Source organism: Crinia signifera, chromosome 2 (assembly GCF_055691185.1).
Source record: "Crinia signifera chromosome 2, ASM5569118v1, whole genome shotgun sequence".
Lineage (NCBI taxonomy): Eukaryota > Metazoa > Chordata > Amphibia > Anura > Myobatrachidae > Crinia > Crinia signifera.
In genome coordinates, this window is record NC_139218.1 from 332178612 (window position 1) to 332250700 (window position 72089).

The following is a 72089-nucleotide window of genomic DNA, read 5'->3' on the forward strand; positions in this document are numbered from 1 at the left end:
TTTGTTGATGTGAGACATCATTGTTACTGTAAACTAAACCAAAATCCACGTCTAATCTTCCCGAGACCACATATTTCAGCACTGTTCTCCAGTGACATCATCAGGGCAGATGTAATTACACAAATTCATGATACAGTAATAAGCCTGAGGGAGGCCACCAAACACAATGTTATCCAGTGAGAGGGGATTATAAAGAGCATACAATGCATTGCTTTCTTTAGTCTTACTTGTCATAGAACATCATAGGCTGATCAGTACTTTGGGCTCAGGGAGATGCAGTTCAGCATGGGACATGATTCACACACAGTAAATCAATCATCCTACTGTATATTATTATCTCATCAATATCCCACACACTAAGTGGAGAGGGATAATACAACAACAGTTGTGCATTATTAACAACCTCATAGAACAACCTGATAGAATGTCTAATAAATATGCCTACTCATGTAAGGTGTAACAGTGTGGCAGGGCCATCTTAACAGCATTGTAGGCCCTGGGCAAAGCATTTGGTGCTCACCACTCCTGTGTTCCTGCGCCATCTCTCCGTATGCTTTCATACTGTCAGCACTTTGATTGGTGGATAGCTCCAGCCGTCCACCAATCAGCATGATGACAGCCATGAACTCTCTGCAGGAAGAGAATCCTGCCTGGTCACTCTGTATGTGAGTCACAATCATGGTGACCAGGCAGCATTCTCTACTCCCTCCCTTGAAGCTCAGGAGGAAGATGCCCACAATCCAATCTGCCCCAGCTCAAAGGCCCCTAGAATATGGGGGCCATTGGGCAGCTGCCCATTGAGCCCATATGTTAAGATGGCTCTGAGTGTGGCCAGGTGAAGAATCCCAGTGCTGGGACAGAGTATTGGTGCCCGGAGCTGGAAGGGATGTAAAAACTGCCCAGCATTGGATTACAATACGGTAAAGAACACGTAGTTGGAGAAGATAAGCACTGGAACCCATCCTCTGCAAGCAGTTCAATTGAGTATCATAAGACTCTCTGTGTTGCACAGTGGAATCTATACATATTCTGGGGCATCCAATCAAAATTTAACATTTTGTAATTGACGTGCCATGAGCAGCTCACCATGATTCAGACAATAAGTAGTTGTAGCCATGTGCACATAATGGTTTACTGTGTCAGAGCCCTGTCTTCTCACTCTGGCATATTAACTTTCACTAGCATACTGTATATAAGCCAGGTCGATGGCAGAGATAGAACCAACATGGGCAACTGAAGCACAGAAGAAGGGTCATCTTAGGAAAGTGGTGCCACTACCAGAACAAGACACGGCTGCAACTGGAGAATCAAGAACCCCTAGTTGCAAGGGAGCTCTTATACATGCCCCCTTGCTTGCAAATATAGGGATGATGGGATAAATGTACAGTAAAGTTCAGTTTTGGTTGATTTTTTTTTTTTTTGTGATATCCAAATCAGAGATGACTAATTAAAGGTGAAACATGACTGAACACTGCAATTCGCCACAGTACATCAATCAATATATCCTATCCTTAACATGGACACAAATGGATATCAGGGAATTACTAAGAATCATGTTTGTACACTCCAACAGCATATCCGTGGGCACGAGACATGCTGTACTAACATCACCTCTGGATTTCTACCTGGAAAGGGGGACCGACCATCTCCAAGTAGTATTGAGTGTGTGAGTGCCACTGTGTGCAATAAAGTGGTAACACATTCCGTGTGCGAGTACTGTCTTTTATTAATATTTTATTTTCCGTGGGGTACAGGCCCTTTACTGTCAGCTTCTGCTTGCACTTGTAGTTCTCCAAGTGGCAGCAAACCAGGGCTGGCTTGCTGAAATCTGTATTCTCACTGTAAATAATTCACTTTGGTACTTGTTTCCTAGCACGGCGCCCAAGATTTCCATCTTATGCCATTGCATGCATCGCATACCATATAGCCGCATGCGATGCGATGCAATGCGATTTTTCATTGTATAAGCACCCTAACGGGTGCTTACAATGTTAAATGCACCCCCACTATGAACGCGAACCCGAAGCGTGGCGAGCGCAGCGAGCCCGTGAGGGGCGGCGGTACGCGTCCTCCGACCTTTTCATATCCCCACTATCCACATCAGCGTGGTGTTGATTTTAGATAGTGCCAAGCCCGAAGCGTGGCGAGCGCATTGAGCCCTGCGAGGGGACGCGTATTACTTTACATGTATTCCTCGTGCGCTCGCCACACTATCTACAATCAACTCCTCGCTGACGTGGATAGTGGGGGTATGAAAAGGTCGGAGGATGCGTACCGCCACCCCTCGCAGGCTCGCTGCGCTTGCCACGCTTCGGGTTGGCGTTGATAGTGTGGGGGGGGGGAATTTAACATTGTAAGGACTCATCAGGGTGTTTGTACAATAAAAAATCGTATACCATCGCATTGTTGGCCATTGTATGGCATACGATGCCATACAATTTTTTATTGTACAACATCGCGTCGCATCGCATACCATATTTAGTCTTATGGTATACGATGCGATGGGCGCCGTGCTAGGAAACAAGTACCTTTACTTTTACTTATTTATCAACCTGCATCTACTGTAAGGCATGGAACCAGGCTTTACACCATGCCAGGGGGTTCAGGGATACACACTCATTTTTGTGATTTGGGGCAGGATAAATGAAACTGGATTTTGCGGTCAAACTTTTGAAAATGCAGTTTTGGTGGTTTCGCTGCTCAGAGGAAAACAGCTGGTCGCAGAAGCATGCTCATTGACTATTAGGTGGCTGAACACGGGAGTGCGCTCCTGGCGATTTACAACCATAACACAAATAAGTCACTGGCAAAATGGTCGCTCGTCAATCATTTTGCCAACGATATTGCACCGTGTGCACACAGCTTAAGTTTATCTCTTTTCACTTTATCACTTTACAGGGCTTAGGGGTGAATTTATGAAGCTTGGAGAAGTGTTATCTATCCCCATAAAGAACGTTATGAGCAAGGTGATAATGGTTCAGCCAATCAGCTCTTACCTGTCAATTTACATATTGTAGCTGATTGGCTGAACCATTATCACCTTGCTCATAACGTTCTTTATGGGGATAGATAACACTTCTCCAAGCTTCATAAATTCACCCCTGAGTACCTATCCCCTATATTATTTGTAATAAAAATAATGCTAATAATGTTGCATCAAGACATACAAGTGTTACATGCTCTTCTATACATACAGTGATGTTACTTTAGACTTTGACCTGCAATATTTGCATACTGTACAACAGAAAAAACTGAACATTTTGAACTTTTACCCACAATATCTCTCACTGCACCGTCTTGAACTACATTAGTACACTACATGCCTCTATACAGTACACTGTATCACAATTCTACATGTCCCACTACACAGCGCCAGATTAAAGGGGGGGGGGGCAAAGGGGGTCAGTACCCCTGGGCCCCCCTCTAGCTATGGTCCCCCTATGGTTGGCATGTATTTTGAAAATATATATATATATATTTTTTTTTAGATAAAGGTTTTGTGCATGGGAGTGGGGTAGTGCTGCAGCTTCACATATCTGCCAATGTGACAATGATTAATGGTGCTGAGCATTGGGTGCCAAAGCACACTGACTGCACAAGTGTGCAGTGCATTCCTGGGAGTTGTAGTCCCATGACACTTTGCACAAGAGGGCAAAAGCTGAGAGGTATGTGCTGAGCTCTGATTGGTGGAGCTCATGACATGCTTCTTGGGCCCATGGAGGACAGCAGCAGCAGCCTAGTCATGGGTGGGTTTATAATCAGAAGCAGCACTGAGCCTGTGAGGTGTCCTACAGAGTAAGGTGCAGAGGGACAAACATAGGCTTTTCATGTGGTATATATGTATATATATATATATATATATATTTAGAGGGTTTGACTCTGAATTGCGCTTATAATTGCAATAAAAAGACCATTCATCCTGAAAAGGACTGTGCATTATTATTGCGAACACATTCAACATTGAACACAAGGATTTCCAGAATGTATTTCAGATTTTACTGATTTTATTGTAATACCAACTGGGAGGTACACTGTAAGGATTAGATTGCGCACCCCAATCGTTCTTTTTTGATATATATATACACTATATATATACACAGGGCTATTTTTCAGCAGGCTCCAGCAGGAACTGAGGCCCTTATTCTAGTTCACTCTTCTGACAAAATATTTCTTAGATGGACAAAACCATGTGCACTACAGGTGAGGCAGGTGTTACTTGTGCAGAGATAATTAGATTTGGGTGGGGTTTTACACCTGCCTTACCTGAAGACTTGCAGTGAAATGGCGATGGGCTGCAAGCTTATATGCATTGATCAATTCATGAACTAAAACCCCATTATTTATTTAATTGATTATTTGTATGTTAAGGTGAGTTCGTATTATTTGTATGTTAAGGTGAGTTCGTTTATTATTGTGACTGTATTTGTATTTACTGGGAAGTGTGGGTGCTGATTGCACCCCATTCTTAGGAATGGTAAGTGCGGTGGTACATCTGTATCTCTCTCTCTCTCTCTCTCTCTCTCTCTCTATATATATATATATATATATATATCCCCCCTGCAGTTACCCATTGACCAAGTTTATACTGCCTTTACTCTGTGTTTCACAGTGTAATATTCTCCCATGCAGATTGCGGCCAGTAATGACAAGTGCAAGGGGCCCCCCTGTCTAAATGTCTCGGGGGCCCCCCGAAGGTTTAATCTGGCACTGCCACTACATTACTACTTTACACACTATGGGGTGATTCTGTTTAATGACGTCCCTTCCACTTTTACTCCATGACACCCTCTCTCACTCATTGTCTCTCTCCCTGACACCCTCTTACTCCTTGTCTTTCTCTCTTTGACACTCTCATTCCCTGTGTCTTCCCCTTTCACTCCTTGACACCTGCTCTCATTCCGTCCTTCTCTCCAGACATTCCTGCTTACTCCCTGTCTCCTCCAGTTTCTCTTCCTGACACCCTCTCCCACTCCCTGTCTCTCCCCGACACTCTCACTCTCTTCCCCTTTCTTTCCCTGACACCCTCTCCCACTCCCTGTCTCTCCCTGTGTCTCCCCATTCCTCTCACTCTTTCTTCCCCTGTCCCTACCTGACACAGCGCTATGCAAAGCCGCTCATCTGCTGGTATTACCAGCAGATGAACGGCTTTCTCGTCGATGATGCGGGAGTGCACAGCAGGGCTCATCGTCGAGGCATACACTAGGGATTCAAAAGTAATTATGCCTCTGTACAAATCATTGGTTAGACTGCACCTCGTATACGGAGTACAATTCTGGGCCCCACACTATAAAAAGGACATCATAGAATTAGAAAAAATCCAAAGAAGAGCAACTAAGCTTATTAGGGGAATGGAGACTTTAAGCTACGAGGAGAGATTAAGCAAGCTGGGACTATTTACACTAGAGAAGAGACGTGCTCAACATGTACAAATATATCAGGGGCCAATATAAGGAACTGTCAAACACCCTTTTTTCTGCTAGACATGAATCTAGGATGAGAGGGCACGAGTTTAGATTAGAAGAAAAAAGATTTTGTTCATCTAGAAGAAAAAATTTCGGTACTTGTGTATTATCACGGCGCCCCCGATTTCCATCGCAGGGCATTGTACAACCACAAAATCGCATTGCATCACATGCGATACGATTGCATGCGATGCGACGCGATTGTACCCGATTTTTAATTGTACAGGCACCCAGATGCCTGATTCCTATGTTAAATGCCCCCCCCCCCCCCCCCCCCGACCCGATTTTAGATTGTACACCCACCCTGATGGGTAATGACTATGTTAAATGCCCCCCATTGTTAATGCCACCCCACTATCAACGCAAACCTGAATCATGGCGAGCCCGCGAGGGGCGGCGGTACGCGTCCTCTGACCTTTTCATACCCCCACTATCCACATCTGCGTGGAGTTGATTTTATATAGTGTGGTGAGTACAGCGAGCCACCAAGCCCGAAGCGTGGCGAGCCCCGCGAGGGGACACGTAATACTTGTGAAGTAATGCGTGTCCCCTCGCGGGGCTCGGTGGCTCGCTGCGCTTGCCACACTATATAAAATCAACTCCACGCCGACGTGGATAGTGGGGGTATGAAAAGGTCGGAGGACGCGTACCACTGCCCCTCGTGGGCTCGCTGCGCTCACCACGCTTCGGGTTGGCATTGATAGTGGAGTGGCGTTAACAATGGAGGTGCATTTCACATAATCATTACCCATCATGGTGGGGATACAATTAAAAATCGGGTCTGGGTGGGCATTTAACATGGAAATCGCGTCGCATTGCATGCCATTATAATGGCATGCGATGCGACGCGATATTAAAATTGTACACTCATCTCAGGGAAAGCATCAAATCGGGTCCCCATCGCATGCCATCGCATACCTTAATTAGTGGTATGTGATGCGACGCGATGGACGCCATGATAATACACAAGTACCAAAATTTCTTTACAGTCAGAACAGTCAAACTTTGGAACTCTCTTCCTGAAGAGGTGGTGTCGGCGGACACTATAAATATGTTTAAAATAAGGTTGGATAAACATTTAGTGGTTAAAAACATCCACGGGTATGAATAAGTAACAATCTGTCTTTAAAATATCAGAACATACTATACAACAAAGGATTAGCTACTATAAACATAGGTTGAACTAGATGGATGCAAGTCTTTATTCAGCCGCACCTACTATGTAACTATATACACACTGGGCGGCTTTGAGCTGAAAGCCGCTCAAACGTGCTGTTTTTAGCGGCTTTCCGCTTAAAGTCGCCCAGTGTGTATGGGCCTGTAGATTCATATGTGCCTATTAAATATTATTGATATATTTTATATATGTTTTGTTTATTATTCTGTATTGTTTCTAAATTCTTGCATTATTTGATAAAGTTACTTTATTTTAATTACTTCACGTGTCTTCGTGAAAGGCGTGAGAGGTATTCAAAACTTTTACTATTTTCAATTCACCAGCGCAATATATTCCATCGGTTTCTTTTTTCTACTTCTTATGAGTAACTGGCAGACTCTTATATACATTTCCAGCAGTTGATTTGAAGCTATTAATTTTGTTTTACAATTTGTGGATTTTAGTTGAACAATTTTTGAAAACAGAGTGAAGGTTTTTGTCTGATTTGGCCCTTGTGGTAAACTCAGCTTTCTGTGTTTGTTCTATTCAAATCAGCACCCTGCTAAGTCTGATTAATATGTTTCTGACAAAACTAGTGATGCTGTTTTGTGACCTAGCCTGGTGCAAACAGCATTGCGGCAGGGCAGTTTAGTCCGAGAATTACCTTACTTGGCGTCTAAACACCTGCATGTACCTATATTCTCCGACAGTGCCTCACAGCACTGAGGTCATGGGTTCTATTCCCACCATGAACCTAACTGTGCCGAGTTTGTATATGCCCCGTACTTGCGTGGGTTTCCTCCGGGTACTCCGGTTTCCTCCCACATTCCAAAAATATACTGGTAGGTTATTTGTCGCCTAACAAAATTAACCCTAGAATGTCTGTGTGGGGAATATAGATTGTAAGCTCCGCTGGGGCAGGGACTGATGTGAATGTTCAAGTATTCTCTGTAAAGTGCTGTGGAATATGTGTGCGATATATACGAAACTGTTAATAAATAAATAATATTAAAAGTGTGCTAATTTGAATAGACCTGGGTGCTTCTCACAGTGCGTTGAATTAAATCAAACCCTTTGTCTATGTGGGACCCTTTTAAGATTTTTCTATGGGGCTCACAAAGTACTAGTTACACCCCTGAAATAGACCCTTTGATCCAGAACCTTCTAGAGCCTTTCAGACCGCACTTTTTACCCGTTATTTTGTCGGTTTTTTTACCGTTTTAAAACGGTAATTTGTGCAGTCTGAAAGGTACAGAGTGAATTTACCGGTTCTATTGAACTGGTATTTCTAAACGGTAATAAAGCAGGGTCCTACCCGTTTCAGACCCATTTTTTTATCCACTGTTTTCTATGGGTTAAAACAGGTTCAGCATTGTGAAGGAACAAAAGCTGCATTGAAATACCGTTTAAAGACATGCGGTGTGAGGGGTTTTAGCTGACCGACCCGTTTTTAGAAACGTTTTAAAATACCTGGACAAAGCCAGTTTTGCAGTCTGAAAGCAGCATACATTTGAAACAACCCACTACTTTGCAGTAGGATAGGAGCAGTGCTCAGCTGAGCTGATAATGGGCATTGACACCTCGTCATAGATTATCTATGATGAGTAGAAAGGAGTAGAAAGTTACTACACAGGAAGTAGGCATCTGATAGGGGTATATGGGTGTAATAAGTGTGAGTACACCACAGTTTATGACAACATTAATAACAGCTCACAACAAAGCCTGCTAGAGGACAAGGACATTGCATGAATGTGCTACTGTGAGTGGCCATCTAGTGGTGAAAGCCAACATGACAATGAAATGAGTGCAATGGAAAGATTTAACTCTAGTACAAATTGATGTGACTCGGAAAAAGTGCTTTATTTTAAGATATTTTCCGGATCCATGTATGGTTCTTTGTTGCAGATTTTTTTAAATTAAGACTTTACAACAGCAAATATGTTCACTTAAACCCTCCACCCTCCTGACTCTTCGGCCTCTGTACCCCACAAGCCCCTGCCATAGGACCACCCATCTGGGGTTACTTTGGACAGTCCGGTAATTAAGTCCAGAGGGGTGGCGTTACCAGACTATACAATGTCTGAGAATAGGCAGCTACCTTTCAGGATGAGGTCACACCGATCCTGAGATCATTATTTTTTGCTTTGCATTACATAGTGAGACTGCCCCCACACATTGCAGTGGGAGTGTGTTTATAAAATGCTGCCCGGGTGTGACGCACTTTACCACTGAACAGCTATCCCGGCGCCCGCGCCCAGCAGGGGTTGCAAGAGCCACTTCAGACAGAGACTCTCTGTTTGACATGACTTCTGCCCGCCCATACTTTACAAAAAGGACAGCACACACCAAAAAAAAGACATGTGGTTTCACAAGGAAGGGGCATGGCCACACAAGAGTACTCCCATTCCAAATTACACCACACAGGAGCACATTCGTAGTCACATTACACAGCACCAGTGCCATAACTAGCCATTTTGGTGCCATGTGCCAGAAAGGAAATTGGTGACTGCCCTACCACCACAGTTAAAACAGGTAGAGTACGTGCCGAAGGCGCGTGCCAAATATGTAGGAGCGTGGCTTCATGGGGAAGGGGCGTGGCCATATAAAAGCACCAATAACACCGTAATGCCCATAATACACAATGCTACACACCATAATGCCCATTACACATTATACCACACACAGTAATGCCCATTATACATTATGCCACACATCATGATGCCCCTTTCACAATATGCAGCACACCGTAATGTCTATTACACATTATGCCACACCGTAATGCCCCTTACACAATATGCTGCACACTATAACGCCTACATGACATTATGACACACAATATGCTACACATAATGCCCCGAGTACTCCTGCATATGCCTACAGTAGTAGTAGTGTTTATACATTATGCCAGCAGTTACCGACAGTAGTAGCAATGCTTTTATATATATATATATATATATAGGCAACAAGGTGAGGGAACTCCAATAAAGATGCAGTAGTACCGGGGTGCTGCACTATAGAGACAGGTAGCAGTGGGTAGCAAGTGGCACACACACATATATATATATACACCGTATATACTCGAGTATAAGTCGACCCGAATATAAGCCGAGGCACCTAACTTTACAACAAAAAAACTGGGAAAATGTATTGACTCAAGTGGGACCCTCACTCGAGTATAAGCCGAGGGGGGCTTTTTCAGCATAAATTTTTTTCTGAAAAAGTAGGCTTATACTCGAGTATATGTGGTATATAAATTAGAGATGTGCAGGCTCTGATTTACTCTGATTTCAAAACAGGATCTGGTACTTGTGAGTTATCCGGGCTGCCGATTTCTAAATCGGGTCGGATCGGGCACATCGCATCGCATCGCATGCGACCATCGGATGCGATGCGATGCGATGACCCGATTTTTCCATAGGAATCAATGTTAAAATGGACTGAGTCCATTTTAACATGGAATTCAATGGGAAAAAGGGGTCCTTTTCATACCCCTACTATCCAAGTGGGCATGGAGTTGGATATAAACCTGTGGCGAGCGTAGCGAGCCACCGAGCCCGAAGCGTGGCGAGCGTAGCGAGCCCCGCGAGGGGACACAGAATACCGTCCCCTCGCGGGGCTCGCTTCGCTCGCCACGCTTCGGGCTCGGTGGCTCGCTACGCTCGCCACAGGTTTATATCCAACTCCATGCCCACTTGGATAGTAGGGGTATGAAAAGGACCCCTTTTTCCCATTGAATTCCATGTTAAAATGGACTCAGTCCATTTTAACATTGATTCCTATGGAAAAATCGGGTCATCGCATCCGATGATCGCATGCGATGCGATGCGATATCGCATCGCATCTGATTGTATGCCTTAACTTAAGGCATACAATCAAAAAATCGGCAGCCCAGATAACTCACAAGTACCCAGGATCTTATTGTCTATCAACTGTCGACAACTGTTATGTATTTTGGGATAGCCAATAAGATCCTGCTTTGAAATCAGAGTAAATCAGAAACAGCACATCTCTAATATACCCCGTTGTGACAGAGCCCGCTGCTGCACCGTCCTCCCCGTTTATGCCCGCGAGTTCTATGGGTTTAAGGTTAATTTATGTCTAAAACACCATTAACCACACACAAAACATCTTAAAAATAAGTACATTTTTTTGTTATCAGTGCGCAATTGATTATTTGCAACAGTGGTTTGATTTCAGCGATAACCCATTTCTTGATCTAAAAGTTTTCAATAGTAAAACACAGATAAGGTGGTGTGAGTTTGAAACAGCTGTATTTGCATTATATTTGTGTTATGTTGTAAACATGGATGCTCTGTATACAGAAATCTGTTCTGTAAAGAACATTTTACCAGAAGTTATTTCGGACAGTGCATAAAAAGAATGTGAAGGTAAATGGAACTTTTCCAAATGTGAACATTTATTTTGCGAAATATGTATAAAGTTGTCCAATATACCGTCCATCCCAGTAAGCAACACTTTTACTGAAAGGAGTTTCCATAATGGGGAATATTTGGACAGATAACCGCAACAGGTTGGATTTCAACATTCAGCAGAATTCAATGCAAAATTAACTTTTCCATGAAATGCTCTGAATTTTATGATTATTTGCTAAGCAATCATTCTCTTCTTAAAGATATATAAAAAAATACACTTTTAACCTCTTCAGTGTTGTTTTTTTTTAGGGAGTGCTCCCCACTGGGCGAGTTTTTTCTGGGGAGTGCTCCCTAATAAAAACCCCACCACTGTGACCCGGGGCAGCGCCGATGAAGAGTCTATCAGCTGCTGCCCAGCCTTTCCCTCGGCAACCCCGCTATGTGCGGCGTGAAGTTACAAGGTCATGCTGCACACAGCAGGGGGGAGGGAGGCAGGGCCAGGCAGCAGGAGCTGTGCAGCCACTGAAGCTGAGTGCGGTGTTGATCTCAGCGCTCAGCTCAGCTGCACTGCCCGGAGGAAGGGAGCGCAGGCAGTGGCACTCCCAAGAATTTTCCGGGTTTTCCAGTCTGCGCACTGGAACAAAACTCGTTCCACTGAAAGGGTTAAACTGAAATGATAAATCAATGTACAACGTTGTCTTTTCTTTTAAAAAGTTTAAATTGAAAACCACAACACTGTCTCTACCTTAAATGTAATTCTGAGAAATGGGACACTGTTTGTTATCAGTTCCTAACAAATAAATAAGGGGGAAAAAAAGAAAAGGAAAGACGAGTACATTCTGTCTGAGATCAGTTTGGCATGTTTAACTCAGTTTATGAAATCAATCTGTGGTCCAGTGTGATGCAGAGTTGATGACCATATAGCTTCTCTGGTCTCTTACAGATATCCGTTTGTGGTCCAGGACTGTCTGGTATCTTGGCTATGAGTCTTCAGCAATCCATGTGTAAATCACACAGCTGTCAATAAGGTCTCCTCGTTTTCAGTCAAGTCTGAACTCCAGGGGGTGTCCAGACTTTAGATCTACAGTGACTAGTAGACAATCAAAAGGTGGACAACTATTGGTCAACCATCAAAAGGACAACATGGTCAAAAGTTCCACAGTGACTGTTGACCTTTTGACTCTATTGACCTTTTGTCCTCCTCACCTGGCTAGTTATATTATTATAGGTGGTCCCGATGAAGCTGGTGGCGACACGCACGTTGACCAGACACACTTAGTGTGTGAAATATCCCCATGTCCCCTTCACCCATGAAATTTATTTTGATTGATGTATAGGGCGTTACAGTATCCACTCACAGAGGGCGCATCTGATAGGAGCTGTGGGGTCAGAACCTGACCACGGTCTCCTAAGACTCAGATGTGATTACAGCACGCCAGTGCAAATACAGCACCCGGCCGGTGCGACACTCTGTTAGGTGCAGTGTCAAGTGCACCTAACAGAGCAATGTATATCAGCAATGTATATCTATACCAGGTTGAACTAGATGGACGCAAGTCTTTTTTCAGCCTTACCTACTATGTAACTATGTAACTATGACACGGGTCTGCGAGTTGGAGAATCACAGCCTCACCACTGACTGTGATCTCCCCACAGACACCGACGCACTACCAGCACAGCCGGGAACAGTGGCATACGTACAAGCCACTTTCCCTGCGGAGAGGAACTAAACAAATGGCGGAGAACACTAACAGTCGATTTGTGTTCCCAATATCAGATCTAACGGGTACACTTTAGATGTGAAATACGGCACGTGTACTACCAGCCGGCCCCCGTAGTCTGTTATTATTTAAGACTGTGCTACACACTGCGCAATATCTGTGCAGATACTAGGCGGCAACCCTTTTTTGATGTTTAAAAGGACCAAACAGTCATATTTACTTTGCTGTCCTAATTTATCTGCACAGTCCTTTGGAGCAATCTGTGTTATAAACTAATATTAAACAAAAGTAACTTAATTAAGTAAAAATTGTAACAGATTTGTTCATTTCATGAGTGGGTACACACTGTAAGATATACAGCAACACGCACCTAATCTAGCAATTATACTGGGAACAGGACATTGGGGTTTAATTTGAGAGGATCTATATCCCCTCTTTTAAAAACACTTTGTTTCTTCCTCTTTGCCTCCTTGGCAATTGTTTTTATATGTCGCAAATCTTAAAATAAACAATTAAAGGTTACTATTTTATTAATTTTTCTTGTCCTAACAGTGCGTCACGTACATAACAGTCTTTCTTCTCTTCCCTTGTTATAGGTGATATTTGCTCACCTGGCTAGTTATATTATTATAGGTGATATTTGTTCACCTGGCTAGTTATATTATTATAGGTGATATTTGCTCACCTGGCTAGTTATATTATTATAGGTGATATTTGCTCACCTGGCTAGTTATATTATTATAGGTGATATTTGCTCACCTGGCTAGTTATATTATTACAGGTGATATTTGTTCACCTGGCTAGTTATATTATTACAGGTGATATTTGTTCACCTGGCTAGTTATATTATTACAGGTGATATTTGCTCACCTGGCTAGTTATATTATTATAGGTGATATTTGCTCACCTGGCTAGTTATATTATTACAGGTGATATTTGCTCCCCTGGCTAGTTATATTATTACAGGTGATATTTGCTCACCTGGCTAGTTATATTGTTATAGGTGATATTTGCTCCCCTGGCTAGTTATATTGTTACAGGTGATATTTGCTCCCCTGGCTAGTTATATTATTATTACAGGTGATATTTGCTCACCTGGCTAGTTATATTATTACAGGTGATATTTGTTCACCTGGCTAGTTATATTATTACAGGTGATATTTGTTCACCTGGCTAGTTATATTATTACAGGTGATATTTGCTCACCTGGCTAGTTATATTATTACAGGTGATATTTGTTCACCTGGCTAGTTATATTATTACAGGTGATATTTGTTCACCTGGCTAGTTATATTATTACAGGTGATATTTGTTCACCTGGCTAGTTATATTATTATAGGTGATATTTGTTCACCTGGCTAGTTATATTATTATAGGTGATATTTGTTCACCTGGCTAGTTATATTATTATAGGTGATATTTGTTCACCTGGCTAGTTCTATTATTATAGGTGATATTTGCTCACCTGGCTAGTTATATTATTATAGGTGATATTTGTTCACCTGGCTAGTTATATTATTATAGGTGATATTTGTTCACCTGGCTAGTTATATTATTATAGGTGATATTTGTTCACCTGGCTAGTTATATTATTATAGGTGATATTTGTTCACCTGGCTAGTTATATTATTATAGGTGATATTTGCTCACCTGGCTAGTTATATTATTATAGGTGATATTTGTTCACCTGGCTAGTTATATTATTATAGGTGATATTTGCTCACCTGGCTAGTTATATTATTATAGGTGATATTTGTTCACCTGGCTAGTTATATTATTATAGGTGATATTTGTTCACCTGGCTAGTTATATTATTATAGGTGATATTTGCTCACCTGGCTAGTTATATTATTATAGGTGATATTTGTTAACCTGGCTAGTTATATTATTATAGGTGATATTTGTTAACCTGGCTAGTTATATTATTATAGGTGATATTTGCTCACCTGGCTAGTTATATTATTATAGGTGATATTTGTTCACCTGGCTAGTTATATTATTATAGGTGATATTTGTTCACCTGGCTAGTTATATTATTATAGGTGATATTTGCTCACCTGGCTAGTTATATTATTACAGGTGATATTTGCTCACCTGGCTAGTTATATTATTACAGGTGATATTTGCTCACCTGGCTAGTTATATTATTACAGGTGATATTTGCTCACCTGGCTAGTTATATTATTACAGGTGATATTTGCTCACCTGGCTAGTTATATTATTATAGGTGATATTTGCTCACCTGGCTAGTTATATTATTATAGGTGATATTTGCTCACCTGGCTAGTTATATTATTATAGGTGATATTTGTTCACCTGGCTAGTTATATTATTATAGGTGATATTTGTTCACCTGGCTAGTTATATTATTATAGGTGATATTTGCTCACCTGGCTAGTTATATTATTATAGGTGATATTTGTTAACCTGGCTAGTTATATTATTATAGGTGATATTTGTTCACCTGGTTAGTTATATTATTATAGGTGATATTTGCTCACCTGGCTAGTTATATTATTATAGGTGATATTTGTTCACCTGGCTAGTTATATTATTATAGGTGATATTTGTTCACCTGGCTAGTTATATTATTATAGGTGATATTTGTTCACCTGGCTAGTTATATTATTATAGGTGATATTTGCTCACCTGGCTAGTTATATTATTACAGGTGATATTTGCTCACCTGGCTAGTTATATTATTACAGGTGATATTTGCTCACCTGGCTAGTTATATTATTACAGGTGATATTTGCTCACCTGGCTAGTTATATTATTATAGGTGATATTTGCTCACCTGGCTAGTTATATTATTATAGGTGATATTTGTTAACCTGGCTAGTTATATTATTATAGGTGATATTTGCTCACCTGGCTAGTTATATTGTTATAGGTGATATTTGTTAACCTGGCTAGTTATATTATTATAGGTGATATTTGTTAACCTGGCTAGTTATATTATTATAGGTGATATTTGCTCACCTGGCTAGTTATATTATTATAGGTGATATTTGTTAACCTGGCTAGTTATATTATTATAGGTGATATTTGTTCACCTGGCTAGTTATATTATTATAGGTGATATTTGCTCACCTGGCTAGTTATATTGTTATAGGTGATATTTGTTAACCTGGCTAGTTATATTATTATAGGTGATATTTGTTAACCTGGCTAGTTATATTATTATAGGTGATATTTGTTAACCTGGCTAGTTATATTATTATAGGTGATATTTGCTCACCTGGCTAGTTATATTGTTATAGGTGATATTTGTTAACCTGGCTAGTTATATTATTATAGGTGATATTTGTTAACCTGGCTAGTTATATTATTATAGGTGATATTTGCTCACCTGGCTAGTTATATTATTATAGGTGATATTTGCTCACCTGGCTACTGTAGCTCATATCATAAAGTGATCAGAAAAAATGACAAAAACATTTTTTATTCTGTTCATGGAAACTTTCTGCAGAGCCTTAAACATGTCGACTCTCAGCGAAGCATTGATAATTGACCTGGAATGTACTCATTGGAACAAACTCCTTTTGAAGTAATAATGTTTAGAATTATTCACAATATCAGCAAGATGAATAGATGAATCATTATAGATACATCCAGTTACAATGGAGCTATTAGAATTGCTTGTTGCACTGAATTTCTGTAATATAAAAGTGATTTTTAATGACAAGTTGATCCTACACCCATGTAAATGATCTTTGGCTTCCAACTTACCTACACGGCGACATACTACAATGATTCCGTACAATACTGCAGATTTCTCTATTGTGAGAATGCACAGTCATTCATTTATATTATGACATCTCTTTACAGTTAGGGAACAAAGTTAATTTAAAAATAAACTTTCTAGGCCATTCTGTTGTGTATCTTCTTTTTATAATATACCTGTAGCGGGGAAAAGTAGATTTAGAGCATGATTCTGACTTGCAAAAAATCCGGATTATAGATGGGGCAACAGGGTCGGTCGCCCCAGGGCCCACACATATTGTCGAGCAGCCCCTAATGTCTGGTACCACCCTGCTCATCTGCCAGCAGAACCTATTGTGATCAACCTGGAGAGGCGTGCAGGCGGCCGGTAACAGCAGGCAAATAATGCAGTCCCGACCGTCGCTGTGGCTACAGTACAGTGCCCCTGTACATTTCAGTCCAGCCTCCACTGTGCACATGACTAATCACACTCACCCCGACCACACGTTCGCCCACACTCCCGCCCTGCTGGGCACCTGCCCGCACTCACGCCCGCATGTAATCCCTTGTGGAAATGAGCTTGTAACACCCCGGCAACGACCATCTAACTCCCCCTTGCAACAAACATGTAACCCTCGGTGGCAACAAGCATAAAACCCCTTGCAAGGAGCATATAACCCCCTATAAAAAATAAAAGCTATGTAGTATCATATGTAATGGGCATTAGGCTGTGTGGTAAAACATATGTAATGGGCATTACAGTGTATGGCATAATGTGTGATGGGCATTATAGTATGTGGCATAATATGTAATGGGTATTATGGTGTGCGTAATCCTGGTGTAGTGTGTCTAAGGGACTCTAGCTGGCACAGTGTGTCACTTATACAGGGCCGGCGCTGACCGCTCAGCAGAGCCTGCAAAGCAGGGAGGCACCAAACTATGTAGGCGCCACGCTCTCCCTGCTCTGCGACTCTACCACTGTGTGCAGCTGCCGGCTTCTGCTGTCAGTGTATGGGGAGAGAAAGAGGAATTACATTGGATTCTGAGCTGATGTAGTAAGCAGCAGCAAGGGAAGTCCCTGGCCTGCACCTCCCTCACTACGGTGCTGAGACCCTCCCCCTCATCTCAGCATCAGAGGTCAGTAGTCAGGACAGCATGTGCCGAGCTGTGATTGGAGGAGAGTATCACACATGCTCCTTTGATCCCTGAAAGACAGTAGAATGCTTACTTTTGAAATTGTGGAGGCCAATCAGAAACCATTATTATCAGGTTCCACACGGGAGCGCTTGGGGTTGATGCAGTTTACCATTCCTGCTGAGCTACATAAGATGGAAAATGACTTCTCTGGACCATTGAGGAAAGAGCAATTAATAGATACCTATGATGATTTGTTCAAGGGACCATATCACTACATTACAGGTGGAGCAACAGAAATGGATGTATGATAGGGGCGGGTCCAAACCCTAAATTACCATGTAAAATCCTGTTTGCCCATGATCTGGCAGGTTCTAAATTGTAAACCATCAGATGCGGCACTGTACCGTAATATGGGTCACATATTTTGGCTACATTCCTTATTATTACAGCATACATAATTTTTTACAAATGTCTATCCCCACTGTGATAATGTGCAGTAACCCATACATCCCATTTAAAATGCTGGACAATATCTACACGGTAAATCCCAGAATGTATATTTTAATGTGGGCCTTTCCTTGCAGCTCCTGAGGCTGCAAGGAACAGTGCACCCCCTGGCACTTAGCAAGTGGGGTATCAGCATCAAATTCAATTGTTCAGCATTAGCAATTAGGATTTTAGGAATTGGGTATGCCCTGCAGACCTCCCTTCTCTATCTACTGCTAATCTTAAGACCTGTACACACACATCGATTTGCTTTTGATTCGATGTTAGATTCGATTTTCTATTAGATCTGGCATTAGATCTTTCCATTCGATTTGGCATTAGATCTGTACTTTTGCATTAGATATCGAATTCGATATACATTCATGGTACATTGTACCCATTCAATTTACTAGATCGAATTCGATATTTCCTTGGCTGCACAGTAGATTATTCTGTTGTTCGATTTTGTGAAAACGGGAGTGCGCATCGAATCGAATGTAGATCGGAAGTGACATAAAAACCATTCGATTTTGTTTAGGATTCGATGTTGCTTCTATAAGCAAAATCGAATCGAAAATCTGGAAAAATCGATGCATGTGTACAGGGCTTTACCCTCCATTTGCAAAATACAAGATAAGATCAGCTGGGGGTACTTAATACTCTTCCATCTGGCCTGATCACTTTTCAAAAGTTCTACCGCATAACAAAGTAAATGTTTAAACACTTAAATTGTAGCTGCTCTCCTTTAGAAGAAGCAAATAGAAAACAAATTCTGTAAAAATCTACAAGGGCACCCTGGTTATCTAAACTGAAAGATTACAAAAATATGTAGACTCTTAAAGAAACAGTAATAATGTAGGATCTTATTGTACCCAAAAAGTGTGAACAACATAGTACTTGATGAGGATGTTTCCTGGGCTCAGCTGCAGAAATGCTTTAAGATATTAAATCCAATTTATTCAGCAAACAATGCACCTGAATCAGACATAACAGAAACATAGAATTTGATGGCAGATAAGAACCACTTGGCCCATCTAGTCTGCCCCTTTTTAACCATATTTGATAATTTGTTCTTTACAAGGCTTATCAAAAGCATATTTACTGTAAATTGTGCTACTGTCTAATGCTGTGTACACACGGTGAGATTCCCTTGCTATTTGACTAAAGATTCGAGTGCTATACAATCTTTGCTATCTCTGTACTTTTTACATACAATTCATGCTATCTACATTCGATTTGCACTATATAGTCATTGCTGCCCTATCTATCTGGGTTTCGATTTGTACTGTCACGGTATTGCAAGGTAAAAAAACGGTAAGATCTACATGCGATCCCGATGCGATTTTGACTATATAGTCAAAATCTCATGCTGATTGTACCCATGTGTACACACCATTAGCCTTTAATACCTCTGATGGGAGGCTATTCAACCAATGTAAAGTCATTTTACTAAAAGTTTCCTTTGAACTTCCCTTCTACCAGATTCAGCATGTGTCCTCTAGTTCTAATACTTTACTTCAATTGTAGAATATTTCCCTCCTGGACATTGTTAAAACCATTTATATATTTAAAAGTCTCTATCGTGTCCCCCCTTTCTTTTCTCTGCTCCAAGCTACAGTATACTGTATATGTTAAGGTCATTAAATCTTTACTGGTAAGTTTTGTGATGTCAATAAGAACATACATATAAATGAAAATAAAACTATACATATATAAAACCAAATTAGGTTCAAACAGAGCTGTAAGTTTAATACTTTTATATACAGTATTAACTTGCTGGACACCTCTTATTACATAGAACGTATTTTAAACTTAGGGCTATATACCTGTAAAAGGCTCTGTTAGATTGCCCATGTGAATTAAGTCCCACATAATATCATTTGTTAACCCTTGGAGAGCCAACATCTGTGAGAGATGCGCAAAAATGTGATTTTGTACTAACTGTTAAATCCTTTTCTCTGATTCCACAGGTGGCACTGAAGATTAGTGGGAATAGAGGGCGACCTTTAGGAGCATGGGCACTTTAAGAATTTTCCATAGTGTGGCCAGCTCCTCCCCTCTACTTCCCCCCTCTAGCCAGTCAGAGGACTCGTGCCCGGAGGGAGCTGGAAAAGAACACTCTTCCAAGAGGAGGACAACCGTACATCTCAACATTCAGACCATAGGCGGAAAGGAGAATAGAAATTTTAAGGCAACAGCCAACCACACCAAAAAAATAAAAATTGTGTAACAAAGTTAACTGACTTAACTCTGGCAGGTAGCCTAAACAGAACTGGGCAACCTGTACCAAGGCAGAACAGCGCCAGGGAGGGCGTCCAGTGCCACCTGTGGAATCGTAGAAAAGGATTTATCGGTAAGTACAAAATCCCATTTTCTCCTTCATCCACCAGGTGGCACTGGAGATTACAGTGGGGACGTCCCAGAGCTCACATCCCAAGCCGAACGACCAAACTGAGATGCTTGGGCCGCAAAAGGTGTCAAAATGATAGGAAATGCTAAAGGTATGAGGACCTGTCCAAGTGGCAGCTCGACAGAGCTGTTTGAGGAAAAAACACTCGGGCAGCCGCCCAGGAGGGACCCACCGAACGAGTCGAGTGGGCAGAAATGGAAGCCGGAGGAGGCTGCAATGCTGCCAAGTAAGCCTGACGAATAGAAAGCCTCAACCATCTCGCCAAAGTCTGCTTCGACGCAGGCCAACCTGGCTTGGCGGAGTCAGAGGATAAAGAGAGAATCTGTCATCCGCAAGGAGGCAGTTCTGGAAACATAGATTCTCAGGGCCCGGACGATGTCCAGAGAAGTTGACTCTGGTGAGTCTTCTGTAAAAGCAGGATCGACAATCGGCTGATTGATGTGAAAGGAAGAAACCACCTTAGTGAGGAAGGTAGCGCTGGTCCGTAACTCCTATCCTGGTTAAAAATAAAGAAGGAAAGCCGACAGGACAGAGCACTTAATTCCAAAACCCTTCTATCCGAAGCGATGGCCAAGAGAAGAACCGTTTTCCAGGTGAGGTACTTGAGTTCCACCGACTCCAAGGGTTTGAACAATGGAGACTGCAAATCGAGAGGACCAAATCAAAGTCCCACAGAGCTGTGGATGGTCAGAAAGGTGGCTGCAGTCGTAACACTCCCTGGAAAAAGGTCTGCATCTGAGGTAAGAGCCAATTTCTTCTGAAAGAAGATGGAGAGAGCCGACACCTGGACCTTCAGGGAACCCAGACGTAGGCCTGCAGAAAGCCCAGCTTGCGGAAAAAGCAGCAGACGTGTCAGCTTAAACGTTCTAGAAGACACTCAACGCCTCTCATGCCAGGAAACCTATGCTCGCCAAATACCGTAATAATGGGCCGATGTAACTCCTTCCTTGCTCGCAGCATGGTGGGGATGACCGCCGAAAAAATGCTTGACCTCCTTAGGATGGCCCTCTCAGTAGCCAGGCCGTTAAATGCAGACGACCTATGTCTGGATGGAGGAAGAGACCTTGAGAAAGAAGATCTTCTCATAACGGCAGAGGCCACGGTTCGTCCACAAGAAGGGACATGAGGTTGGTGTACCACGAGCGGTGTGGCCAATCCGGAGCTAACAGGAGCACCGTGACCCTTTCTCTGCGAATCTTCTGTAGAATCCGAGGGAACAGCGGTAAAGGTGGGAAGATGTACACAAACTGGTAGAACCATGGAAGAGTGAGGGTATCCACTCGGACTGCTGCCGGTCTCGCGTCTGTGCACAGAAAAGAGGCAGCTGGTGGTTGAGGCAAGAAGCCATCAGATCTATCTGAGGGCACCCCCAATGGCACATCAGGGCTTGAAAGACCTGTGAATGGAGTCGCCATTCTCCCTGATGGACCTTGTGGCGCCTGAGATAGTCCGCCTCCCTATTGTCCACCCCTGGGATGAAGACTGCGGAGATGGACTGGAGGTGGGCCTGAGCCCAAAGAAGAATTCAACTGACCTCTCGCATGGTAGCCCTGCTGGGAGAGCCACCCGGCTTTTTGATGTATGCCACCGCCTTGGCGTTGTAGGATTGAACTCTGACCGACAGACCTGGAGAAGGTCCGACGCTTCCAGTAAGGCATTGTATATAGCCCGAAGTTCCAGGATATTGATGGGTAGGGACGCCTCCTGGGTCAACCAAAGAGCCTGGAACTGGTGGCCCTGGGTGACTGTTTCCCAACCAGAGAGACTGGCTTCCGTGGTGAGATGCACCCAGGACCAGATCCTTAATCTTTTGCCTTGTAGGTTTGGAGAGTGGAGCAACCAAGCAAGAGATGTTCTGGCCAAGGAGAGGCGGATCCTGTTCTTTATGGTGAGGTACAACCCCCGACCACTGGTGAAGCAGGCATAACTGAAAAGGTCTGGAACGTAACCTGCCATACTGCACCGTCTCGAAGGTAACCACCATCTTCCCAAGAAGACGGGTGCAGAGGTGGACTAACACCCTTCGCTGCCGCAGGATCACCTGAACCAGTAGCTGAAGTGACTGCACCTTGTCCAGCGGTAGGAATACCTTCAGTTGGACTGTGTCCAGGATCATCCCTAGAAACAACAGGCGTTGGGAGGGGTGAAGCTGAGATTTTGACATGTTGAACATCCAGCCGTGTTGAAGCAACAGATCCTGTGTCAACCGAAAATTGTAGAGCAATTGTTCCGTGGAGAATGCCTTGAGCAAGAGATCATCCAGATACGGCACCACCATAGTGCCCTGAGACTGCAACACCTGCATCATGGCAGCTATGACCTTCGTGAAGATCCTGGGTGCCGAGTACAGGCCAAATGGTAACGCCTGGAACTGGTAATGGAGGTCCTGGATGGCGAACCGCAAAAATGCTTGGTGAGGCTGCGAGATGGGAACGTGGAGGTAGGCGTCCTTGATGTCTAAGGACACCAAGAACTCCTCCGCTTCCAGGCCCGTGGGCAGTGGAGCTGGGGTCGCCACCAGCAGCTCCCACGTTGCAGACAGGCAGCGGCAGAAGTTGCCTGTCTGTCCGCAATTGTAAAAAATGAGAAATGTAAATAACAATTTCAAATGCTCCGGAGAGCAACAGTACACCCAGCTCCGGCACGGCACAAACGAAGACTGGCTAGAGGGGGGAAGTAGAGGGGAGGAGCTGGCCACACTATGGAAAAATCTTGTGCCCATGCTCCTTATGGTCGCCCTCTATTCCCACTGTAATCTCCAGTGCCACCTGGTGATGAAGGAGGAATTACCACTAAAAATGCCTGTGTCGCTCCAATTTGTTATATAAATACAAATTAAAAAAAAAGATCAAATGTAATAGGGTGAGAGAATGAGAAAGTGAGAGATTTGGTAAGAAAGTTCCAGCTTTTTAAAGCGGGAATCATTTATACTGCAAAATCAAACTGATTTTTGTAGAGGATTGCCGCTTTAAAAAACCTGGAGATTTCTTACCAAATCTCTCAATCGCTCACGTTCTGATTCTCTCACCCTATTACATTTGACCCATGGGGTGTACACGAGGTATGATTTAGGCTGTTCTCAATAAAAGTTTATACATTAACAGTCCATCATGGCCATATTAAAATAAAATCTATTAATACCACATCCTGCTCCAAGAAAGCATTGAATACATCCCTTATTATCCCTCTTTTCTCCTTTCACTCTACCTAAAAAAGGTTTTTCTCCCTTTACCTACTTCTAGTATTGGGCCATTTACTCCTCAACTTGTGCCTTTGGACATCCGATTACCTTCTTAGCCTCCTTCCACCTGACAGTATTTCTCTTTGGGCAGGTTTTCAATGCAGCCGAGGGGGTTAAACGCCTGAGATCACAAAAACAAGCGACCCTTCGTCATTTAGCCCCCGCGCCGGCCATGGATTCCCCCAAACAGCAAGATTTGCGGCTAATGCAGTGAGCCCGCTGCATTTAGCTGCAAGTCTTGCTGTTCTGGCCGCTGCACATGTCGTTTCCACATCGCTGTAAAAACCTAGCGACAGGGAAACGGCGTGTGAGGGGGGGGGGGGGTCAGTTGAATACTAACCGCTAATTACTAATTAGCTATACTAATACTAACAGCTGATTACTCGCTATGACAGCGAGTAATCAGCACTGCTCGCTAAAGTCATTGAATATATCCCTTTGTCTTCATTATTTTGAGTCTGCTTATATTTCTTAAAGGCTGTCCTTTTTGCTTTAACACTAGTTCATACCTCTTTTGTAAACCACACTGGTTTAATTTCTTCATGCCTTTTTTACCCGTTTGCTACAAAGGTCTGTTGCTTTTAGTATTAGACACTTTAATTTTTCCACTTCTCTTGCACTCATTCCATGTTCCCCCAATCTGCCAATAAGTCACATATACAACTTCCCAACTTTCTGCAAAATCAGCCTTCCTGAAATCTAAAGGTGGCCATCCGATCCCTCTTCAGCATCCCGTGACCTTCCCAGGCAGCAGGATTGCATGCAGTCTTTTTGCATGTGATGAATCACATGCAACCCTCTTCCGCACCGCCGGGAGGGGGTTTGAGTCAGAGGCCGGACGTGAACGCAGTTCCAACCTCCGGATCTAATGTGCAGGGGTCCATGCATCATATCGGATGGGATGTTTTCTATGGCATGAATTTGTCCCTGTCTTTATAGAAAAACAATCAATCAACTTGGTGTTCACTGGATCCTTGGTATTTCTCCACATTTATGTCTAATATTGTAGCTCTGCACCGACTCCCTCACCAATTTCATGAAGGATGTTCGCTGCAAGGAGTTTTGGAAAGTCACCACTACTAGTGGAACTTGCAAAAGAGCCTTCCCAGTTTACATCTGGTAGATTAAAGTATCCCATGGCTATTACCTCCACTTTTAAAGCCATTTTAGTGAACTCCATGAAATTTACTTTATGTTGCACAGTATTTCCCCATCTACTGTAATTACTAGAGAACATAAAATACCACAGGGATTCAGGCCAATATGACCTGCATGTTCTGAGGACAGTAGGGTCATTAACCATATCGCTCAGAAGGGCCCTTCTCAGACAATGACAGCAGGATACACTTAGAACTGGTGAGCATGACTAAACCCAGCAACCAGGGAATATTAATCTGCAGTCATTTGACTTTATGATTTAGTAGTGAAGGTGGCCAACAGAGAACTGAACCTGACACAGAAGTATGGGCGGGGGGTGTGGGACCACGGAATTTGCCTATGGAAACACCCAGCGTTTCATGGGCGTTCCCATGGTAATTCCCTGATGATGCGAGGGGTGGGCAGTTGATGTTAGCAGATGTCAGTTGCCCACCTGCTTCCCACACAGGGCGTTCACAGGTCTGAGACACCATAGAGGTGTCTCAGATCTGTGAGCGCTGAAGAAATATTCGATGGTTGGTGACAATGGAAGGATTTCTCCCCCGCATCCAACGCTGCTGATGGATGATTATGCAAATCATCCATTTGCACTAACAATCTGTGCTGGACCGACTTACCCACTGAAGCATGCCTTAATATTTTTCAACTTTGATTATGTTGTATTTTCATTGCTATATTTTATATATAGGTTTTCATTTCTGTTTAAGGAGTCTGGATTATTAAAACCTTTTTCTATTTTAGAGCAGTGCTTGTTATTTTTTTTTTTTTTATCTTTTGACTAAAACAGATCGCAAAATAAAATAAAAATCTATTCTATAGAGCCAGTTCAAATTGAAGACACCCTTTATAGGACTAGCCCAGTTTTCCATTTTCATTAAAACTTTGGCTAATAATGTGAACACACGGTGCGATATGGCTTCCGATGTTGCCGATAGTGAACATCGGAAGCCATATCACATGCAGATCGCATGCTTTTTTTGATGTACTGCCGATGCGCGCTCCCGTGTGAGTGTAAGTCGGCCGTCAAATAGAGGGCAGCCAAGACTATATAGTGCAGATCTGCACTATATATAGTCTAAATTGTGCGACTGACTGCATGCCGTGCGATGAGAGTCCCGATGTGATCTGATCGCATCGGGACTCGCATAACAAGGCATATCTACCGTGTGTACACACCATAAGTAGGTTTACAGTGTTTACTATTTTAGGAATTGAGGCTCTGACATACTCAAAGAATAAACTTATTTCACAATTTATAAACAAAATATCACGGCCAAGTTTATTGCGTTTCTCACCATAGCATATTAGAGAGATTAAAATGTTCTTACACAAATGGTGGAGTCTGTTTTACATACATGCCTTTTTCATGGGTAGAAAAAAAAAAAAAGGCTTCTCCATACAGTACACCTACTAACTTAGCAGACTCCTTTAATTGTATATCTTGAAGAAGCTTTCTAGGCAAGAATGCTGCAAAAGATCGTCTTGCCAAACCACACATCTGCTCTTACAGCTGGGACTTCAGTCTATGAGGAAGGGTACTGTACTATTTGGTTTAGAAACATGCTCATACTGTATGTGGAAGATAGAAATGAGCCACCTCTGATCCATGTACTGTACAAAAGCACACGAGCAGAGGTAGTTTATTCACTATACTCACACGTGTACCTGAAAACTATGTAATGCTTTCAAATATCACAAAAAAAAGTGTTTAAAGCAAGATCAGCTATTTGTTTTTTCATCATTGCTGTTACATTATCCCACTGAGGGAGAAAGTAAAATAATTAAAAATGAACCACCAAACATAACCAATAATGCTATATAGTAAAAGGCTAACACTGCTCCTCACTTGTATGAGGAATTCAGGTGTTGTGCGTACCAGCGGCCACTAGATGGCAACTGACAGAGCAATTCAAGTGTTGCTCGAATTGTTTTGTTCAGTCATTTTGATGAGCCGACTAGTATAAACATAAAGGCTCAGATGTGAAGGCTGATCGAGTTTGGTGTAGCATATCAAGAAATGTTAAGTGCCAATAAAGATAATTCAAGTCCACAAATGGTTACTGTGCACTGAGGCAGAATTCATAAAGATTATAGTGAATCAAAATCAAGATGGTAAGAGAAGATTGGATAGAGCCAATCGACACAGCCCAACATATTGATGCATGGTGCACACTTGCAGGAGTCATCCTTCCTACTTGCAGGTTTTGCTTTCCAACAGATAATTCCTGAAATATTCACCCACGATTCACAAAACTCCAAATAGTATAACCTGTGCCATGTCTAAGCTACAGAATGGAGACTGATGTCATGTAGCAGCAGCTTCTGCAAGAATCTGGATCATACCAGGGACTCTCCACTTCGGTCTGTCCAAACCTAAACTTCCCCAAATTTAAACTGGTCCGTAAGGGGAGGCCAGGGTGTAAATCCCAGATATCTCCCACATGCCAGCTATGAATCTCGATTCCTGAAGGTTTGGTTTTCCACACGGCAAAAAACTGCCAAGAAGTTCTGTCCTTTGTTGCGCTGAACCTTCTTTCCTTCTTCTGTGGAAGTGCCCAGTTTGTCTATGATAATGTCATCCGCCTGCAAAGACGACCAGAGAGGGACACAAATAAAAACATCAGTTCCAAAAAGATATATACACATGAAATAACTGTACAATATGAAGTCACACTTTAGCACCTTACCAGTTGCTCCTTCGAGACGCGCTCAAAAAGGGGATGTTCCGTAAAATGTTTCACCATCCACTCATGAACTTCTTCCACATCTGTGATTGTGTACACTAACCCCTGCAACATACATCATAGACATAATTCACACTAGCATGTATTAATTAGAAACATGGGCATATTTACCACACTGCACACCCTGCAACTCCCCAGTTACCTGTCCATCTGTGCCAAGGTATCACTGAGAACGTTTCCAGGGATCTGTGTATGCACACTACAGATACCACAAGGAAAATGGCACACAACCCCATTTCTTGGAGATCTGCTCACGTGCGATATACTATGGAAAGTGCATAATTCAGAACATTTAGACCTGGTATTTAGAGATCTTCCATTTTATATTTACTTAAATAATGCTCCAAAGATTCAATATATGTAATGGAAGACAAGTCCATATTTATACTGGGGATGATTTACGGTCGTCTGTCTTGCCAAAACTTTTTGGAGTCTATGTATATAACTTCATTAGTAACATAGCTGGTGAGGTGGAAGAGAGATGTTAGTCCATCAGTTCTTTTCATTTAACCATCTGTGCTAAAGTATGGATAGCCTTAAGAGCTGGACTGCTAGTGTGATTTAAGGACAGATGTCGGGATTTCTGCACGGAGGGAATATAAAATACCAAGTGCTTTGAATCAAAAAGTGCTTATTAACCTAATTAAGGTGATTAATTTATGAACATGATTGCTAAATTATTTTAGCTCTATCGCAATTAATATGCCAGCATTATTTATGTACAGTATAAGGATAAATATACACTTCCTATCCTTTTTATGTCCTATTTATTAGTTTAAATTCACCTAACAATGGAGGATTGTTCCCAGTCCATAAAATTGTGTTACATTTATATGCAGTACCATTGGATAAAGCTACTTTTATTTATCAAGAAGATTGATATTTAACAGTTACCAAAAAAAGATACCCATTTATCAACAAGTTTTAGCGGCACTTGTTTCCTAGCACGGCACCCATTGCATGCCTTAATTTAGTGGTATGCGATGGGACCTGATTTTTGGGTCCTAAGAGCCGCACTGTACAATTTTAAAATGGCATGCGATGCGATCAAAACGATGATTTAATTATACATGCACCCTGATGGGTGATTACTATGTTATATGCACCCCCATCATGAACGCCATCGCCACTATTAACACCAACCCGAAGCGCGGCGAGTCCGCGAGGGGCGGCGGTACGCGTCCTCCGACCTTTTCATACCCCCACTATCCACGTCGTCGTGGAGTTGATTTTCATACAGTGTGGCAAGTCACCGAGCCCGAAGCGCGGCAAGCCCCACGAGGAGACGCGTAATACATGTGAAGTTATCCACGTCCGCTTGCCACGCTTCGGGCTCGGTGGCTCGCTGCGCTTGCCACACTATATAAAATCAACTCCACGCCGACGTGGATAGTGGGGGTATGAAAAGGTCGGAGGACGTGTACCGCCGCCCCTCGCGGGCTCGCCACGCTTCTGGTTAGTGGCATTAACAATGGGGGTGCATATAACATACTAATCACCCTTCAGGGTGATTGTACAATGAAATCATCGTTTTGATCGCATGCGATCTGATCAAAACTATGTAACAAGATTAAAATCGTGGGCGCCGTGCTAGGATATAAGTACCGTTTTATCTATTTTATTTTTTTTTTTTAATCAAGTATTTTTATTGAATTTTTTCAAGTTACATGTATTACATCTACATGCCTAAACATACAATAAAGAAAATTAAACAAAAGAACTAATTAATAAAGAAAGAAAACTTAAACATTACTTGTGTTGCATTATTCCAAAAAAAATAGGTGCAGTTTTATCTATTTAAAACTTGTTGCCTTTCATAAATGGTGCTCCAGTCAAACATCCCAACTGCCATTTTTCAAACATGTGGCAGTAAGGGGCTGATTGGCCAAGCCCCATTTATCATACACAAGTTTCAAATAGCTAAAGAAAAAAAATCATTTTTAAATGGGTTCCAAAGAGTCTACGTTTCCTCATAGCAGAGCTTAAAGTCCAATAACGCCTGGTTACTGACGGAGGTCCTGACTACAAGACTACAGTAAGGGGGGGTATTCACGTATTCAATGCCGTCAGGAATGACAGCAATGCTGCAGTTACCGACCGCACTGAAGGCGGTCAGATCTGATTTATTTTAAAGTCGGATCTGTTTTGTCAGAAACAGATGTGGATTGTGGAATACACGTCTGTTTTCACCGATTTCAGGACTACGACACTCAACTGTTGGTACACTGAATACCAACAGTCAAATTAGAGTCGGAAGCTGCCAAAAAGGCCAGGATTCCAACTTTTTGGAACGTTCCGACAGTTGGAATCCCAGATTAAATACCCCCTAAATGTTCAAAACCAAGATAAGAAGCATTGAGAACATAATATTCTAGCATGAAATGCCACATTTACCGTTCAGGTAAACTATAGTTACACCTATAGCAGGACAAAGAGGTTCTTTAATTTGACACTTTTTCCTACCATTATCCAAACCATCTATTTTGTCAAAATCACTCATGGCCCTGCCAATAGTTGGTCTCCATGTTGTATACATATTGTTCATTCTAGCACCCGCCATCTTTGAAAACCCATGCAGTTCCTCTTCCGTGCCTGGGGTCTCGCTGTCTGCTGTGGTGTTTCTAGCACAGGTATGGTTTGCATATCAGTGCTGATATACAGACTACACTGTGCTAGAAGCACTACAGCAGACAGCGACACCCCAGGCACAGAAGAGGAACTGCATGGGTTTTCAAAGATGGCGGGTGCTAGAATGAACACTATATACATATACTGTGTACACCACTCACCCCAACACGCAGCACATAGGCATATTCTGCCAACAGTGTGGAACTGATGATCCTCCATTTATGCTTTGTCTTCTTAAAGTGAGGGTCAGGAAACAGGAAGAACATCTTACTTAACTAGAAGAAAAAGAATGCCTATAAATTGTCATATGTGAGATCCCACTTCAAAATACATCTTGGGGTAAGGTGAAACAAGAAATCCAGCCATGCAGATATTCCTACACAAAGCATTCCTCTCCACTTTAAAACAAAGAGTAGATTATGTGGAGTGTGACATACCTGAGCTTTCTTGAAGAAGTTGGGTAAGTATTTCATAGCATTGCTCCTGATGCAGGCAACATTCTGGTACTGGCCTGGGTGGCACGCTCTCAGAGACTTGATTCTGTCTTGCACATAGTCAGACACCTTGACCCTTATTTCCAGTCCAAGCATGAGTGTATTTGGAAAGAGGGGTGACAACTCCACTGCAAATTAAATATACAATACACACCTATTAGTTGTTGTCAAAGGAATATGGAATTAACCAAAGAGAACTTTGCTAATCCCTGACTGAATTTCTCAACCGACGCTAATGGGACATATACAAATTGTGTCACTAGTTTATGATCATGGGTGTCAGACCGGACACATTGGTGTATTATGCTGCTAGGATAGATGTGTAAGCTAAATGAAAATGTGTTCTAAAGTCTGGAAAAAAAAAACACTTGCAATTTGAGCAATCTTGCCTATCACAAGCAAATCTTTCTCTGACGGGGTGTCAGGAGGATTGTGAAACAGCATCATCATAGAAAACAGATCTGTATTCTTTACATACAACATGGGTGGTGATGTGTAACAGAGCGCTTTAAAAATAAAAAGAAAGACAGATTTATAAAGGTTTCCCAATCAGTGAATCACGCACTTTCAAAACTGCCACAAAATATGCTTTTCAGAGACAGCCCCTCTGCAGTAATCGGTCTCAAGTGCTTACTAATGCTGCTTTCACACCGCATAAACGGCATTGACGTGGTAATTTTAAAAATGGGTCAGACAGCCTTAACCCCTTTCACACCGCATATCTTAAACCAGGGCTGTGGAGTCGGTAGATAAATGTTCCAACTCCTCGTACTTCTGACGCCGACGTATTAATATGCAAATATATTTGATACATTCCTTGAAGGAAAGAAAGGCAACATACATATTATTACTACAGAAACTAGAGGCTGGGAAGCAAACAGTCTACTGTATTGAACAGTTTAAGCAAAGGACAAACCCAATGAAAACAAAGTTTTATAAAAAAATATATTAATTAATTAAATGCCTGGATAGTAGCAGTAGGCATAAACATCAGGAACAGGAACTTTACCAGTTCAAAGATAAAAAAAAACACATTATTTGGTTGTTTTGGGAACAAAAACAATAGGAAAGGTTCAGAAGAGTGGGGCATGAGTTCCGCATGCTTTGTGACGACATCAAAAATCAACGAGCCACAATCTCCGCTGGTTTGCTTGCTCGTCACCTTTCAATTCATGGACACAAGGAACGATTTCTTTACCGAATCGTTACTGGCGACGAAAAATGGTGCCTGTACATCAATATGAACCAGCATAAGGAATGGCTTAGCCAAGGTAAACAAACAACCCCGCGCATGAAACAAGATCTTCATCCGCGTAAAAAGATGTTGTGCGTATGGTGGGAGAGCTTGGTTGCATGAATTTTTCGAGTCTACACCAGGTGATTTCTACCAACGAGGTATTGAAAACCTTATTGAACGTTGGACATAAGTTGTAAACTACAAGGGAGAATACATTTATAAGTATTGGTGCTCCGAATTGTGCGTTGCGTGCCATATAGTGAAGCACATGAAAAGCATGCTTTTTCACGGTCACTTAACGTGTTCGTTTTGCGGTTACGTGAGGCACTGCATGCATTAATTATAATTTTCGGAGTCGGTGCATTGTTTGCCGACTCCATGTACTCGAAATTTCCTCTGACTCCAACTCCACAGCCCTGTCTTAAGGGGTATATTACCTGTTTAAGTGTGGTCTGAAAGGGGTATTGTCGTTTTAATGCCGTTTTGTCCCATCACATTACACAGGGTCATGGAATCGGGTAGGACCCTGCTTTTTAACCGCTTTGAATTACCGGTTTTCTTGAACCAGTAAATTCAAAACTGACCTTTCACACAGCACATATTACCGTTTTAAAACGGTAAAAAAAATGGCATTTTACCCCGTAAAAAGTGCGATCTGAAAGGGGTATAAATTATATATTTATCCCATAGTCCAATGGTTCCCAAACTGGGTGCCTCGAGGAAGTTGCAGAGGTGCCCTGGGTTGGTGATCCAGGACCAATTGAAATTATATATGGTGAACGTAACAGGCAAAACTAGCGCTGGTGGCTGCCAATCAAACTATGTGGACAAACAGAAGCAAATCCTGTCCTGCAACGCAACCTGAACCGAAGGACCACATACTGCATAAATAAAATGTACTTAAATATATTTTTTCTGAATTTCTCAAGAAACTTTTGTCCTAGGGGTGCCGTGACAATGTTTTTAATACTCTAGGACGCTGCAATTCCTTAACGTTTGGGAACCACTGCCATAGTCCATGTAATGCAGCGTCTCCCAATAGGATCCGTTATCCAAACACAGTAAGTTTTTGTTTTGTTATTACCAAAACAGGGCACCAATGTATTTGTAAATCAAACATAAATGTACCTAGCAAGCCGCCATATCCACAGCCAATGTCTGCAAACTCAACTTGATGTACTTGTTTCTTGTCTTCCGCCATCAGGTCCTTTACGTCATCATGAGTACAATCAGATGACAATGGCTTAAAATATTCAGGATAATATTCTGACCAATCCATTTTTTCAGGTTTTACTGGACTGTAAAATAATAAATAAATGTAAGTGTCCTAAAATAAAAAGACAAAACTTCTCAAGCTGCAGCGGTACTACAAGTCGCATAATGCCTTCCAGATAACGCTGTGCTTCTATATAAAAGCTCTTATCTGATGAACTGGCTACAGAGGACACTTACTACTGGAAGGTGTGATCAGCTATGGGATTAGAGTGGGCTCTCTGCCTGTAGTAGCGCTTCTGGGGAAGGGACACCGCAGGTCCAGGCTCGGACACCGCGGCACATGGCTGCAGCTGGGTCTGGGACATAGCAACGCCGTCCCCCATTCACAGCCTTCCCCACACCGGCAACAGAAAAACGTGCTCTCAGCAACGTGTGCTACTTCCTTCCCTGTCCAGCGTCCTGTCACACACAGAGCGCCGATCTAATCACGTGACACCGAAGCCGTGACCCGCGCAGAGGCTGCCGCCGCCATCTTTGAGTTTGGCTAACGTTGTTTTTTACAGAATAGTTGAATTGAGTAATAGTTTACACTACATTTCGCTGCTTGGCTTACCAGCTTCAAAATCTCCATAGTGTTGACGTTTTGAGAAAGCTGTTGTTGCCTGCTCCTAGAAGAGAATTTATCCAAACATAACCCATTTATAAATGGGAAATGTAATTACTTGAGGTATAGAGTGGCATACATTGCATAAATATGAGATGGAAGACATTGCTCCTAATTAGGGACGGCCATTGGTGCAGACACCATCGATGGTTGCCATCGATGGCAATTCTGCACCCTGCCATCGATAGTGGCAAACTATTTGGTGGATAACCATCGATAGTTTTAACTATCGATGTTCATCCATTATATTTGACTGAATGGCCTGTGGGCCAATCAGAACATGGGGGCGGGACTACCATGTGTCAGGGGCAGAGCTATGCTCCTTGTCCCAGCACCTTGGGAAAAAAAAGGAAACATCGCTTCTCCTTTGCCATCGATGTAGAGAAACCATCTGCTACTCCCACATTGATGGCAAAAGTATTCGACATCGGCCACAAACCATCAATAATTTTAAATCATCGATGGTCGATGGCCACCCCTACTCCTAATTAGACATACTATGAGGCCCATTTACCTTAGATTGCCATTACAGTACGATCTGGGCGTGATTTTTAAACATAGTTGCCTACCCGCCTGCATTCTGCTGGAGACTTCCGGAAATATTTATTTTTATTTATTAACAGGTTTTTATATAGCGCATACATATTCCGCAGTGCTTTACAAAGCATAGTTATGAGCAAAAACACATACCGAATTATAGTACAAGACAGTTTAGGACAAGCACATGGTAAATATGGATAGTTGCATAAGGGAACAGGACACTGCAGCAATCAGGGTGGCAGAGGTTTATATATTCTAAGAAAGGCACATAAGGAGAGAGGGCCCTGCTCGTGAGAGCTTACATTCTAAAGGGGAAGGTTAGACAGACAGGGGAAGTAGTGAGAAGACAGACAGGGGAAGTAGTGAGAGATGACCATGAGAGATGGTCAAGTTTTATGCAGGAGGGTAGGAAGAGGTCAGCTTATATTTTAAGTCTAAAAAAGCGCTGGGTCATCCAAGAGTAGATAGCAGAGAGACAGTTGGAGATATGAGTGAGGATAGAGGGAGAGAGATCAGGAAAGGAGCTGTACATTTCAGTATTATCAGCATAGAGGTGATAGTGGAAGTCGAGTAAGCAAATGAGCTCACCCACAGAGGACGTATAGAGATAGAGAAGAATAAAATGTTGGGGGACACCTACTATCAATGGAAGAGCAGGAGATGGTGATTCAATACTGGCAATGGCATGTAAAGTTAAATACCTATGATAATGCAGTATGCAGCAATCTCCCTCTCTCCCTGATTAGTCTAGCAATCTCCCTCATTTCACCTAGCTCACATTACACTGTTACATTTATCTGGAAAAAGGAAGAGAGATAGATACAGTAAATTTACATCGAATCATCAGTACTTTAGCAAGTATAGTATCTCTTACTAACTGCTTTGGAGATCATCTACATTTGGATATAAGTCATTTTAAAAGATTCCTCTCAGATGTAGCAGTACACAGGTGCCACGCTTCTAGGTGCCATGTTCAGAATATCTTTTCCCAATCTCTTCATATATGGAACTAGACATGCCCTCTGGGTGGAGCATGACACTTCCCCTCAAATGGGGTGCTTTGCAAAATTCTATTATAAACTATGATCTCCCTGAAACTAGTTTTCAAAAGTAGGCAGGTATGGCGTGATATTAGCACTCAGGATCGAACTGCAGAATTGATGGAAACACTCTGGAAAAAAAAGAGTTCTAGAGTATCTCAAAACCATCAACTTACAGGATCCAAAACAGCATGGGTTTACTGGGGGAAGATCATGACTGGGTAACTAAAGTAATAGATCAAGGTGGGGCTGCAGATTTAGCTTATCGGTACTCTTTACCTAGCACGGCGCCCACGATCTTGATCGTGGGCATCGTGAGGTAAAAAATCGCGTCGGTCGCGTCGTATGCGGGCTAAAGATGCCCGGACGCGACGCGACCGACGCGATGTCCACGATCCCCATTGAAAACCATGTTAAACATGGACATCGCGTTTACGCCACCCCACGATCAACGTCAACCCGAAGCGTGGCGAGCGCAGCGAGCCCGCGAGGGGCGGCGGTACGCGTCCTCCGACCTTTTCATACCCCCACTATCCACGTCGGCGTGGAGTTGAGAATAGAATAGTGTGGCGAGCGCAGCGAGCCACCGAGCCCGAAGCGCGGCGAGCGCAGCGAGCCCCGCGAGGGGACGCAGATACCTTCACAGGTAAACGCGTCCCTTCGCGGGCTTCACAGGTGTCCGCGTCGCCATGGACACCTGTGAAGCCCGCGAGGGGATGCGTATAGCTGTGAAGGTATCCGCGTCCCCTCGCGGGGCTCGCTGCGCTCGCCACGCTTCGGGCTCGGTGGCTCGCTGCGCTCGCCACACTATTCTATTCTCAACTCCACGCCGACGTGGATAGTGGGGGTATGAAAAGGTCGGAGGACGCGTACCGCCGCCCCTCGCGGGCTCGCTGCGCTCGCCACGCTTCGGGTTGACGTTCATCGTGGGGTGGCGTAAACAATTGGGGGGGCCATTTCAGAGTTCAGGGTAACTATTTGGGCTCTAAGGCCCATTTAACATTGTTTCCTATGGCCACATTGGGTCCATTGAGGCATTTAACAGTAAAATCGCGTAGGTCGGGCCATTTAACATTGATTGCTATGGGAAATCGGGAGCATCGCGTCGCGGGCATCGCGGGTACATTTATGGCCGGCCGCGACGCGACCGACGCGATTTCCATGTTTAACATGGGTTTCAATGGGAAATCGCGGGCATCGCGTCGGTCGCGTCGCGGCCAGACATAAATGTACCCGCGATGCCCGCGATGGGCGCCGTGATAGGTAAAGAGTACCAGCTTATCTAGACTTTAGTAAGGCTTTTGATACTGTCCCACATAGCAGACTGTTAAATAAACTTGAAAGCTTGGGGTTGGATTCTAAGATGGTTGAATGGATACTTGGTTGCAGGACAGAAAACAGAGAGTTGTAGTAAATGGAGTACAGTCAAATGAGGGAAAGGTTACAAGTGGGGTACCCCAGGGATCTGTACTTGGACCAGTGCTTTTTAATATCTTTATTGGTGATATTGCAAATGGAATTGAGGGAAAAAAATTGCCTTTTTCCAGATGACACAAAGGTATGCAACAGGGTAGACGTGGGCATCGTGAGGTAAAAAATCGCGTCGGTCGCGTCGTATGCGGGCTAAAGATGCCCGGACGCGACGCGACCGACGCGATGTCCACGATCCCCATTGAAAACCATGTTAAACATGGACATCGCGTTTACGCCACCCCACGATCAACGTCAACCCGAAGCGTGGCGAGCGCAGCGAGCCCGCGAGGGGCGGCGGTACGCGTCCTCCGACCTTTTCATACCCCCACTATCCACGTCGGCGTGGAGTTGAGAATAGAATAGTGTGGCGAGCGCAGCGAGCCACCGAGCCCGAAGCGCGGCGAGCGCAGCGAGCCCCGCGAGGGGACGCAGATACCTTCACAGGTAAACGCGTCCCTTCGCGGGCTTCACAGGTGTCCGCGTCGCCATGGACACCTGTGAAGCCCGCGAGGGGATGCGTATAGCTGTGAAGGTATCCGCGTCCCCTCGCGGGGCTCGCTGCGCTCGCCACGCTTCGGGCTCGGTGGCTCGCTGCGCTCGCCACACTATTCTATTCTCAACTCCACGCCGACGTGGATAGTGGGGGTATGAAAAGGTCGGAGGACGCGTACCGCCGCCCCTCGCGGGCTCGCTGCGCTCGCCACGCTTCGGGTTGACGTTCATCGTGGGGTGGCGTAAACAATTGGGGGGGCCATTTCAGAGTTCAGGGTAACTATTTGGGCTCTAAGGCCCATTTAACATTGTTTCCTATGGCCACATTGGGTCCATTGAGGCATTTAACAGTAAAATCGCGTAGGTCGGGCCATTTAACATTGATTGCTATGGGAAATCGGGAGCATCGCGTCGCGGGCATCGCGGGTACATTTATGGCCGGCCGCGACGCGACCGACGCGATTTCCATGTTTAACATGGGTTTCAATGGGAAATCGCGGGCATCGCGTCGGTCGCGTCGCGGCCAGACATAAATGTACCCGCGATGCCCGCGATGGGCGCCGTGATAGGTAAAGAGTACCAGCTTATCTAGACTTTAGTAAGGCTTTTGATACTGTCCCACATAGCAGACTGTTAAATAAACTTGAAAGCTTGGGGTTGGATTCTAAGATGGTTGAATGGATACTTGGTTGCAGGACAGAAAACAGAGAGTTGTAGTAAATGGAGTACAGTCAAATGAGGGAAAGGTTACAAGTGGGGTACCCCAGGGATCTGTACTTGGACCAGTGCTTTTTAATATCTTTATTGGTGATATTGCAAATGGAATTGAGGGAAAAAAATTGCCTTTTTCCAGATGACACAAAGGTATGCAACAGGGTAGACACACCAGGAGGGGTAAAACAAATGATTGATGATCTAGGTAGATTAGAGGAATGGTCAAGAGCATGGCAACTACAGTTTAATGCCAAAAAATGCAAAGTCATGCACTAGGGCAGTGGTTCCCAACCTTTGGTACGCGTACCCCTGGGGGTACGCGTCCACCTGCTCGGGGGTACGCGGCGGCCCGGCCTGTAATGGCGGACGCGGCAGTCAGACAGGTTGCTGGAGGGGAAGAGAGTGCATTGCACATCTCTCCTACCCCTCAGTGTGCTTCCCTGTGACTGGCCGCCCGTCCGCCAATCAATCAGAGCTTGCGGGCCGACAACCAATCAGAAGCCGGCCCGCAAACTTTGATTGGCGGGCAGCCCAGTCACAGTGAAGGGAAGGAGAGATACGCAGTGCGCTGTACTCTCCTTCCCTGAGAGAAGCAGCGGCGGCAGCTACACGGCAGGGGGACACTGGACTGTCCTCTCCCCAGCAGCAGTGTCAATGGTGAGTGTGCTGCTGCTGGGAAATACTATGGGGGCATTGCTGGCACTGTGGGGCATACTTGTTACTGGCATTGTGGGGCATTGCTGGCACTGTGGGGCATACTTGTTGCTGGCACTGTGGGGCATTGCTGGCACTGTGGGGCATTGCTGGCACTGTGGGGCATACTTGTTACTGGCACTGTGGGGCATTGCTGGCATACCACACCCTGAGGAAGGACTGATAGAGTTTGAAACGCGTTGGTGTCTGCAAAGGATTTTATTCAGGACTCCAAGATACCTATCCTTGAAACATCTGTGGATTTACTGCCTCGGACTAGCCCCCATTCCGGGTGAGGGTTGATGACGTGGCTGTGTATGGTTGTTTTTGGAGTTTCCTGTTTTAACAATAAATTGTGAACTTTTTACCTTGAACGAGTCTTGAATCCCGGTGCATACCTCAATCTACCAAAGAAACCTTTTGATGTACATCGGGCTTTGACCCTAGGTGAGTTTACTTCCATATGTGCCTTATTTGTTTGATGTCCCATTGAAAGAAACCTTGATGTGAACCTCTCCTAGCCAGTCTAGGTGAGTTTGAGTGGTGGCTGATCAAGTCTTTTATTTTAAGCATAGACTGACGGTAATCAAGAGATTTTTCCCTTTTTCCCGGTGTCCTGAATACCTCGGATGTTAGAGGCCGAACAAAAAGAAAATACACTGAGAAAGATCCTGTGAATTAGCGCTGGGGGGGATCCACTCCTTGTTGTGTAAAACTGTGGGGCATACTTGTTGCTGGCACTGTGGGGCATACTTGTTGCTGGCACTGTGGGGCATTGCTGGCACTGTGGGGCATACTTGTTGTTGGCACTGTGGGGCATACTTGTTGTTGGCACTGTGGGGCATACTTGTTGCTGGCACTGTGGGGCATTGCTGGCACTGTGGGGCATACTTGTTGCTGGCACTATGTGGGCATACTTGTTGCTGGCACTGTAGGGGCATTGTGGGCGCATACCCAGTACCATGGGGTCATACCTGGCACCGTGGTGGCATTCCCGTTTCTGGCACTGTGGGGGCATACCTGGCACCATTGAAGCATATGTGTATCTGGCACTTTTGGGGGCATATGTGTATCTGGCACTATTGGACGGCTAACGTGATCCGTTGGAATGTCTGTTGCTTCAGTAATAGAGATTTGACAGTGTTCTGTTATTTTATATGCTGTCTAAATTGGGCTGAGCTTATATTGTGGTCAAGTGGTTGCACTTTTTTTTTTCTCGTCATTGCCAGTATGACTTGCCCCTGTTAAACCACACCCCTTTTTAGGCCACACCCCCTAGAAATTTCATGAGGGGTTACTCATAAATGAAAAGCCTAATCAAGGGGTACCGGAGACAAAAAAGGTTGGGAACCACTGAACTAGGGTCTCAAAAATCCAAAGACTAAATATAGTATAAATGGCACTATAATGGAAACTACTGAGGAAGAGAGGAATCTAGGGGTCATTATTTCAGGGGACTTAAAGGCAGGTAGGCAATGTAACAAAGCAATGAAGAAGGCAAGTCAAATGCTTGGTTGCATAGGGAATAGCAGTAGAAAGAAAGAAGTAATAAGGCCACTGTATAGGTCATTGGTACGACCTCATCTTGAGTACTGTGTTCAGTTCTGGAGGCCATATCTCCAGAAGGTTATAAATACATTAGAGACTATACAGAGAAGGGCAACTAAAATGGTGCATGGTCTACATCACAAAACATACCAGGAAAGACTAAAAGATCTTAATATATATACTTTATAGCAGAGAAGGGAAAGGGGGAACATGATAGAAACTTTCAAATAAACAGTATCAAGGGTTTTAACAAGGTACAGATGTTAGACATTCTTCACAGGAAGAGGAGCAACAGAACACAAGGACATGCACTGAAACTAGAGGGAGAAAGATTCAAGGGAAATTTGATGAAGACTTACTTCACAGAAAGAGTAGTGGATAAGTGGAATATCCTCCCATCAGAGGTGGTAGAGTCAAATACAGTAGAAAAATTTAAACATGCTTGGGATAGGTATATTGATATCCTTACAAAAAATAAGGATCGAATATGGTTTGAGGTAACATGTTTAAAAAAGGGCAGACTAGATGGGCCAAGTGGTTCTTATTTGCCGTTAAATTCTATGGCCCTTATTCTGGTTGGTGCGGCCGGAGCCGCACACGGTGCTCCGGCCGCACAAACCAATCCCCGCCCACGAGACGGATCGCCACGGCCGTCCGTACACGGACGGCTGGCGATCCGCATAAAAATGGTGGGGCGTACGCCTCCACCATGGTGGGAGCTGCCCCCTGCATTCGATGGTCGTCGACCATCGAAGGCAGGGCCGCACGCCACAGCAGCTCCCGCAAGCTGAGACCACACGGACAATCGTCCGTGTGATAGCTTGTATGGGGGCTGAGAGCTGACATCCGGCGACGTCAGCTTTCCGCCCCCATCAGTGGCGTCATACCCTGATTAGCATGCATACGCCCCGCGTTTGCATGGGAACGCCCATGAAACGCGGGGCGTATACATAGGGAAATGAGGGTATGAAGCCCCTCACGCCCCTATACGCCCCCTTTGCGGCGGACGAAATACGTCTGCGGCGAATGGGGCTGCACATGCGCAGATTGACCTCTGCGCATGTGCAGACTAAAAACATCGGCGGTACGGCCGCACGCGGGCCGTACCGTCCGATTCAGAATAAGGGCCAATGTTTCTATTAAGTAGGCATCTAGCTTCTGCTTCAATATTTGTTGTTTGCTTCTGGAAATGTATCCCTTGTTTATGTTATGTGTGTTGTGTTAGAACACATTTTAAAGGATACATACAGTTAGATTTACTAAAGCTTCTAAAAATGAAATGGTGCTGTTGCCCATATCAACCAATTAGATTCTATCTATAATTTCTCTTTTGTTTTCTTGACAATTAGAGACTATAATTGGTAACTATGTGTAACACAATAGAAACATAGAATTTAACAGCAGATAAGAACCTCTTGGCCCACTTAGTCTGCCCCCTTTTCAGTTACTTTTTCTTGACAAATTCAACTCTATTTGATATTTAGTTCTTTGTAAGGATACTCTTATGTCTATCCCAAGCATTTTTTAATTGTTCTATTCCACTAATTCATTACACTTCTGTAAAGCATTTGCAAGGTTTGAGCTTCCCACAGTGAACCAACATATTACCACCTCCACGGTGGCACATCATCGGAGACACAGGGGAAGAGGCAGCACTTAGAGCTGATGCTGTCTTCAAGCACCGCCCCCTCCATAGTGTTAACAAGACCCTGGTCACTCAACCCAGGTTACCCATTCACATTGCACAGCAACCCGCGTCAGAGCCGTGTTCAACCCTGGTTGTGAGCTGGGTTGAAATGCTGGGTTGCTCGACCCAGAGATTTTGCTAGTGGTGCTTTCACACTGCAACTCGACCTGGGTCGTGAGGTGCAGTCTGAAAGGGGTTTTGGTTTACATCAACGAAGTTAAAGTCACCCATGATTATGACCTCGCCTTTTAAAGCCATTGATGTAATGCAATAGTTTCCTGTCCAATTCCTCTCCCTGTCCTGGTGGTCTATAGATCACCTCATTGCAAACTTTGTCCTTGTTTCCTGTTTCCCATTGTCACCCGAAGGGCCTCAGTGTTTTTCATTTCAATGTTTTGTATCAAAGTAGTATTTATGCTGTTTTCCACATACGTTGCTACTCCTCTATTTTGTCTTATTCTATCTTTTCTAAATAGAGTACAGCCTTGTAGAACTATGCCCCAGTCATGATTTACATTACACCATGACTATGTAATTGCCATAATATCTAAATCATCCCTTGTCGGTATATTGCAATTAGTTCAGGAATTGTATCACACCTAAGCTTCTTACATTAGCACACATAGCTCTAAGAGTTTTACCTTGTGTCTCTCATTCCTAGACATGGTCAGATAGTACACCCCCCATCCATTGCGCAGATACTAATTGAATAGTGTGTGTGTGGGGGGGGGGGGGGGGGTGTGACACTATACTGGGTGACACTTAACCCTAGTGATGCCTCTGGTTCTCCGTATCCACCACACTTTAAACTGCGACAGCTGGCAGTGGACTGCCATGCTAGACATATCACATGATACCTACTGTACAGTATATCCCAACCAGGGGCATTTTAAGAGAGAAGACCTGTGTGCAGGCTCCATGTGGGCCCCGCCCAAAGGCGTAACTACCATAGGTGCAAGGGGTGCAGCTGCTATGGGGCCCAGAGCTGAAGGGGGCCCATCATTACTGTCTAAGTAATATGTTTTACATACATTTATCACCATAAATTGCTAAATGGGGGCCCTTACAAAATTTTGCTATGGGGCCTACGAATATCTAGTTACGCCCCTGGCCCCGCCTCTCCGTCAGCACAATAGACTTTTTTGTTCCTCTAGAAACATGACACCCGCACCTTGTTCTCCAGGGACATCTGTCGTATGTGCAAATCACCAGTAAAATAGCTACCGCACCATTTTCCTGGCACATACTGTCCACAGCACCATTCGCCACAGGACTCTGGAGGGGTAAACATAAGTTGACGGGAGGAGGGGGTGCGTGCAGATTCCCTGGACCCAGGGGTCGTTTACCCAGGGCTCCACTAAAATCTATATCTCTCTGCACATGTTATATCTGTCCCATCTGCAGTGCAGCATGGGTTTGCCCAGTTACTTGCTTTTTTGCTTTCTTATAAACCTGCGTCAGTCTCACTGTCTCATAGGTGGGCATGGGGGAGGTGAGAATTGGAAGGACAATTGGAAGTAGCCTGTGATCCTTCTCAGACCCAAACAACAAACAGATGGGAGGGAAAACCCTTGGTCTGCCAGTGGTGACTAATGGGTACAACATACCGTTAGTAGAGATATGTGATGTAGCAAAACTTTGCTTTAAGTTTTCTGGAATGTTTTTTTTTCTTCATGTAATTAGAAAGAGTTCTAGTTAATAGGTTAGTGAAGAGACAGCAGAGGCATTATTTATTAACGATAATTAGTATTGCAGCACTATGAAAGCACACATTAACTTCAAAGCCCTCTTCTCTTCACATGTCACTCACAGCTCTCTTATACTCCATCACTCAGTGACCATCTTTGTCCGCATACTCATCTCCATCATTGGCCTCTAGCCTCTAGTTGTATGTTGATTGAGTCCTCACTACTTATATCCAAGCTGTAATGTGTATCGAACTGTGGTGCTCTTTATTTGTACTGTATTCTTGTTATTTATTCAATGTTATGCCAAGCTTTGTCTCCCTGTATTGTTCCTTTGTACGGCGCTGCGAAACACTTGTGGAGCAATATAAATAAAATTATAATAATAATAATTATCATTTTGCTTAAGTAGGTTCTATGAAGTGACAGAATACAACTTTTATCCATGTGATTTATATTGAAATATAAATTCTAGAAAAGAATCTGCATAATTCAAAACAGATTAAAATCCTCAAACATTCTGCCACAATTATACCATTTTTATTGTATTTCCTTAAATTCATTTTCACTGTAAACATTTCTCGGCCAATCGGTATAAGCTATAATTACACTACCAGTCAAAAGTTTTAGAACACTCCAATATTTACAGTTTTTGTACTGAAATTTCAGTAACTCAAGGTCCATAGAATTACTTACAATCAGGATCATAACTTCAGATGTGCTATCGGTGCAGAGGGCTGTAGGGATCTCTGCTGCAGCATAGTTGGAAACTCTTTTAAATGCTCCAGACAGGTACCCACACCTTGCGCAGCAGGAACTTCTTCAGAACACTCCAATCACGCTGCATTTAACGGAGCTGCTAGCCCAGCCAGCTCTTGCAGGTGACAGCCCGTCGTGATGTACTGTGGGTGTAAAGATCTTTATGGTCACTGCCAAATGGTTGTGCCAATATAACTTACTGATGGAACCATTACTTTATGTACATTGTGCTACAATGCCAGTTATGCAGCCTAAAGCCAGACTTATTCACACATCACAAGCATTAGATCATACATGCCAGTTGTATAACCTTCGTTACATGCACATGGGCAGTATAAATGTCAAGTTCTGGTGCACCATGTGCGTACATGTGTATTAGCCTAGGAGTTCTATTTCACATGGGATGTTGCGCCAGAGGGTGAGTTTGGCAGGTACAGCCCCCAGGGCATCCCAGCCTTGTGTGACTACCCTGGCCACACTGCACTCATTTACAGCCTTGGCCTGGGCCATGAGGCACCACCAGTGACTACTTATAATTGCATACCTCCCAACCAGTGTCAGGTTTTACCTATGGGCGGCAGGACTACAGTCCCACCAGTAAATCCAGTACCTCAGTGAGCCAGTTGAATGGTGAGTGCCGTGGATTAGTGCTCTTTGATTTTTTTTTTATTGTTTTTTTATTAACAAAAGAAAGCAGCATCCATCACATGATATGTAATATCAAACATAAATATTTTAAACAGAAGGTACATTTCTGCAAGGCATGTATACAAGTCATGACAATCATAGTGGCATTTAACTATGGCATAGCATCTATACGATGAAATGTGACCTAAAATGGAAGGGACCCATTTGCAAGCATCTCAGTATTGTACCATGTGGTGAGCCTAACAGTTTACACACATAGAGGAAAATGTACTAAGTTAGGAGTTCTGTTTCACATGGGATGCTGTTACGTGTGAGTTAGGTATGAATGAGGGACTTAATATGTCAAAAGTTATGTTTTAATTTTCTACTATGATTATTCTGTTACCCACTCTAATCATTTTGTAAGGTTTGCCCTGGAAAAAAAGCTTTTGTAAAGGTGTGTACACATGGTTTGATTCTGGCAAATGTCAGATTTTGTCTATCCAATTTTGACTTACTGCACTTTAGATGTGCTTTAAATTTAAGGGGCCTACACATGGGGCATTTTCTCACTAGATCACTTAGAAAATGCCCCTACATCACTCCATGTGTAGGGCCCATATCGATTAATCTACCGGCGATTAATATCCAGCATGCTGGATACATCTAGTTGATCGCGGGTAAGGGTCAGTGGGGCAGATGTATCATAGCGGCGCGATAAGCGCCGCTATGATACTTCCTGCTTCGCCTCAATAGCGAGGCGAAGCAGGAAGGGACATCGACAAGATGTATTAACATCTTGTCTGCCGAAGCGGGGGAGCGTTAACTCCCCCCTCCGGCGATGTCCCTTTCTGGAGATAGCGCATCAGTTAATACTGATGCGCTATCTCCTGTCCCCCGGCCGGCCGCACTGGGCATGCGTGGGATCTCGCTGTTCACGCGAGATCCCCAGTGCAGCCCAGACCTAACAGCAGGGACAGCGCTGTCCCTGCTGTTTAGATAGGGCTTCGCCAGCCTGATGCTGGCTAAGCCAAAGCAGGCTTCGTGCGGAACGGTCAGCGATACTGACCGTTCATACATTCGGCCTGCTATCAATTTGATAGCAGCGCCGATATGGACAGGGGAGCATAGCGCCCCTGTCCATTACCGCATCCTGGCTGCTTCATACATGGGGGAGAAGCGGTATCAGTGCACATAACGTGCGCTAATACCCCTTCTCCCCCATAACGACCATTCATACATCTGCCCCAGTGTTCTCATTTCTCACAAAAAGTACAATAATAGTGAAGCGCCCTGATATTGGGATGAACTTAAATGTTATACATCATACCATCCATTGGTGTGAAATGTCCATGGTGTGAAATGTCCATGTCCAAGGGCGCTTCACTATTATTGTACTTTTTGTGTTTATATTGTGTAGCCTGGTGGGTAATATCAGGTTATAGTGTTAAGCTGACCTAAATTCTGCGCCACAACGGTATAACTCTTTTTTACATTGCGTTCTCATTTCTCAGTTCACAGCACTGACACATTGCTGCATGCTGAGCAATCTTGCTGAACATTCTGAGCGATCTAGCATCGCTCAGAATGCTCAGCAAATCTTCCCATGTGTAGGCTCCTTTAGATTATCTTGCACTTTGGCCCTAGGCCAAATACATTCTACAGGCGAGATAGTCCAGATAGACTTGCCTGCACTGTCTATTCTTCTAATTGATACTGACTAAACAGGGGCGCACATTGGCAATGAATCTGCATCTGCACCGTGTGTCCACAGCTTAAGTCTCTGTATTTGCTTTTTAGCATATAAATCATATTGTGAGTTTATTTACTAAATGAATCTGGGAGCACCACCAACCAAGTGCTGTAGATGATTATTCAGAATAGACAGCCATGACTTTGGTCTACAAACAATTTTTACTGCAGGGAGATCATGCCAAACAAGTCTCATTGACATTTTTGACTCCGTGACCAAAGTACTAGATGAAGGGGGGGCTGTAGATGTGGTATATCATATAGACTTTAGTAAGGCATTTGACACTGTCCCACATCGCAGGTTGCTAAATAAACTTGAAAGTGTGGGATTGGATTATAAAACAATTAAATGGATAAGAACCTGGTTGCAGGATAGGAAACAGACAGTTGTAGTAAATGGAGTGCATTCTATGGAGGGACATGTTACCTGTGGAGTACCCCAGGGATCTGTACTTGGACCAGTGCTCTTTAATATATTTGTTAGTGACATTGCAAATGGTATTGAAGGGAAAGTATGCCTTTTTGCAGATGACACAAAGATATGCAACAGAGTAGACACACCAGGAGGGGTAAATCAAATGACTGATGATCTAAGTAAACTTGAGAATTGGTCAAGAGCATGGCAACTACAGTTTAATGCTAAAAAATGCAAAATTATGCACTTGGGACTCAAAAACCCAAATGCTCAATATAGTATCAAGGGTACTATAATGGAAACTACTGAGGAGGAAAGAGATCTAGGAGTCACTATTTCAAGTGACTTAAAGGCAGGAAAGAAATGTAGCAAAGCAATGAGGAAGGCTAGTCAGATGCTTGGTTGCATAGGGAGAGGAATCAGTAGCAGAAAGAAAGACGTAATAATGCCACTTTATAGGTCATTGGTACGGCCTCATTTGGAATACTGTGTCCAGTTCTGGAGGCCATATCTCCAGAAGGATATAAATACATTGGAGAGTGTACAAAGAAGGGCAACTAAAATGGTTCATGGCCTACATCACAAAACTTACCTGGATAGACTAAAAGATCTTAACATGTATAGTTTGGAGCAGAGAAGGGAAAGGGGGGACATGATAGAAATCTTCAAATATATCAAGGGTTTTAACATAGTACAGGAGGAAAATTAATTTCAGGGGAAATGTTAGAAAGAATTACTTCACAGAAAGGGTAGTGGATAATTGGAATAGCCTCCCATCAGAGGTGGTAGAGGCTAAGACAGTAGAACAATTTAAACATGCTTGGGATAGGCATATGAATATCCTTACAAAGAAACAAGGATTAAAAAGGGTTGAGATTACCTGAAGGGTAAAAAAAGAAGCAGACTAGATGGGCCAAATGGTTCTTATCTGCCGTCAAATTCTATGTTTCTATGTTTCTAATTATGCAATAAAGGTTGAGTATCCCTTATCCAAAATGCTCGGGACCAGGAGAATTTTGGATAACGGATTATTCCGTATTTTAGAATATTTTAATATTTCAATAATGTATTTTGAAGTATCTTGCATTTATGTTGTGCAAACACATCAAACACATGAAATACACACAAATATATTTTATTTGTTCAAAAAACAATGTTTCAAAACAAGAAACAAAGTTTGTGTTCTATCTGAGATACTGAATTTCAATGCTAAGCAATCATTTTCTTGCACATATTTAGTGCCAGTTACATACAGTCCCCAGTAGTGCTGTTACAAATGTCCCCAGTAAGTTTTTAGCATTTAACTTTCTAGAATGTTTGGTTTTCGGAATAATTCGGATAACGGATATTCGGATACGGGATACTCAAAATTGTACATGAAAATTACTTTAAATTCTATCTAGTGTGGATTCTCCTTTTTTATTCTAGTGTTTTTGTTGTTGCATTTGTTGTTAAAACTAAGCTACCACCATGGAGGATATTCAGCAGGTGCCAAGCGGATTTCCCCAGCGAGTCGTTCACCAGCCAGTTGAAGGCGACAAGGGATGCCTATGCCAGAAGTGAAACGCCCATAACTGAATTCTGAAGTTCATATAATTAAATTTCCCCATGGGTCTTTCATTTATAGTTGCTATATGTGTTTTTCTTGTATCAATTTGTTTTCATTTTTAAACTATATTATATTGTTGGCTGTATAAATGCACTACTGTCATCTTCTGGCCAAATAAATAGCAGATAATAATCAAGCGTGACAGTTTGAAAAATGTTCACCTCATTTCACATTGCCCATGCAGTGCTACACGTCTCACTAGCAAGCGTTTGTCCTTAAGTGTCTCTAGTCCTTCCCCAACATCCACAGCAGAATAAAGTGACGGTCATCTCCACAAGTCTATTCATATACTATAGACTATGTGAAATGCGCACATGCAGATATAGTGGAGTGCAGGAGGAGGGGGGTGGGGTGCCTGCAGGGACTCCTGTCCCGGGCCCAGACAGATGGGGGATCAGGACTGGAGTCTAAAAAAATATTTTTTTGTCATAAACAAAGTTCACATTTCCCTTGAAGCAATGTAGAGGTTCAGTAATTCAGCCAGGGTAGGTACCCCGGGTGTTTGAGAAAGGGGAGGGGGGCCCTTCCTATTTTGTCAGTCCCTGGCCCGACAATTTCTAATGGCAGCCCTGGTGGAGTAATACAACATAGCAACAGTAGAATTTAAACTTTGCATCCCCGGAATCACCACAAAAGTAAATTTCCACCAGCTTTCGCCGCGACTTACTCCTCTCTGCTATGAATGACAGATACCATTAGAGCAGGGGTGTCCAACCAATCAGACGCAAAGAGCCAAAAAATATGTTCTGGTAAGACAAAGAGTTGATACCATGCAAAAATGGTCATGACCTAGCTCCCTAAAGGCCACGCCCCATTTTTAATGCAGAGCGGCTGTGAGGGTAAGGATAAGGGAGGGAAAAATAACAAATAATATTGAAATCTGAAGTGCCGGTATGCAGTGGTCTACCGCATACTGGCCCACTTTGACCAGTATATATATATATATATATATATATATATATATATATATATATGTGTGTGTGTGTGTATATATGTGTGTATATATCCATGCAGGGGACCCGGCACTCTGGACTTGTAGTCTGGTTCACGGTTGGCACAAGATAACTGTGCTCCGGTGCCCTCTTAGAGTGGTTTGCAGTCCTCCCAAATACAATAGGAATGAAGAGGAACTCGGAGGCAGGTAATAAGTGAAAATAAGGACTCTTTAATCCAATATGTCCGAAATCAACGTTTTGGGGATTGGCCGTCTTCAGGTATTCCCTTGATGCACCACCAAAACAGTCTGCCGGGTGTCTTGGCATGGATGCTGGTGACGGTATCCTTGATGCACTGTCTGTGGGGGCGGTACTCCAAAAGGATATCTCATGCAAAATAAGAAATGTAAGCCGGTGCCCTCCGGAGGTGGGGATGCCGACAATGTTTGTTTACCACAATGTACCACACATGTATTTATTTACATCACGTGACTTGTACTCCCTCCGTCCACCCGCCGCGCCTCTCCCGATGACGTCAGTGTTAGACGCCTCGGCACGTGCGCGAGAAGGGGAACGAACGGAGCCTACTTAGGTATTTAAAGCACTGTTGTATTGTATTTGTTTGATACTCACCTTGATAAAGGGGCCTCTAGGCCTTGAAACGTTGCCTCACCATTTAAGCCTGGTGTATTTTTTTCCGAGTGCCGACGTCCCCCAGACCAGTATATATATATATATATATATATATATATATATATATATATATATATATATATATATATATATATATATTAGAAAAAGATAGACGGAGGGTGCACCATAAGTGAATAGGTATTTATATATAAAAATAGAAACATAAGCTCACATACATGAGGGATAATCAATTATCTTTATCCCTCATGTAAGTGATAATACTCACCATCCTGACCTACTTTTTTTTTTTTTTTTTGCTGCTCCTGCTGCTACTGGCTTCTTCTCTCCTCTGTGATGAGAGTGCAGATCATGCCCCAGGCCCACCCCTATCCCCGTTCGCAAAGGAGACCTGCACATGCGCATAAAAGGCCATGCAAATGTGAAGTCCCTCAACCATTGGAACAATGACGAATTTGCCCTGTTCCATGAATCATCCCCTTAGTCCCAGCTTAGCACCCCTGTTAATTCAGCTACAGGGTTAGGGCCACATGTTCGCGTCATGTTTGATCTCATATGAATCAGTATTTTACCAGCAGTAACCCAGTCATCATTACAGATGTATAATTGCACACTGTGTTCGCAAGTTCTGAGTATAAGTAGATATGTATTTGTTATTATTATTATTATTTTATTAACAGTTTCTTATATAGCGCACACAGATTCTGCAGCGCTTTACAGAGGATATTTGAACATTCACATCAGTCCCTGCCCCAGTGGAGCTTACAATCTATATTCCCTACCACATGTACACGCACACACAGGCATTCTAGGGTTAATTTTGTTGGGAGAAAATTAACCTACCAGTATATTTTTGGATTGTGGGAGGAAACCGGAGTACCCGGAGGAAACCCACGCAAGCATGGGGAGAATATACAAACTCTGCACAGTTAGGGCCATGGTGGGAATCAAACCCATGACCTCAGCGCTGTGAGGCAGTAATGCTAACCATTACACCATACATGAATTGCAAGGTGGGACCATGAAACTATATATTGAACAAAGCCAGCATATGGACCGTTGATGACTTGGAGTGTGTGTGTCTCTCTAAAAGTACCTATACACGGTCCGTTTAACGGTCCGTTCGGGACTTAAATAGTACACATCGCATCGCATGCCTTGTGCATGCAGTGTGCATGCAATGCAATGCGATGAACAGCTAGTACAAAAAGTATGTGCAGCACATACTTTTGGTACCGTACAGGAACGACCGTCTATGGGCACCTTTAGACCAATGAAAGGCGATTTCATGAGTGCATTGTATGCCATTGTATACAGTACATAAATATCTGGCACCCATAGGTCTGGTAACACACTTTTATAATGTTTTCTGCTTGACGACGGATAACCTGAATTATAAAAATTATATTAATGAAATTCCCATTTGTGATGGTCTCCAGGCTCCTGTAAGGTCAGATGATGTTATGTAGTTGTCAATGTTCATCAGTAAATTATGTGTTAAAAGCAGCTACTTAGGAATGAAGCCAAGTGTGATTAACGAGTAATTTCTCTAGTAACCTTGTCCTGACTTCAGGATTCCCTGGATGACTTTGCACAAACAAGTCCAGTGCCAGCTCGGACTTAAAAAAAAGAAACAAATAAGTGTTAAGCCCCCGTACACACTGGGTGACTTTCATGTGAAAGCCGCTCAGTTTTCACGTCTGAGCGGCTTTCAGCATGAAAAGTGTGTACGGGGCAGCGGTGAGCGCTGCTGCGCGTTTCCGCATCATCGATGCCGGGCGCCGCCCATCTGCTGGTATTACTAAAGGAGCCCATACACGTTACAATTATTGTATACAATATTGTATACAATATTGCATCTCATCGAATCTCGGTTTTGCGATAAGATGAGATCTAGTTCAAAAAGTATGTGCTGCACATACTTTTTGTACTAGATCTCATCTCATCTGATCTCATCGCAAAACCGATATGCAGTGAGATGCGATATTGTATACAATATTGTATACAATAATTGTAACGTGTATGGGCACCAACGCTAGTGTGTATGTATTGAGCGTTTTTCAGCCCAGCTATTTTCCCATCATTGTGCACCATACACATTGGGCATAATCGCCTATACCAGGTGTGGGGAACCTTTTTTGTGCCAAGGGCCATTTGTATGTGGAAAAAATCCTTCGGGGGCCATATGTTACAAATTGTTGTGCTGCAGCCGTCCTACGCTCCGGCGGCTGCTGCTGAACAGGACTGACAGTTGATTAAGAGGAACTACCAACCTCTCACAAAAATTCCTCTGTACTTGACTCCCGGCAAAGCCGCCATACGGGTGGGCGGACCACTCAGACCGGCTACGGGTTCCCCACCCCTGTCCTATAACTTGCAGACATATAGGTATATTGTAAAATACCACAGCAGCTGCTAAATGTATTCTTTTTTAGTGATCTATATCCTACATCTCACTATTATAATGATAACACCTGTAGCCTTTAGACACTCTCATCTTTCATGGTTGCAAATGAATGAATTCTCAAGAATAACCAAGAATACAATAAAGTACTGAAGGCAGATAACACTGACATCATAGAGTCCTCATTACAAATCAGTACAAAACTGTTTTATTATCACATGGCATATTGGTTATAAAAGTCATTTAACTAAGGATGTAAATTTATGTTCAGCACAAATTCATTAATGAAGCCTGTCAAATGTAATCAGTAAACACATAGAGATAAACACGGAGAGATATATCATACTCATGCAGAGATGGATAATCATATTGAAATAAATGTGTAGAACATTCAAATCTCATTGCAAGCACACAAAAAAGTGAAATACAATTCTCCTTTGACCAAATCTTGGTACACATCGTGGAGGTCATTCTGATTGACCCTCCACACTGTGTACCCCCCCCCCCCCCTCACACGCCGATTTCCCCGCACGAATGCAAGTAGATGTTTAGCATAAACATTTGATTGTTGCTGACCATAAAATGATTTTGCAAGTACTTGCTGATCTAAATCGGCCTCTGCCATCTGCTGACTTCAGATCCCCGCCCCCGCGTCACAGACGCATCAGCATGGGAACGCCTAGCGTTTTCATGGGGACGCCCATGAAATGCTGGGTGTTCCCATGGGTGCTACCCCTCGCCACTGCCCCACAACCCCTGCCCACACTGCTCAGCAAATAATCAATTTGCCGCGCCCGCTCACAAACGGAGCCTGCACATGCACATACATGTGTATGCGCAGTCCAAAAACATTGCTCCCCTGTGCGAATGCACAGGGGAGCGAATTAACTAGAATCATGCCCTATGTGTAGATCAAATAAACACTCTTATCCATACTTGCCTACCTCCCTGAAATCTGCAGGAAGCCCCCAATTTTGGGGGCAGTTCCCCTCAGTCACGCAAGATAGGCGGTTATCCTGCATCCTGCCCGCTACCTGTTGTGTGATCATAACCGGCAATAGCGGGGTCCGTGTGAAGGAACGAGACTAAATGACTGGTTTATGTCATTTAGCTCCACCCCTGCACAGCTGACCTGCAAATCCCGTGTGTCTGCCTGTGTTGTTGGCAGGGCCTACTTACGAGACAGTTCAGCCCCTATCCCTGAAGTGGCTACATACATCACAGGGATCGTAGCAGGTGGGCAACAGCGGGTTCCGGGAGGATGCAGGGGTGCTGGTTCTATGCCAGTAAAATGCATAGGCACTGTGTGTGTGAGCACACTTGGCCCCACCCTGCTTAAGGCAATGTGATCAGATGATAGTGGTTGACCTGCCCGTTCCTAGGCTAACATTGCTGTATTCTTCAGTACTAAAAAGCCACAACAAAACAATGGCTTTATTATATACAGGGTCATCGAGAGTGAGCATGGACCTGGTACTAGTATAATGATAGGGTGTGAGAATCAGAAAGTGAGAGATTTTTGGGAGAGTTTTCCCATTTTTAAAGTGGCAATAAATTACATGGTCAAAATCAACCTGGCTTTTCAGTGTAAATGGTTATTTATTTATAGTTTCTTATATAGCGCTGCATATTCTGTTGCGCTTTACAATTGGAAACAATGGTGATTAAACAAACTGGGTAGAAACAAACCAACATAGCGGTAGGAGGAAATGATTGCCACTTTTAGGGGAAAACGCTCCCAAAATCTCTCACTTTCTAATTCTCACACCCTATTACATTTGGCCCATGGCTGTGCATTCTTTTTTTTTCTATTAGTATTCACTTTCTTGATACCCAATTATACTCATACTTACTTACTTTTCAGTCCTACTCTACGGGAGAAGCCGAGTGAAGAGATGCAGCGCTTCACTTCAGGGGGTGGACCCGGACTGCTATGTCATCAGACCCTGCCCCAAATGTCCTCAATCTGTGGGCCTGTGACAGGGACTGGGCTAATGTAATGTAATTCCTGTCTTTGAGCCCTGCTCCCTTCGCGCTGTCGCAAGGTTTTCTCATTTTATCATGAGGTTTTATCATCATAATTAGAATTTTGTACTGTGCTGCCATCCCACCTCTGCAAATACCACTGGAACTCTGTGATATACCCAAAGAAACAGACACCAGTAAAGTATCAAGAGGGAGGGGAGTGGGTCTTTCTTTCCCAGGCCGGGGTCTGCTGGAGGGGTCCAGGGGGGCTGCTCCCCCTCCCCTGTAGCAGGGAGCCAGCAGTGGGAGTAGAGAGCAGAGGCTACAGCAGCAGCACAGCCTCTCTCCCCAGCTCAGCAAATACTGCTCAGTTAGTGTGCAGAAAGACAGCTGCAGCGGCAGCCTGCGATCTAGCCCCCCGGCCGTCCTCTTGGCAGTCATGCTGATATGTATACTGTATGTTATAAGCACAAAGCATTTACAATTTTATAAAAATTAAAATATAATTACAAATTGAAATGACAACAAAGTGACTATAAGTGGAAGAAAAGCCAAAATCGATGATTGAGCTCTGTTTCTATTTGTTACTATCTTATCAAATTACTATCTTATCAAATTACATATTGGGAATAATATCACAACATGGAAGCACTTTAAGGTGTCATTAACGGTATTATTAAATCATGGGTATTAAAACAAGCGTCTAAGCCATCCCAAGATTTCTTTTAACGTGTGCACCTAGATAAATAATGACTCCACCTGTTGTTATCGCTTTACATTGAAACAGCTTGTTTTTCCTTGTACCCGTTATCTACTGTATATGTAAATTACCTTGTAGCAATAATGCCTTGTTTTATTCTGTATTGACTTTATGTCTCAAGACAACATTTTGTATTTATGAGATTGTACCCCTACTCCCCTCTGTCCCATCCTTTCCCTTTTTTTTTTTATTCTGTACCCGTTTCCATATATGTGTTTGATAAGGCGCTAATAAAAATCTAATTTAGAAAAAAAAAAAAAAAACAAGCGTCTAAAGCGCTAGGGAGTACACGGTGTGTAATATCTCAGCAGCCACCACAGGGGAGGAATGCCAACCTCCAAAAACACAACCGAGAAAATGACAAACTGTGTGGCATTCAATAATACCTGAGAAACAATTAAAAAAAAATCCATTTTCTGAATTGAAAAAGCAGCCCTGTGTGCAAGCCATGAGACATGTATGCAATTTTGACTATACAGTACATATAGTCAATACAGCCCTGTCTATCTGGCTTCAATTTGTGCTGTGCAGGAGCGCGCATTGGGATTGCATATATAGTCAAAGTTGTATGATGAATTGTACCGTGTGTACACGCCATTTCAGCGGGACCCCCAGAGCTGCATCTAAAGTTTGCAGCAGTGGGATCTCCAGGTGGTAACCCAGTATGCTAATAGTGTGTACACATGGTCGACCACCTTGCTATTTGATCCCGATGCGATCGGATTGAATCGCACGGCAAGCCAAAAGACATGCATGCAATTTTGACTATATAGTACATATCTGTACTATATAGTCAATGCAGCCCTGTCTATCTGGCTTCAATTTGTGCTGCATCGGGATCGCAAGGTTAAAAAAAAACCTGTTACGATCTACATGCGATCCTAAAGCGATTTTGACTATATAGTCAAAATCCCATGTTAAATCTCACCGTGTGTACACACCAAAGTGTGACCTTCTGAGCGGCAATCTGAGCCTAGACACCAGCCGCGCCTACAATTAGCGGAATCTCCAGTGGGTACCTGAGCCCGCTTTCTGGGCGGCAGTGTGATATCTTGCCGTGAGTGGTTTACAAGACTAGCAGCAGCACCCCGCCAGGCCATGCAAGCAGTACATAGTGCGGGGAGCTGCGGACCGCCGACACAAATGGCCTGATTTGGGGCACTTTTCAACACCCAACATCCTGCTCCCCACTTTTACATGGAGGTAGTTCAGGTATTAACTCTGACTGCTTAAAAGGATATCCATGTGCTCCAGCAGCATCCTAATCCTGATATGGACATATAAGGTGATTGATCCCATTCCATTGGACATTTGGGGCTATAACCAGTGACTGAGCATACTAGGAACAAGTGGAAATAACTAAGGGGTTTATTCTAGTTCATTCTTTCTGACAAAATCCTTCTTAGATGGACAAAACCATGTGCACTGCAGGGGGGCAGATGTAACATGTGCAGATAGAAAGAACCACGAATGCTGAGTAAGCACTGAGTGAGCATAAACCCCTGATGGTTCCCCAGGTTACGCTGGAAGGTCAGCTGATATGTTAATAGGATGGGCACAAGGCCTATCAGAGCTGTGGGAGGAGTATAGACAGGGAAGAAAAGGAACATACTCACAGGAAGTTCTTCCTCTGTCTGAAAAAGCTGCTGCAGGATCAGGCAAGGCTGCTCTGCAGCAATCAAAATTCCGTTTGTCTTTAAAACGTTTTCTTCTCATCTATAATACTGCTCTGTCTCTTCTTTCCCCTCTTAATAGATCTGTCCCTCTTTTCCACCTGTCCCTCTCTGTCAACTGCATTATGGCCTACAGGCCGCGCTGAGCTACCCGCCCGCCCGCCTTGCTGAGGCGGGGGCGGATTGGGAGGCTGCGGGGCCTAGCGGCGCGGTCCCTGGTGGTTCCAGTGGGGACCGGAGGGGATCGCGGCGGGGTCCTGCGGCTCCTGTGCCGCCCGCGCGTCATGGCGCGATGGTCGCGGCGCCGGCTGATGACGCGGCCGGGCGCCGGACCTCGCGTAGTGCTTGCGGAGGCCGCGGCGCGCGCGGCGGTGCTCGCGGCAGCCAAGGGGGGTCGGGCAGGGGTAGCGCCCGTGCGGCAAACACCCGTGCGAGAGGGCTAGGCCCCCGCACGCCGGGCAATACCGCCAGGCCTGGATCGCGGCCTTCTGCCCGGTCCAGCGCCAGCGGCGCTCAGTTACAGGCCCCACAGATCACCCCCACGCAGGCTCAGGGCACAGTTAGGCGCCCGCACAGTACTCGCCCCTCATCCATCCCCATCCTGGCCTCTAGAGTGCCACAGAGGGGTCTCCCTCCAAGGGCCCCCTCTCCCATCGTTAGTAGACCGGGTAGGGGCCGTGGGCGAGCCAGGGGAGGAGGTCAGGGGCCGAATAGGGCCCAGATGGTCCAGCAGCCCCCGCTGACACCCCTAGGGGCCCGAGCATACTGCTGTACAAAATCTTCTGCTGGGATCTGGGTAGGGTTTCCTCAGCAGCCACGTTATGCAGCTCTCATGCAGTACATAGGTGGCAGTACATAATTGCTCCACAGGGGGCAATGCTGAGCTCAGACATGGTCTAGACTCCGTGGACCTACATTGTACTGTTGACTCATGAGTCATGTAAATAGTTCAGTAGTGCAGTTAGTTCCCTTCCTACAGCTCCCAAAACTAATCCCTGACTCATACAGCCATAGCGAGACTGTACAGTGCCTCTGGGCTGCCATGTGGGAACCGCCGTGCTCAGGCACACGTAGGGTGTGTATGGAGCTGAACTATAGTAGGCACTGCCATGCTGCCTTCCTATTAGGTCACGAGCTACACTCCCAATCATGTTTAGGATGTTATATACTGTAGCTCTGTTTACTCCACAGGACAAAGAGGGATATGTATGAACCTCCATGAGACATAAGTGGAGCAGTTTCCCCTGGCAACCGACCGGCTTAGGTCACATTTGGGCTGTGGAAGATAACTGTCAGAAACCGACGGGATATTTTGCAAACCCTTTACTTTATCTCTCGCAAAAGTCAGTTACATTGGGGGAAAGGGACAGGTTAAATACTGTATTTTAAAAGCAAAAATAGTGACAGTATATTACTCTGAATTTGGGTATTTTAATGGCATATTATGGAATTGAAAATAATAACCAATATGGGATAAGTTTGGTAGAGCTAAACAAAGAATGGGTCACTGTAGTGCGCTTTCGCACTGCCTAAACGCTTTACAAAGCTGTATTTAAGGCGGTATTCAAGGCAGGTCTGAGCCTTGACATTGCAGTAGATGGCCCCTTTGAATGCCATTTGAATACTATTCACATCAATCAACCCGTTTGATCCCTCAACACGTTTCAAGGCAGTAGGTAGGGGACGGGTCTGTAGTCTGATGTTTGTTTTGCTAAATACCGTCTCGAGCCATTCTCACTGCATAACAGATGGCCCTAAAACGTGTAGGACCGTTTTGGAATATCGGGGATCTTTCACCGGTAAATCAGCTGGCACTTTCTGCTTGCCTTAAACGTGTTTAAATTGTGAAACAACGGCAATATACCGTTCAGTGCAGTGTGAAGGGGGTATAAGGGTGCTGTATATTTTACTCCTTCTAAAATAGGTTTAATAAATCAGATTATTTCCCATCTGATCATCCTAATAAGAATATTACTCCTCCAATGCGCTAATATTAGAAATCCCTGCTCTGCGCATAATTAGTTAGTCTGGTTCATCTAGTTATAATCACGCCTCTCAGTCTCTGATGGAATAATGAGACGGACAGACTGCCGTATGTAGGCTCGAGTGGAGGTCGTCCAATATAAGCCTAAGCACCTGGGTCTACATTAAATACTGGGAAGGTTATTGACTCAAGTGGGACCCTCACTTGAGTATAGGCCGGGACGGGCATTTTTCAACATAAAATGTTATCGAGATGTGAGCTTATACTCGAGTATATAGATATATGGTAGTCTTCTGAGCTAATCGTTGGGCGAACTAGATCATAATAAAATAGTCACGAAAATTAACTAGATTTCCCATCACTAAGGGGTAGGCCGCGGCAATGGCGCCAGGACCTCCTGGCAGCCTGGGGGGTTGGGCAGAGTAGTGCCTATGGCGCATCGACCCCGGGGCGCGGCAGGGCCGCTTGGATGATGCCACTGCCCAGTCCCCGCCATTGGGGAGGTGCGGCATCTTGGCGCGATGGTTAACGCCATGAGGCAGGCCTCAAACCCCTTAAGGGGCACCACCATATTATATAATGGGGCCGTTAGAGGTAAGGGGCGGTGTACTCCTGCCACGAGCGCGGCACGCCCCTCTGGCGTTCCCGGCATTACAGATGGTGTAATGGTTAGCATCACTGCCTCACAGCACTGATGGCATTGGTTTGGTTCCCACCATGGCTCCAGCCGTGAGATGTTTATATATTCTCCCTTTAGACCGGCCTGCGGGGTGACGAGTGACAGGGAGGTATGGCTGGTAGTGCAGGCTACTGGGGACGGCCACCCCTCCTATTGTGGGACCCCAATCACTCCTGTCCATCCCCGGGGACATGCCTCCTGCAGGACCGGCCAGGCGACGATGGCTGCGGAGGACCAGGCTGGTCCCTCAGTGCAGCGCTAAAGGGGGTCTTGGGTAGTTCCCAAAAATAATTCCCCTCTGTGGGCTGATGCGGTGTAGGGCCCCTGCCACCTACTCCCTGTAAGGGAGTACAGCAGTTTATGGCCCTTTCTGAATTCCTGCATGGACCGCATGTCTGGGTTTTTTCCCCTACTGGGGCTCTGACAGCTCCCAACCCGGTATTTTGCCTACCCCTGATGAGCTGCCTGGGGTTACAGCCTCTTCACGGGTGGCGCCCGTAATTGTGTCCCCAACATGTGCAGTGGCACAGGAGCTCAGGCCGTTCGCCACTTAGGCCTCACAGGGCGGGCCAGCTCCCCCTCTGGTGGTTGTTCCCGGAACTCGGCCATCGGGACCCCTGGCATGTCCACAGAGGTGAGCCTCATGTCGGAGGCAGGCACTTCAGATGCTTGGACTGGATGGAGGAGCTAGTTATGAGGGCTATCATGCCCGGGACACTGGGGTGCTATCAGGAAGGATGGCACAAGGGGGAACAGTTTAGGCTGTCTGCCCCTCATGCAGGTAAGACACCTGGTGCGGCTAGGGTGGCCGTTGTATGGAGTTGGTACTCCTTGGGGCGTGGTTGCCTCAGTACGCCGGATGCTGGCAGGGGTGCCTTTCTTTTGTCTCGGCTTGGTAGGGCGGACCCGTCCCGGTCCTTTCTGGTGCCCAGGGCGTTGCGTGGATGGCTGCGCGCCTCGCCGGCACTCCCAGACTGCGGGCGACCAATTGAATTGCCGTTGCTCCCAGCCTTGCTGGGTGCCCTGAGGGACATTTTGCGGGCCTGACTATGAGGTCCTGTTCCGGATGGCGTATACAGCGGCGTATCATGGTGCCTTCAGGTTTGGGAGCTGGTGGCGCCGTCAATAGCGAATACCCTCACCATTGACCGTGGATGACCTGGTGGTCCATGTGGATTCGGTGCTATGTCACCTGCGCCGTTCCAAGACTAGCCTGGCTGGAAGGGGGCGGTGGCTGTCTTTGCTCCCATGTGCGGTGGAAGGGGTGTGCCCCGTGGCGTTGGTTACGGCCTTCGCGCAGGTGCACCCAGACCTACCTGGTGCATGGCTGATGCATGATGAGGGGTCACCGCTCACCGAGTATCAGTTTTGCCACGGATTGGGACGGGCGCTGGAGGCCACGGGTCTCGGTCCAAAGGAATTTGGGTCGCATTCCTTTCGGATTGGGGCTGCTACCTCGGCGGCTGCGGAGGGCTGCTCCGATTCAGAGATTCAGTCCCTGGGTCGATGGCGCTCGGCAGCATTCCGAGGTACATTCGGCCAGCCTTATCTGTCACTTTCACCATGGTCGACTGGACGCATAAGCGCTCGTCAACTTCCAGTGGGGGCCTTGAGGTGTGTTTTCACATCCGTCTGGGGGCACAATTCAGCTATAATCACAATCTGGCATGGCGTACTTGTTAGTTTACCCCAGACGGTGTGTTTTGTGCCTCAAGAGCTGGTCGGCCACGGTTTTTCTCATTCCTCTCTCTAACAAGTGTGGTGAATGCTTGGTATGCAAGATTGTCGACAGCCTTCTAACCTCTTATAAATATTTCAGGTCGACAGGACGTTAAGTCCATTTGGATGATTGGACATTCTTTTGTCTATTGGGTAGCATCTGATGTACGCGTGTTTAGTCGAGCTGGGGAGGTTAGGTGGCTGGGTGAGAGAGGTATGCTGTGGAAAGGGCTGCAGGCTGGGCTGATTCGAGCCCTGAGAGATTTTGGGGTCCCGAGGGTCATTATTTTCCACCTGGGTGGTAATGACTTAGGGCGGACGACTGCTCTCGAGCTACGCTCAGTGATTGTGCGGGACCCCTATTTATTTCTTTGTATTTGCCTGCATGTAAGTTGGTGTGGTCCTCCATTACATCAAGGATAGTGTGGAGAAATGCGGTATCCTGCCCCCGCCTGGAGCGTCACGGAAGACGGTGAACGCTGCAGTGAGAAGTATCTGCTGACCAATGGCGGGGGTGTTATTCGCCATGACGCCATCAGCTTTCAGCGGAGTGCGCTGTATAGGAGCGATGGTGTTCATCTGAGCCCGGAGGGCGTGGCTCTGTTTTTGGGCGATGTTTTTAGTTGGTTAGATACACAGTGCTGAGCGTTTTTCCTACTTGGTGGCGGTGCTGCGGCTTAGGGCCTAGCTTTGGCGGTAAAGAACGGTCATCCTTGTAAGATCTTCATGTGTGTGTGTAGATAGTGGGGTGTCGCTCTCTCCTGACATCGATGGTCATCGGCCATGCTCCCGCCCGGGGTGGTGGTCACCACTAGCACGAGTGGATGACCGGGGAGAGCGATCACCAGCGATGGTGTGTATGGTAACATCTTTAACCCCACTTTCCTATAATGACCGTTCTTTGGTGCCGCCACCATTATATATATATAGTTAGTTTAATTGTCAAAATAAATTGACATTCATTTTGAAACGCCAGCACTTGTGTCTGTGTCTTTTTTATTATATAAGTTAGTGTTAAGGTTTAGGTTCATTTTATGGTGAGATGGAAAGGTGTGGACCTGGGGATACCTGATGGGGAGTTTAAGAACCACGAATGCTGAGTAAGCACTGAGTGAGCATAAACCCCTGATGGTTCCCCAGGTTACGCTGGAAGGTCAGCTGATATGTTAATAGGATGGGCACAAGGCCTATCAGAGCTGTGGGAGGAGTATAGACAGGGAAGAAAAGGAACATACTCACAGGAAGTTCTTCCTCTGTCTGAAAAAGCCCCGCCCACCCTTCCCTATTTCTTTTCTCTTCGGCGGCGGTAAAGAACGGTCATCCTTGTAAGATCTTCATGTGTGTGTGTAGATAGTGGGGTGTCGCTCTCTCCTGACATCGATGGTCATCGGCCATGCTCCCGCCCGGGGTGGTGGTCACCACTAGCACGAGTGGATGACCGGGGAGAGCGATCACCAGCGATGGTGTGTATGGTAACATCTTTAACCCCACTTTCCTATAATGACCGTTCTTTGGTGCCGCCACCATTATATATATATAGTTAGTTTAATTGTCAAAATAAATTGACATTCATTTTGAAACGCCAGCACTTGTGTCTGTGTCTTTTTTATTATATAAGTTAGTGTTAAGGTTTAGGTTCATTTTATGGTGAGATGGAAAGGTGTGGACCTGGGGATACCTGATGGGGAGTTTATTAGATTTGGGTGAGTTATTTTGTTTCTGTGCAGGGAAAATACTGACTGCTTTATTTTATTTTTTTATTAAATATGGTTTATAATATTATTATTATATATTATTATCATTTATTTAAATGGCGCCACAAGGGTTGCGCAGGACCTGGCAATACATAGATGAGCAAAAGATCAAAACAAGAAAATAGTTATTTACAAATGCAAATTAGGACAAGTACATGGTAAACAGAGCTGCAGCAGCAGACACTTACGTAGTGCCAGAGATATATTCTTAGAAAAGCACATGAGGAGAGAGGGCCCTGCTTGTTAGAGCTTACATTCTAAAGGGAAGGGGCAGAAAAACAGCCTGGGGTGACACCGCAGGGATAGAAGTGAGCAACAGAGGCTTCATTGGTATGATCCAATTTTAAGTTTATAGCGCTACGCTCCACCCTTACCTCTTTTTTCCCCATATTTGTTTTACCTGGAGTTGACTCTCCATAAGTGAGAGCAGCTTGACAAACCATCCCTGTAGGAGCCGGATTTACCTTGGTAACGCCTTGTTCTTGCAGGTTTTAACTCTGACTGCTTAAAAGGATGTCCATGTCCACTCCAAATATTTGATGATAGACTCATTTATCACTTTAACTAGACCAATTAGCACCCTAATTAAAAAAAAAGTTATTCCAGCACTGCGCATATCATAGACATCATATATGATTTATTGTGTTAATAAATTATATACATTTTTTTATTATCATAAGTGTTTCTCCGGTATTATTGAGCGCCACACAGTTTGATATCAAACCATGTATTTTGAAAGTTTAAAGTTGGCCTACCACCTAATGGAGGGGGGCATTGCCGGTTCTACATGTAGTATGTCAGTAGATAATCTCAAACACTTAATCCAGATTGTTGAGTCTCTTCCCAGAATCCTCCATCCTCAGAGCGCATAGACCAGTTTACATGTTGGCCTCCAACCAGGTTTGTGTCTGAGCTGCCTCTTGCCGTATTATCACACTGCTTTGCAGTGGTGTAGCTAGAAATTTTTCTCCCCCCTGCCCAAAAAAATTCCGGCGCCACCCAAGAAGGGGCGAGGCAATGGACTATGGGCGCCGTTGGCTGAGCTGACAGGTGAAACAGGCAGCAGTAAGTGCTGAGCTGGTCCCACTCCTTGTATATCTAATGACCCAACGCAGTGCACATTTAATGAGCCCCATTTGCACGGGGTGGGGACACGCTCATTCAGTATGCACTGCAAGGGGTCCCCGCTCATTAGATATGTACAGGGCGGGACCAGCTCAGTGCTCACTGCTGCCTGGGTCGCCTGTCAGTTCAGCCAGCGGCGCCCACCACAGACGCCACTGGTGCTGCTCCCCCAAGCCACCGCAGGGTCTGCCACATATGTAGCTAAGCCACTGCTGCTTTCAGGCTGCTGACTGACTTTAAAAAATAAGAATGGGTGTAATAATGGTTCTTCCAGATGAAGACAAAGTATATCCAGTATTCCTTTATTCCTCAATGGCGACTCTATTTCATCCCATACCAGAATATCTTCCTTCGAACATTCCAGTATGCCTAATGAGAGTATATGTTTTTATTTTATTTTTATTATTGGTGAAGAGGTGATTTAATTCCTGTATCCAGCTGGTAACAATGGTCCTCTAATAAAACAGATTATCTTTCTATGAAAACCATGGCTGACATTTTATAATGTATTAATTCCGAAGTTAATAATGGTTCAAATATATAGTGGACCTGTGAGCGGATAATGTCCAATGTGAATATTTAACATGTTGCAGAATGATCAGGCTGGATGCACATGGAAGGCTTATGCAATCCTCCCTCTCATCTGGAATCTGCCCAAAGTCATTAACTCACAAAAGGCAAAGTCCCAAGTCTCTCTATGGGCTGATTATTATCTGAAAGATGCCACAGCCAGCCACAGGCCTGAGGCAAGCTGACACACTGTTCAGCTTGATGGCCTCCAAGTGTCTTCATTGGTTCAGTGAACATTTAACTGTGGCCCCTTCACCTTTAAGAATGGCATACATTTGGCAAACCTTTTCATTTAAAGTAAATATTATCTTTTTATGTTTTAGTTACTACTTCTGATTAAATCATATTTGAAAAGCCGTGGTATGATTGCTGAGCAATCAAACTGGAACAGTATTGGCCACTCACTATAATATATATATATTGTATCATATGATTTATTGTTCCAATGCAGATTGAAATATGTATCATATGATACACATGGTATAGTGTGCACCAGGGCTATCTTAATAGCATTGCAGGCCCTGACAATGCACAGGGTGCTCTACACGCCCATTAACAGGTACCAATGAAAAGAAAATCAGATCATGTAGTAAATATGGCTGTCAGCACTCTGATTGGTGGATAGTTGCAGCTACCTTCCAATCAGCATGCTGACAGCCATTTAATGTCTGGCTGGAAGGCAGGAAGAGAATGTTGCCTTGTTGCTCTGATTGCATGACCACCCGCCCTGGTCATAGAAGCCTAGAGTTAAGGGACCCTGGACAGCTGTTCTGTGTGCTGTTAAGATTGCCCTAGTGTGCACTCCTGATCCGTTGTCATTAAACCATCCCATTGGATGTGCTGCACATTCAATGGGAAGATTCCGCGGCTGATGTGGTATTGTTACAGTACATGTAGCATATAATGATACACTGCGCAGTCGTACACTGGATCTTTTAATCTGTGTGCACACAAGACGATATTTTGAATGATTTGTCCGCTTTCGATTGTTTGGAGAGATAAACTGTTCAAATCATCCAGTGTGTATACACTACCTAACACTGGGGCAGATGTATTAAGCCTTAACAAGATATAAATGCAATGGTGATAAAGAGAGATAAACGTCCAGCCAATCAGCTCCTTACTGACTTTTTTCAAACACAGCCTGTAACATGGCAGTTGGTATGTGATTGGCTGGATGTTTATCTCTCTTTATCACCCTTGAATTTATCTCTTGTTAAGGCTTAATACATCTGCCCCAATGCATCCTCTGGCATGTTGTCAGCGACATCCTCCATTGTCTGTATGTGCAGGATGACATCAATAGCGAAAGTCATGATGCGGGATGCAGCATGGCCGACATCAGCGCTTTGGATTTGCAGCTTGTCACTGATCCGTGCTAAGTAACCTGCAGGCTTGCACGGGGCGGGATTTCACTCGGGTGTGTAGATAATTACCTGATTGCAGGACTCTGCAATTTAGAACAGTAGCGGTCAGGTATGAATAACCTCCTAAATCCTAAAACACCATGGCTGAGTGTTTTGCGCCCGAAGTTCGCTCATCAGGCGAGGAGATGCAGTGCACTAATTTGGGTTCCATGTGTTGAAATCTAGAAAACATTGACACCAAACATGGAAAATGCATGTCGGCCTTTTAATCGGTCAACCATGCCCATGTCGACCATTCAGTGACGTCCTAATAACTGTGAACTGTCAACCCTTTATTCCGTAACCTCCTAATATAAGTGTTATTGATTTTCATAAGGCAGAATGTGGTTATATATAGGGGTACCGAGTGGCGGCGGTACGCGTCCTCCGACCTTTTCATACCCCTACTATCCACGTTGGCGTGGAGTTGATTTTATATAGTGTGGTGAGCGCAGCGAGCCACCGAGCCCGAAGCGTGGCGAGCCCTGCGAGGGGACGCGGATACCTGTGAAGGTATCCGCGTCCGCTCGCCACGCTTCGGTGGCTCGCTGCGCTCGCCACACTATATAAAATCAACTCCACGCCGACGTGGATAGTAGGGGTATGAAAAGGTCGGAGGACCTTGCCACTCTTCGGGTTGGCGTCAATAGTGGGGTGGCGTTAACAATGGGGGGGGGGCATTTGAAACATGAGGGGGGGTTAGTATTAAAATGGGGGGTTTGGGGGCTTTTTACATTGAAATCAATGTAAAATCGGATCTCAGGGACCATTTTACATTGATTCCAATGTAAAAATCGGGTCGATCGCATCGCATGCGATTTGGTTGGCATGCGATGCGATGGACCAGATTTTTCCGACCCGATGGATACAATCAAAATCAGTGGCGCCGTGCTAGGAAACAAGTACCGGGGAACATTTACTAAGATAAGAGTTCTACTTCAAATGGGATGTTGCTTTGGTCGACCAATCAGAATCTTCTTTTTATTTATTTAGCACCTTCCAGAAGATAATAGATAGTATCTGATTGGTTGCCCATAGCAACATTTCATCTGAAATAGAACCCCTATCTTAGTAAATTCCCCCCTTATTGTCAAACAACTGTGTTTACTCTTTTTAAATCATAATGACAACAGAAACTACCCAAATGACCCTGATCAAAAGTTTACATACCCTGGAGAATATGCACACAAGTTGACACAAATGGGTTTGATCATAGGCCTTGTTGACTCCAGATGTAACGTTTATGGTTGTGGCCAAAAAGTTACATTTTGGTCTCATCACTCCAAATGACTTTTTTCCAGAAGTTTTGAGGCTTCTCTCTGTTCTGTTTGGAGCATTGTAAGCGGGATGCTTTGTGGCATTTGCTTAATAATGGCTTTCTGCAGGCAATTGGGTTATTCTAGTTCACTCCTTCTGGCAAATTCCTTCTCAAATGGACAAAACCATGTGCACTGCAGGTGGGGTAGATGTAACATGTGCAGAGAGAATTAGATTTGGGTGGGGTTTTACTTCAAAGTGAGATCTATATTGCAGTGTAAAAATAAAGCAGTCAGTATTTTCCCTGCAAAGAAACAAAATAACTCACCCAAATCAAACTATCTCTGCACATGTTACATCTGCCCCCCTGCAGTGCACATGGTTTTGTCCATTTAAGAAGGAATTTGCTAGAAAGAGTGAACCAGAATAACCCCCCATGTCCATGCAGCCCATTTTTCATCAAATGCCTCCTTATTGTGCATCTTGAAACAACCACACCACTTTTTCCAGAGAGTCCTGTATTTCAGCTGGTTATTTGTAGATTTTTCTTTGCATCCCGAACAATTTTTCTGGCAGTTGTGGCTGAAATTTTTGTTGGTCAACAACACGTGATTTGGTTTCCACAGAATCCCTCATTTTCCACTTCTTAATTAGAGTTTGAACACTGCTGATTGGCATTCTCAATTGCTTGGATATCTTTTTATACCCCTTTCCTGTTTTATTCAGTTCAATTACATTTTCCCGCAGATCTTTTTGACAATTCTTTTGCTTTCCCCATGACTCAGAATCCAGACACGTCAGTGTAGTACTGGATGAAAGATGCAAGGGTCTTTCAGGAGACCAGAAACTGACCTTTTATACACACACACACATTACAAGTAAACAGATTACAGGTGAGGATGGTTACCATTACTAGCCATTCAAACCCATTTGTGTCAACTTGTGTGCATATTCTCCAGGGTATGTAAACTTTTGATCAGGGTCATTTGGGTATTTTCTGTTGTCATTGTGATTTAAAAAGAGTAAACACAGTTGTTTGACAATAAATGGCTTCACCCAACCACTAACCATATATATATGGCTAACTAATTAACTACTCCTAACTTCTATGAGGTGAAGTTTGTTACACTCAACAGACAAAATTAGTCCTTTGTGTGCGAAGATGTCAGAACAGAAAGTAAAAGTAATTTTGCAGTGACACTGCTTTGTTTCAAGCTTGTTGGATTTGGAGAGGGGAGATGTGAAGACAGATTGGAGGTAGGCACAGATAAGGACCGGAGGTGGAGAGTTTATGGGCTAAAAACATCAAAGTTAAAGTAAAAACGATCACAGCTCAAAGTAAAAGTACATTGCAGAAGCCATTATTTTGAAGGGCTTGTAACTAGTGAGTATAATATTGGGTTACTGTATACAAACATTGCCCAATAAATGTAAGTACTAGGAAATGTGTTTGAATGGCTGGGGTGCACACTGCAGCAGCTCATTACCTGTTCACGCCGTCATGACCACAGGAGAGGAACACGAAGACTGCGGGCCCCTGTACACAGCAGCCGGTGGGGGAGGAGGCGCAGAGACTCCGTGCAGATGCATCAGTGGAGGAGAAAACAAGGTGACCTGTACACAACAGCGGTCGGGGGAGGAGGCAAAGTGGAATCCGATGCAATGGTGGGGGGAGGAGGCCAGGTGGCTTCAGGCAGATGCGGCGGGGTCAGGAAAGTGCATGGCTGTGCAGTGTGATCTCCAACATCACACTGCGCAGCCACAGAATCTTGTTGCTGGGCAGTGCCTGAGCCGTCCACTGCTGGTGCTCTGTGCTGTCCAGGTGAAAGGGAAATTCCGGTACTTGTGTAGTTTCATGGCGCCGTGCTACTTCCGGGTGTACGCTCGCCACGAAATATGTCCAAAAAAGTAACTTAACTCCATGCCAACATGGATAGTTCATACCTCCACTATCCATGTTGGCATGGAGTTGATTTTAAATAGCGTGGCAAGCGTAGTGAGCCACCGAGCCCGCAGCTTGGGCGAGCGAAGTGAGCCCCGCAAGGGGACTCAGACGCACTGGCGCCGTGACACTACACAAGTACCGAAATTCCAATCCCAGGGTTCCAATCCCGGACAAAAATGCCCTAAATCCTGGGATCCCACAGATCCTGATCCCAGTATTGGATTAACATACTATTTTCTGTAGTAATGAGAACTACAGATAAATGCATATGTAATAGAGGTTGATCCACTGTTCAAATAGCATGGTGTAGTCACTTACAAGCTTTTTCTGTGTTACCAGGGTCCCATCTGGTCCATTGTTGCACAAATGAAAATAGTGTACTTTAAATAAAAGCACTTAAATGGTTTTAATTGATGAAAATAAATGTAATTTATGAAACGCAATTTTTTTCTTTTTTTAATCAGTACACATACAGTACAGACACATAAAACCGTTAAGTGGGGAGATGGAGTATATGAGTGGAATATACTGCTAATTCATCTGTTCCCTTCAGCAGTGATGAGCCTGACACAGCAGGCAGACCTGAGAAGTATACAGTTGCTTATTCATTAAATGAACACTGCCTTGCCAGACCAAACAGGAAGACTTATCTTCAGGGAACAAGTGCTCTTGAGGTATTATGTTCCCCTAGTTGTACAAATAAAGTACTTAGATGGACGATGGAGGTAAACTACATGTTTTCATCAATTACACTCTGCCAGCCAAAGGGATGGCCTTCTCCACAGAATGTGGCAATTAGGGGTTACCTTACAAATGGACGCAACAGCGTTTATTCGCGGTCAAACATCTGCAACTTTATGCAAATGCCACGACAAGTTGCTTTCCTTGTGTATATCAGGGTTGCCGACTCTCCCGGAATGGCCGGGAGTCTCCCGAATATCGCGACCCCCTCCCGGCCCCCCGGAAGGGTGGGCAACCCTCCCGGATTCAGGGGGGACCCCCCTGCGCCCCGGATCACGGCATTAAAATGCCGCAATCCTTGGGTCTCAGTGAGAGGGGGCGGGGCTAAAACGTCACAATTGCGTCATTTTAGCCCCGCCCCCTCCACGGAGATCCGTGAATTCAGCAGTTTGACATCATGGGGGTGGGGCTTAGGGACGTCACACTAAAGCCCCGCCCCCTGAGTGGCTGCTGGAACTCTCCTCTCCGGGCTTCTCCCGGAGAGGAGAATTATAAAGACGGCAACCCTGGTGTATATGCATGTGTACGAATGTGCAAGGGCCAAGATATATATATATATACAACTTTGTGGGGAAGCACTCCTTAGCGTCCTTAACTGTTAGAAGGGTGCACACCAGATTCCGCGCACGGTCTCACAATACTCACTCCAGACGGTGGCACTCCAAAAAAATCAATAAGTCTACCAACACAGGGTTAACCCTGTGTTGGTAGACTTATTGATTTTTTTGGAGTGCCACCGTCTGGAGTGAGTATATATATATATATATATATATATATATATATATATACATAGCAGTTTAGGTTGAAAAAAGATGTCCATCAAGCTCAACCTTTGTTTATATCCCTGGATGTTTTTATCTAATAAATTATTGTCTAGCCTTAATTTAAATGATGTTATTGTATCTGCCGACACCACCTCACATGGAAGAGAGTTCTATAATTTAACTGCTCTGACTGTATTAAGCCCCTCCTTCTAAGCGTACTAAACCTTCACTCCTCCAGTCTGCATGTCCTAGTAACTGATTTCAAAGTAAATAGGCTGCCTAACAGATCGCTGTAATTGCCCTTAATATATTTGGTACATGTTAAGCATGTCACCCCTTAGGTGTCTCTTTTCTAGCATGAACAGTCCCAATTTGGCTAACCTTTCTTCATAGCCTAAAGCAGGCTTTCCCAACCACGCTCCTCAAGGCACAGGTGACTTAATTAGTATCTGAGGGATTCTGATTAAACCATCTGTGCTGAAGCCTGGATATCACTAAAACCTGCACTGTTGGTGTGCCTTGAGGACCGTGGTAGGGAATGCCTGGCCTAAAGTCTCCATCCCTTTTAATAGTTTGGCTGCTCTTCTCTGGACTTTTCTAGTTCTACAATGTCTTTTTTTGTAGCGTGGAGCCCAGAATTGCACTCCAAATTGTAGATGAGGTCTAACAAGTGCTCTATACAATGGTCAGATTACATTGACGTCCCTAGATTCCATGCCCATTTTTATACAGGCTAATATCTTATTTGCTGCTATCTGACACTGAGCACTGCACCCCAATTTATTGTCAATTTGGACTCCTAGGTCCTTTTCCAGTTCAGATTTACCCAATTATACACTGTTTAAGTTATATGTAGCACATTGGTTGTCTCCAAGAGGCATAACCTTACATT

At 44.3% G+C, this 72089-nt stretch overlaps 1 protein-coding gene across 1 annotated transcript; it reads right to left on the reverse strand.

The window, feature by feature from the left end:
• Positions 1-26101: 26101 nt before the first annotated feature.
• On the reverse strand, positions 26102-33679 carry METTL1 (methyltransferase 1, tRNA methylguanosine). The gene is made up of 6 exons (XM_083169430.1): positions 33405-33679; positions 33081-33250; positions 30659-30843; positions 30383-30496; positions 27537-27638; positions 26102-27432 (listed from the first exon to the last, which is right to left on the reverse strand). Exons 1-6 carry the CDS (start codon positions 33548-33550, stop codon positions 27298-27300), a joined length of 852 nt encoding a protein of 283 aa, XP_083025556.1. The 5' UTR covers positions 33551-33679; the 3' UTR covers positions 26102-27297.
• Positions 33680-72089: the final 38410 nt, after the last annotated feature.

What these genes read in the sequence shown, in the direction of transcription:
- METTL1 (XM_083169430.1), bottom strand. Translation starts at nt 33,550, where the DNA reads ATGGGGGACGGCGTTGCTATGTCCCAGACCCAGCTGCAGCCATGTGCC. An exon ending in ACTTCTTCAAGAAAGCTCAG is followed by an intron (nt 30,497 to 30,658) that starts GTATGTCACACT and finishes TTTTTCTTCTAG; the next exon opens with TTAAGTAAGATGTTCTTCCT. An exon ending in GCGTCTCGAAGGAGCAACTG is followed by an intron (nt 27,433 to 27,536) that starts GTAAGGTGCTAA and finishes TCGTCTTTGCAG; the next exon opens with GCGGATGACATTATCATAGA.